The 72,089-nt window shown below is 37.5% G+C and overlaps 3 protein-coding genes, 2 long non-coding RNA genes and 1 pseudogene across 5 annotated transcripts; 2 read left to right on the forward strand and 4 right to left on the reverse strand.

Annotated features, from left to right (window-relative positions):
* Positions 1-18,036: 18,036 nt before the first annotated feature.
* Positions 18,037-20,824, reverse strand: LOC122005564. The gene is made up of 4 exons (XR_006118420.1): positions 20,293-20,824; positions 20,100-20,211; positions 19,609-19,669; positions 18,037-19,154 (listed from the first exon to the last, which is right to left on the reverse strand). It is a non-coding gene; the product is annotated as an uncharacterized LOC122005564 (long non-coding RNA).
* Positions 20,825-22,296: 1,472 nt separating this feature from the next.
* LOC122005565 lies at positions 22,297-24,668 on the reverse strand. The gene is made up of 2 exons (XM_042560642.1): positions 23,793-24,668; positions 22,297-23,713 (listed from the first exon to the last, which is right to left on the reverse strand). Exons 1-2 carry the CDS (start codon positions 24,611-24,613, stop codon positions 22,447-22,449), a joined length of 2,088 nt encoding a protein of 695 aa, XP_042416576.1. The 5' UTR covers positions 24,614-24,668; the 3' UTR covers positions 22,297-22,446.
* A 3,682-nt stretch (positions 24,669-28,350) lies between these two features.
* Positions 28,351-30,726, forward strand: LOC122003647. The gene is made up of 5 exons (XR_006118019.1): positions 28,351-28,487; positions 29,391-29,451; positions 29,629-29,750; positions 29,899-29,933; positions 30,513-30,726. It is a non-coding gene; the product is annotated as an uncharacterized LOC122003647 (long non-coding RNA).
* Positions 30,727-39,966: 9,240 nt separating this feature from the next.
* Positions 39,967-42,577, reverse strand: LOC122003648. Its single transcript, XM_042558729.1, has 2 exons — positions 41,452-42,577; positions 39,967-41,349 (listed from the first exon to the last, which is right to left on the reverse strand). The coding sequence occupies exons 1-2, from the start codon at positions 42,564-42,566 to the stop codon at positions 40,089-40,091; spliced, it is 2,376 nt and encodes a 791-aa protein (XP_042414663.1). The 5' UTR covers positions 42,567-42,577; the 3' UTR covers positions 39,967-40,088.
* Positions 42,578-48,648: 6,071 nt separating this feature from the next.
* LOC122004254 lies at positions 48,649-50,939 on the forward strand (annotated as a pseudogene).
* Positions 50,940-51,125: 186 nt separating this feature from the next.
* LOC122003649 lies at positions 51,126-52,319 on the reverse strand. Its single transcript, XM_042558730.1, has 3 exons — positions 52,102-52,319; positions 51,938-52,005; positions 51,126-51,441 (listed from the first exon to the last, which is right to left on the reverse strand). The coding sequence occupies exons 1-3, from the start codon at positions 52,317-52,319 to the stop codon at positions 51,395-51,397; spliced, it is 333 nt and encodes a 110-aa protein (XP_042414664.1). The 3' UTR covers positions 51,126-51,394.
* Positions 52,320-72,089: the final 19,770 nt, after the last annotated feature.

A 72,089-nucleotide genomic window follows, 5' to 3' on the forward strand; every position in this document is an offset into this window, starting at 1 on the left:
CATCCGAAGAGTTCTTTGAGATTATACATCATGTCATGGCCAGTAGCCATGATCTGATGCTAATGTTGCAGCACATTTGATATAAAACCAAATGTAACTCCGCGTTATCTCATCTGCCTTGACCCATTTCCTATGATACTCAATCTCCTCTTCACTAGAATCGCTATTAGGCACATTAGGGTAGGCCTCTAATAGTACAAACTTATAGCTTTCAGCAGTTAGGACAATGTCTAGGTTTCTTTTCCAATCTATGTAATTGGGACTAGTAAGTTTATTCTCTTTCAGTATGATAGCCAGTGGGTTGAAAGTCATCCTAAGAATCACAAAATAAACTTTTGGTCAAGACTCTAAATTTAGAATAATATTGATTCCTTAAACAATATTATTTAAATTTACCAATACCTCAAAACACTGTGAATTTTGCATGCCACATTAGTGTGGACGTATATAAATTCAACATTTGTAAGAGGAGGTTTTACCCATTAATTTTATTATCTTGTCATCCTAACTTTATGACAAATAAAATTAATAGTTGGTTTTCCTTTGGTCACACAAATAGGTACTTAGGAAGATATTAGATATGTGCTAAGTGTATACCATTACTTGATACTTAGTCCATTAAATAAGAGTGTGCCCCTTTAGTTGGAGAAGATCACACGCTCCTAAATAATTTCCTATAACCATCCATAAAGGAAGTTTGATCTAGTGATCCGCAAACAAACTCATCCGTTGTGGAGGGAGACACTTAGAGCCAACACGCAAGTTTGTTGCATCACTTACAAACCAGTAATGGAGACCGTGAAATTTATTTAAAATCCCTCTCCCACTTAGTTATTTAAGGTGAGGAATTTTTTTCATGCAAGCACATATCACATGCACACACACATCACAGTAAATAAAGGCAATAAATATGGAAATTAATTTTCCAATTATTATGGCTTCTTCCATCACTGTCCTCCGTGTGCGGCCAACCCTAGGGTTCATGTCGTCAGGTCCATCGAGCTTCCTTTTCTGCTGCGCTTCTGGTCCTCCAATAGTACCATGCCTTGCAAGGATACGATCCGCGACAAAAAATAGAATTTTACATATATCGATCCTATATATCCACAAGGGAATGTACATGAAGTCTAGATCAAACAAAAATGTAAAATCCTAGGGCTAATACAGCTCCTGTTGTATTTAATAAATACAATCATGCACACACAAACAATGCCCTTGACATGTCCAAGGGTCCAATCACACACAATCACAATAAGCCATAAAAGTTGGAGCCTGCAATCACAGAGTTAGCATATCCTACTATTATCCTACCTAAATTATGTATGACATGTGCATAATTAAACTGAAAACGAAACACACAGAGACAAACCCTAGCTCTGATATCAATTGTTGGCTGCTACTCGGAATATTATATCGATTCCTATGTACAAAATTTTGTACAAGTCCTGAACCATTCCTAACAACCTATTGTGTTCTTTAAAAATTAAATTTGGAATCACAAACAGGACTTAATATTATTGATTCCAAATTCAACTTATCTGTTCTTAGAGGTTTAGACTTGGATCGCAAAGAATGCTTAACAATAGTAATCCAAATCCACTCATGTTACAAATTTGATTAAATATTAATTTCAGAGATCGGCTTCCAGGTTAAACATGACGAGGCACTAGGCCTTTTTTTGGTATGAGAGCATCCACCACTTCCTAGACAAAGCCTTTCAACGAAATTCAATATTTAATATCCTTATAGTAACCCTAGGTTTAACCAAAAGGAACAATCAAATCACAAGTTCGAAAAACAAAAGAAACACAAAATTGAAAACATAAATTCGATAGCCTAGATTCATTAGCCTCTTGTGTTAGGTATTTCAAGATCTAAACAAATGGATGAACTAGTTATGATATGGAAACTAATAACTAGTTATACCTTTTGTAGCTTATAGACCTCACGATCTTCTGTCGTATTCCTCTTCTTATCTCGGACGTCGTGTGAGTGACAATCTACCGAGATGAGAATCCACCCAAGCCTCCTTCTCCAAGCAAGTTTCGGCCAACAACAAACTCCTTGAGTTGAAGAACTTCGGCCACCAACCAAGCTCCAAGGGATGCTAAGAAATAATGCCTCCTATCTCTCCTTCTTCCTCTAACAAGATCCGGCCACCAACCAAGCTCCTTGAGATGAAGATGCCGCCGGCCACCAAGGAAAAAGAATAGGAGAAGGAGAAAAGATGAGGGCCAGTCACCACTAAGGAAGAGAGGAATAATAGATGATATGTTGTGCTTAGGTGAGGCACCTCTACCCTCTCTTTTGTAATCCTTGGTCTTGGTAAATAAGGAAAGTTTTAAACATAATTAAACTTCCTTATATTCCTTGCCAATGACTAAAAAGGAAAGTTTTAAAACCAAAAATTAAAACTTCCTTTTTAATCCCTTAATGGTCGCCCGTCTACAAGTTCTCCAATTAAGGAAAGTTTTAAACACAAAATTAAAACTTCCTAATTTGTTTCAGGAAATTTTTTAAATAAAAATTTCTCTTTTAAAATTCCCTTCATGGTTGGTTATAAAAGGAAACTTTTATAAATTAAAATCTCTCTATTAAAAACATGTGGATGATTACAAAAAAAGAAAATTTTCTCCAAAATTAAAATCTTCCTTTTAACTACAAATAAGGAAAGATACCAAACCTTTTTCTTAATCTTTTGTAGAAACTATAAAAGGAAAGATTTAATTTTAAAACTCTCTTTTAAATCATGGCTTCCACATAAGGAAAGATTTTAAAATTAAAATCCCTTTTAATTTAATTGTGGCCGACCACCTAAGCTTGGGTTCAAGCTAGGCCGGCCACACCTCAACCCATCCAAGCCTTATCTTGGCTGGCCCTTGCTTGGGCTCCAAGCTTGGCTTGGCCGGCCACCTTGGGATGGGTAAGAAGGTGTGTTTAATTAGGTATAAGACTTTATAAATAAGAGGCTACGACAGGGACCAAGAGGAGGAATTAGTTTTGGTATCTCGATGAACTTGAGCTTCCCATGTTCACCTTGGGATGGAGAAGAAGAAGAAGAAGACAAGAAGTACTTGGTGGTCGGTTTCTTGGAGGAGAAGAAGGAGGAGGAGGAGGCGCCTCTTCACTTTGCATTCTTTGTGGCCGAGAGTTTGGAAAGGAATGAGAAGGCCGGATGTCTTTGTCTTGGTAGATCGTCGCCCACACGACGTCCAAGAGGAGGAGAGGATTACAACAGAAGATCAAGAGGTCTTTAAGATACAAAGAAAAGTATAACTAGTTAATTGTTTTCGCTATGTACTAGTTTAGTTTTCCTTTATATGGATCCTAAAATACCAACACAAGAGGTTAGCGATCTTGTGCTTCGATTGTGGTCTCTGTAGTTAAACCTATGGTTACTGTAAGGAGTGTAAATATTCAATTTCTTTGAAAGATTTTGTCTAGAAAGTGGTAGATGATCTCATACCCAAGAAGGTCGAGTGCCTCGCCAACGACCTGGAAGCCAATCCTGGAAATAGATAAACTTCTGTAATATGGTTTAACTTCTGATAAACACATGGGTTGAACTTGGATTAATAATATTAAGTTTCGTTTGCAATCCAAGTTTAACTTCTGAAAAGCACATAGGTTGCTAGGAAAAGTTCTGTGCTTGTACAAATTTTTGTACAGGGGAAACAGAACGGAATTCTGAGTAGCACCGACAAAATCAACTACCTCCAAAATACATAACACACACTATCAGCAGATCCTCCAACATTAATATAGTGCGCTCATACTATCCATCTATCTGAGGGTAGAAAGTTGTACCAAAACAAAGCCCTATACTCATGATCTATTGTAAAATCTTCCAAAAAAATGTGAGGTGAATCACGGATCTCAATCTGATACAATACTCTGAGATATTTTATAAAGTCCGGTAATCTCTCTACAGTATAACCCTACTAAGCGATCCAAAGGGGTTGCCCTACAGATCGGTAGAAAGTGAACAAAGCTAATCAACCAATCAACAATTACCCAAATCACATCATATCCTCTTTGTGTCCTGGGTAATCCCACAATAATATCCATCGTCACATGCTCTCAATTCCATTCCGACATTTGTATCTACTAATACAATTCTGCTGTCTCTGATGCTCAGCCTCTACTTGTTGACATACTAGACATCGAACTACAAAATTCGCAATGTCTTCCCCATGTTATCCCACCAATAGGAACGCCTCAAGACTCTGTATATCGGGTATCACCCGCATGTATCGTAAATTTGGATCGATGTGCTTCCTGAAGTAACTCCTCACGGACCGGATCTAACTCAGGAACACACATAATCTCTCACGAAAATAATGAATCCCGTATAAATGATGTCACCATATTTTCAACGTGAAAATGATGGCTGTTAATTCCAAATCATGAGTCAGATAATTTTTCTCATGATCTTTCAGTTGTCGAGAAAAATATGGTCTACTCAATCGTGCTGCTTCATAACTATACCTAATCCCTAGTACGATACTTCTGTGTAGAGTATAAATCCGTCTACATAAGAAGGTAAAACTGAGACGGTGCAGTTATTAGCTTTTCGTTTCAATTCATGAAACTGGTCTCAAAAGCATATGTCTAGGAAAATTCCACACTCTTCCTAGACAGTTAAGTCAACAACATAACAATGCTGGATAAACCCTCAACCAATCTTTGGTAATATCCAGCCAGACCAAGGTAGCTACGAGTCTCCTGTACAGACTTCAACTACTCCCAACTGGTAACAGCTTCTATCTTCTGTGGATCCATAGGTGTAACCCTACTGGTGACCATGTGTTCCAGAAATCTCACAGGAGACAATCAAAATGCACACTACAGAACTCCGCATAAAGATGTTCCCGTCGAAACATTTATGGAACTATGCGAAAATAGTGTTCGTGATCCACCTCGGATCAGGAATATATCACAATATTGTCACTGAAGACAATATCAACTAATCTAAATACCCTAAGAATACCAAATTAATCAAGTCCATGAAAATATCTAGGGCACTGTAAGCCTAAATGGTCATATCAAGGACTCATAACATCCGTACAACAGACATACTCAATCGTAAGATTATCTGACAACGAGTCTATGATCAGATCACCAACTACAAATCACCAAATCCATAAATATCACACAAGTGCTACTCCTCATATTGCTATCAACATCAAATATCAAATAATAGATCATCAAGTCATATATCCACTAATAGATCATCAGAAAATAACATATCACAATATCTGATCCAACAATATCCATAAATCTCAAATCATCCTCAACATCAATCAAACCTGAAAATTTTCCAGTAACAAATTCTCATCTTGGTGTACTATCAAGATGTATAAATATATTACAATCCCACCTAAGATGTATGACTACTGAAATCCAAGGGATATCCCTTGACTTCCTGATCGATAATCAACAACTCTCCAAGTGGTAGAGATACGATCAAACCAATAAATGAGTATTAAAACTCTACTAATTTCATCCAAAAATATCCAAAGAATATGTCAAATCTCATCCTTTAGATACTCAAGTATCTACCGTAAAAGAAATAACATTGCAAAGTCCAAAGGGTCACTCAACTTCCTAACCGAGAGTATACTCATAGGAGAATATCTCGACAAATCCCATAATCATACCTGTAAAATGTCCTCCGACAAATGTCGATAAAATATCGAACATCCTGATCCGACATATAGACTTCAAGACCTTTGTGTAAATGATCGTGTGGTCAAGGTCTTAAGTTACTTATGGAGACAATGATAGTTGAGTCGACTACCCATTGTCTTGTAACATATCCTACTTGTTGGTTGCTACTCGGAAAACCTATAGGTTCCACTGTACAAAAATTTTGTACAAAGGTCTGAACCTTTTCCTAGCTACCATGTGTTCTTTTAAATTAAATTTTGGATCGCCTGCGGAACTTAACACGTTTGATCCAAAACTTAATCTATTTGTTCTTTTAGGTTTTGACTTGGATCTCCTGCGGAACTTAACACGTTCGACCCAAGTCTCCTTAAGTTATTAATTCCATTAAATATTAATTTCCATAAAAGGTTCCCAGTACTGACGTGGCGAGGCACATGGCCTTCTTGGATATGGGAGCAACCACCACCGACTAGACAAAACCTTTAATAGAAAGCTAATATTTAATTTCCTAAAATAACTTTAGGTTAACCAAAGAGAACAATCAAATCACAAGGAAAAGAAAGAAACAAAAGAACACAACTTCGAAAAAACATATTCGAAATTCTAGAACGTAAGCCTCTTGTATTTGGTATTATTTCCATAAATAACTAGCATGATGCGGAAATAAAATTTACTAGTTATACCTTGTAGAAAAACCTCTTGATCTTCTACCGTATTCCTCTTCTAACCTCGGACGTTGTGTGGGCAACGATCTTCCGAGACGAGAAACCACCAATCACCTTCTTCTCCTCCTAGCTAGGTTCGGCCAACAAAGAGGAAGCTTCACCAAGGAAGAAAAACAAAATACTAACCAAGCTCCAAGAGATGCTAGCTTTCTCTCCTTCTTCTTCTTCTTCTCCGAGTAGTATCCGGCCACCACAAGAGCTCCAATAGAAGGGTTCGGCCACCACAAGAGGAAGAGAGGGAGAGGTTGGCCGGCCACACCAAGGAACAAAAGAGGGAGAGGAATAATAGATGTTGTGTCTTGTGAAGGCACCATCACCCCTTCTTTTATATTCCTTGGCCTAGGCAAATTAGGAAATTTAATTACAATAAATTTTCCTTAATTTCCTTGACATGATTTAATTGAGAGAAATAAAATAAAATTTCCCCAATTAATTTCAAGTGGCCGGCCACATTATTGGAAAACAAAAGAGGACAAGTTTTAATCAACAATTAAAACTTCCTAATTTGTTTCCGGAAATTTTTAAAAAATAAAATTTCTCTTTAAAATCTCTTCATGGTTGATAAAAGGAAATTTCTATAATTTTAATTTTATCAACATGTGAATAATTTTTAAAGAAAAAATAAAACATCTCTCCAATCTACAAATAAGGAAAGAGATCTAATCTCTTTCTTTAATCTTTTGTAGATCTTTTACAAGAGATATTTTAATTTTAATTCTCTTTAAAATATATCTTCCACATAATAATAAAATTAAAATTAAATTTCTTTTTAATTTATTTTGGCGCCCTACTAGCTTGGGTTCAAGTTAGGGCCGGCCACCCAATCTCATACCTAGGCCGGCCTAGCTTGATCCCAAGCTAGCTTGGCCAGCCCTATTGGGTGGGTATAGAAGGTGGGTATAGGTGGGTATAGAACTCTATAAATAAGAGGCTACGATAGGGACCGAGAGGAGGAATTGTTTTGGTCTCCGATAAAATTAAGCATCCCGTGTTCGCCGAACACACAACTTAATTTTATCAATGATAATTCATTCCACTAGAGAACTATCATTGAACTACCGCACCAATCCCAAATTACATTTTGGGCTCCTTCTTATTATGAGTGTGTTAGTCTCCTGTGTTTAAGATATCAAATGTCCACTAATTAAGTGAGTTACCGACAACTCATTTAATTAATATCTAAGTCCAAGAGTAGTACCACTCAACCTTATTATCATGTCGGACTAAGTCCACCTGCGAGGGTTTAACATGACAATCTTTATGAGCTCCTCTTGAGGACATTATCAACCTAGTATCTCTAGGACACAGTTTCCTTCTATAATCAACAACACACACTATAAGTGATACCATTTCCCAACTTATCGGGTTTATTGATTCAACGAACTAAATCTCACCCATTGATAAATTAAAGAAATAAATATCAAATATATGTGCTTGTTATTACATTAGGATTAAGAGCACACACTTCCATAATAACCGAGGTCTTTGTTTCTTTATAAAGTCGGTATAAAAGAAACGACCTCAAATGGTCTACTCAATACACTCTGAGTGTACTGGTGTAATTATATAGTCAAGATAAACTAATACCTAATTACACTACGACCTTCCAATGGTTTGTTCCTTTCCATCATGGTCGTGAGCTCATGTTTATAATTTATAAGGTACGATAACATCTTCTGTGTGTGACACCACACACCATGTCATCTACAATATAAATTAATTGAACAACTACATTTATCATAAATGTAGACATTTGACCAATGTGATTCTTATTTCTAGATAAATGTTTATACAAAAGCTAGGCTTTTAGTATACACTCCAACAATCTCCCACTTATACTAAAAGACTAAGCTGCTATATATGCTGCCATACATCTGATTCCTAACCCTTCAACATGCCCATCAAAAGCTCTTGCCTTAAGGACCTCCGTGGAAGGATCAATAGGTCACCCGATGCAATCTAGGCGGCAACAACTTCTCCTCGTTTATCGATTTCTCGTATTGGGTGGTACTGCGCTCTGTGTTTACTTGCCTTATAGACTTATGGTTTCTTCGAGTTTACCGCACCAACATTATTACAATAAATTGTAATAATTTTTGGACAAACCAAATCATATCTAAGTCTATCTTGAGGTTATTGAGTCATACAGATTTTAATGGCTACCTCGGAGGCTTGCCGTATACTAAGCTTCTATGGTGGAGTCCAAAAAACACCTATGCTTATCACTCTTCCATAGTTATGACTTTACCTCCTAAAATAAACACAAAATCCCGAGGTTGACTTATTATTGTCCCTATCCGATTGGAGGTCAAAATCCATACAACCCATAGGAACCAAATTAACCGCCTTGTAAGCTAGCATATAATCTTTAGTGTCTCTAAGGTACTTTAATATATGCTTTATCAGTCTCCAATGTCCTTGTCTAGGATTACTTTGATATCTGCTAACTATGCTCTTGGCAAAACAGATTGATCTTGTGCATAGCATACATTAGGTTGTCTAATCGCCAAAGAACCGCCTACATGTCCTCAATCTCCTTTAATGTCATCGGAGACATCTCTTTAGATAAAGACACTCCATGCTTAAAAGGTAAGAAACCTTTTGAGGAGTTTTGCATGCTTAAAACGAGCAAGGATTTTCCGATGTATCAAGCTTGGAATAAATATATTTTTCTTGTGATCCCTTATTACTTTGATCTTAAAAATATATACATTCTCCCAAGTCCTTTATATCGAATTATTTGGACAACCATACCCTTACTTCGACAACATTTTGATATTGTTTCCAACTACCAAAAATATTATCTACGTATAGTACAAGAAATACCACCACTTTTCCATCACATCTTTTGTATACACAAAACTTTATCCGTTTACTCAATAAATCCATAGGTGTGGATTACTTTGATAAACTGGATGTTCAAGACCTTGAAGCTTTGTATCAGTCCATGATCGATTGAGCTTACACACAAGATGCTCTTAGCACTTCGAATGAACCTTACGGTTGCTTTATATGGATGCTTTCTTCAAGACTTCCATTAAGGAATCTGTCTTGACATCCACTTGCCAAATAGATAAAAGAATCGGATAGACTTAAGCATGGCTACCGGTGAAAAGGTTTCCTTTTCCATCAAGCCTTGCTTTGAAGGTTTCTACCTTCCTGTCTATCCCTCTTTTTCTATTATAGACCTTTTACACCCAAAGGCTTTTACACCACTTGGTGGTTCTACAAACTTTCAGATTTTATTAGAATACATATATTCTAATTCTATTATTCATTACTCTTTGCCAAGATGCTTCATATTTATCTTGGAGTGCTTCGTCATATGTCCGGAGATCAGGTTCATGTCCTTCAGGGATCGAGTTCAAAAACTCTCCCAAAACATTAATCTTTTAAGGTTGCTTAACAACCCTCCCACTATGACAAGGTATTTTCTGCAATTGTGTATCATTTGTGATACGTGTTGCAGTTTTCTTGTGGTATCTCATCTTGTACAGTTGGTACTAGATTAGACATGTCTTTTATTATTTTCTTAAGAACAAATTTACTTATGAGCACGTGGTTCATTATATAGTCCTTTTCTAAAAATCAGTCATTGATGCTATCAATGACCTTCTGATTTTTAAGACTATAAACTTACTTTTGTTTATCTAGGAAAACTTACAAACAAGTGAACTCCTATCCAACTTATCATTATCTCTCTTTAACATATGTGCTGGATTACCCGAATCCGAATATGCTTCAAATAGGCTTACGCCTATTCAACAATTCTATATGAGTAGAGAGTTATGACTTGGAAGGCACTATGTTCACTTTCATTTTCAGAGTTTATCCTTAAAACAAATTTGGTAATTTTCTGAATAACTCATCATCTATCTAATTATTCCATAAGAGTTCTTTACCTTCTTTCTACTACACCATTCTGTTGGGGTGTACCGGATGCAGTTAGTTAGGATTGAAATCCAACTTCCGATAAATCTCTCAAGAGGTACTTGCCACTACGATCTTCCATAGTGACTTTTTACTTTATTTCTCCACATCAACCTTGTACTCTTTGAACTAATCAAAGTACTTAGTCTTTACATTAAGTAAATTTATTTGTATCTTGAATAGTTGTCTATAAATTAGACAAAATATTCAATACTACCTCTTGTCCGGATAGTCATAGGATCACACAAATCAGAATGAACCGATTTCAACATATCTTTGACTCATACCCCTTGGACTTAAAAGCTTCTTGGTTATTTTTCTTCCAAGTAAGACTCGCAGTTGGAAAGATTTCCACTACCAATGAACCCAAAAGTTCATCAGCTACCAATGAATCCTACTCAAGTATAACCTAGCTTTATATGCCAAAGATATAATTGGTTCATTTCCGAAGGTTGCTTTCTCTTAAAATTAGAAGATGTGTTACTAATTTCCATTTGTTGCATCGTGGGAGTTATTGGATTATAAATTGTCAACCATCATACCAGAATAGATAACTTTCCTATTTTTCTTGATAACAACTTTGTTATCAAAATAGACACAATATCTATAATAGTTTAGAAACTGAAATCAGGTTCTTTCTAAACTTGGTACGTAAAGACAATTACTTAAAATCCATATTTTATTCTTATCAAAGGATAAACATCTCCCACTGCAACAGCTATCACTTTTACAGTAGTGCCCATGTGGACGGTGATTTACCTTTCATTTAGTTGTCGGGTTTCCTGGAACCCTGCAATGAATTGCAGACATGATTAATGACATCTTGTATCTACACTCCAGGTTCTAGTAGATAATACCACTGGACATGTTTCAACTAATGAATTAAATACATCTAAATTGTTCTTAGTTCTAAGAAGACAGTCTACCTTAATGTCCAAGTCCTATTTCCAATCATTACAATTGGGACTAATAAGTCTTTTTCTATAGTATGACTACTAGGGATTGACAAACATCCTAAGAATCACAAAAATATTTGGTCAAGATCAACTCCTTAAAATCTCCATGAATTTTGTGTATACAAAATCGAAGAGGAGATTTTATTCATTAATTTTATTATCTCGTCAACTTTACTTTATGACGAATAAAATTAATAGTTGATCTATCTTTGATCAAATATTTGGTCAAAACTCTTTGAATTTAAAATAAAATATTGATTCCTCAAACAATATTATTTAAATTCACCAACACCTCAAACACCGTGAATTTTGCATGCCACGTTAGTGTGGACGTATACAAATTCAACATTTGTAAAAGGAGGGTTTTACCCATTAACTATCTTGTCAACGTATCTTTATGACAAATAAAATTATCTCAAACACCGTTAATTTTGTATGCCACGTTAGTGTGGACGTATACAAAATCAATCATTTGTAAGAGGGGTTTTAACCCTTTAATTTTATTATCTTGTCAACCTAGTTTTATGACAAATTAATAGTTGGTTTCATTTGGTCACACAAATAATAGCAGTGACTCCGATGGGGAGGATACTATTAGATGTGTCTAAGTGTATACCATTACTTGACACTAAGTCCATTAATAAGATTATGCCCCTTCCGTTGGGGAAGATCACACGCTCTTTAATTAACTTCCTATAGTCATCCAAAAATGGAAGTCTGTTCTAGTGATCCACAAACAAGCTCATCCGTTATGGAGGAAGGCACTCAGAGCCAACGCGCAAGCTTGTTTGCATCACTTACAAACCAGTAATGGAGACCATGGGATTTATTTAAAAATCTCTCTCCCACTTAGTTATTTATAAACGAGGAATTTTAACTATGCTAGCCTACTAGTCATGTATACTAACATGCACACACAGCACAATATAAAAGCAATAAATAGAAAATATAATTTTCAACTATTATGGCTTTTATCTCTAGTTGTCCTCCGTGTGTTGTCATCCCAAGCTACTGCCATATTTGGCCACCGCCACCGGGTCTAGCTGTCGCATCCATCTTGCTACTAGTTCCACTGCGCCTCGGTCCTTAGAAGGTTCCACGCTTTGCAAGATTCGATCCATGACATAAATAGAATTTTATATTTTGATCCTATATTCCATAAAAGGAATGTACATGTATCTAGATCAAAATAAAATCCTAATAAAACTAAATACAGCTCCTGTTTTAATACAATCATGCACACACATATAAATTGCCCTTGACATGTCCAAGGGTCCAATCACACACATAATTAACTAAAAGCCATAATAGTTGGATCCCGCATCCACAAAGTTAGCACATCCTACTATTATCCCGCCTAAATTATGTATGATATGTGCATAATTAAACTAAATACCAAATACAAAGAGGCAAACCCTAGCTCGATACCAATTGTTGGTTGCTACTCGGAAAACCTATAGGTTCCACTGCATGCAAAAATTTTGTACAAAGGTCGAACCTTTCCTAGCTACCATGTGTTCTTTTAAATTAAATTTTGGATCGCTGCAGAACTTAACACGTTTGATCCAAAACTTAATCTATTTGTTCTTTTAGGTTTTGACTTGGATCTCCTGCGAACTTAACACGTTCGACCCAAGTCTCCTTAAGTTATTAATTCCATTAAATATTAATTTCCATAAAGGTTCGACGTGGCGAGGCAAAAGGCCTTCTTGGATATGGGAGCAACCACCACCGACTAGACAAAACCTTTAATAGAAAGAGAATATATAATTTCCTAAAATAACTTTAGGTTAACCAAAGAGAACAATCAAATCACAAGGAAAAGAAAGAAACAAAAGAACACAACTTGAAAAACATATTCGAAATTCTAGAACGTAAGCCTCTTGTATTTGGTATTATTTCCATAAATAACTAGCATGATGCGGAAATAAAATTTACTAGTTATACCTTGTAGAAAAACCTCTTGATCTTCTACCGTATTCCTCTTCTAACCTCGGACGTTGTGTGGGCAACGATCTTCCGAGACGAGAAACCACCAATCACCTTCTTCTCCTCCTAGCTAGGTTCGCCAACAAAGAGGAAGCTTCACCAAGGAAGAAAACAAAATACTAACCAAGCTCCAAGAGATGCTAGCTTTCTCTCCTTCTTCTTCTTCTTCTCCGAGTAGTATCCGGCCACCACAAGAGCTCCAATAGAAGGGTAGGGTTCGGCCACCACAAGAGGAAGAGAGGGAGAGGTTGGCCGGCCACACCAAGGAACAAAAGAGGGAGAGGAATAATAGATGTTGTGTCTTGTGAAGGCACCCTCACCCCTTCTTTTATATTCCTTGGCCTAGGCAAATTAGGAAATTTAATTACAATAAATTTTCCTTAATTTCCTTGACATGATTTAATTGAGAGAAATAAAATAAAATTTCCCCAATTAATTTCAAGTGGCCGGCCACATCATTGGAAAACAAAAGAGGACAAGTTTTAATCAACAATTAAAACTTCCTAATTTGTTTCCGAAAATTTTAAAAAATAAAATTTCTCTTTAAAATCTCTTCATGGTTGATAAAAGGAAATTTCTATAATTTTAATTTTATCAACATGTGAATAATTTTAAAGAGAAAATAAAACATCTCTCCAATCTACAAATAAGGAAAGAGATCTAATCTCTTTCTTTAATCTTTTGTAAATCTTTTACAAGAGAGATATTTTAATTCTAATTCTCTTTAAATTATATCTTCCACATTATAATAAAAATTAAAATTAAATTTCTTTTTTAATTTATTTTGGCCGGCCCTACTAGCTTGGGTTCAAGCTAGGGCCGGCCACCTTAAACCCAAGCTTAGGCCGGCCCTAGCTTGGTTCCCAAGCTAGCTTGGCCGGCCCCCTTCAGGTGGGTATAGAAGGTGGGTATATGTGGGTATAGTACTCTATAAATAAGAGGCTACGATAGGGACCGAGAGGAGGAATTGGTTTTGGTCTCCCGATAAAATTAAGCATCCCATGTTCGCCCCGAACACACAACTTAATTTTATCAATGATAATTCATTCCACTAGAGAACTATCATTGAACTACCGCACCAATCCCAAATTACATTTTTTGGGCTCCTTCTTATTATGAGTGTGTTAGTCTCCCTGTGTTTAAGATATCGAATGTCCACTAATTAAGTGAGTTACTGACAACTCATTTAATTAATATCTAAGTCCAAGAGTAGTACCACTCAACCTTATTATCATGTCGGACTAAGTCCACCGCAGGGTTTAACATGACAATCTTTATGAGCTCCTCTTGAGGACATTATCAACCTAGTATCTCTAGGACACGCTTCCTTCTATAATCAACAACACACACTATAAGTGATACCATTTCCCAACTTATCGGGTTTATTGATTCAACGAACTAAATCTCACCCATTGATAAATTAAAGAAATAAATATCAAATATATGTGCTTGTTATTACATTAGGATTAAGAGCACACACTTCCATAATAACCGAGGTCTTTGTTTCTTTATAAAGTCAGTATAAAAGAAACGACCTCAAATGGTCCTACTCAATACACTCTGAGTGTACTAATGTAATTATATAGTCAAGATAAACTAATACCTAATTACACTACGACCTTCCAATGGTTTGTTCCTTTCCATCATGGTCGTGAGCTACTGTTTATAATTTATAAGGTACTGATAACATGATCTTCTGTGTGTGACACCACACACCATGTCACCTACAATATAAATTAATTGAACAACTACATTTATCATAAATGTAGACATTTGACCAATGTGATTCTTATTTCTAGATAAATGTTTATACCAAAAGCTAGGCTTTTAGTATACACTCCAACACTACTATGATTGCTCCACCTGAGGTTCAATAACCTCTAGTGAAGTGCATACAAGGGTAGAGAAGCACTATCAACAAATAACTAACAAACATAACTGTCGATCGTCGCTCTGTTCCTCGAAGATCATCATCTGAAACTTCCACACTTTCCTTCATGTGATACCTAGTCACGTAAAGGATAAGCAGCACCCTTTATCTTTTCTGCACCAGTACAAATCATATATTTGAATGTACTCTCCAATTTATACATCCTATAATGGTTATATTTCGTAAGTGTTAAGCAGCTAGCTCTACACTTTTCCACATCGGTGGAGGTCATCTATCCAAACGTACCTTTTAAATTACCCAACCATGTACATAAAATCCATGGTTAAATTCCCGATGGAATAAAATACATCGATCCTCTACAGACTAGTCAAGCCAATAATGGTATGCGGCTAATTCAATTCCTTCTACGTATGTATAAGTCATGTACTCAAATACGTCTTCTAGGTTATCTAACTAAACTCAAATAACTTAAAGGTCAGAGTCTTCATGAAATAGAGTAAGTCAGTCTCCCACTGACCGAACTAATAAAAGTAACTCAGTACCCTAATACTACACCAACAAGAATGAATCAATCTTCTACTAACCAAGTCAACAAAGGTAAATCGATCTTCTACTAACCGAAGCAACAAGAGTAAATTGGTCCTCTATGAACCGAACCAACTAGAATAAATCAATCCTCTACTGCCCAAGTCAATAAAAGTAAATCGATTATCTACTAACCGAAGCAACAAGAGTAAATTGGTCCTCTATTGATCAAACTGCCAAAAATAAATCGATCCTCTACTGACCGAACCAACACGAGTAAATCGATACTCTACTAACCAAACCAACATGATATTTAGCAGATATTATCCACTACTAAACTAGTGATAATAGAAACTAATAATACTGGTGGTATGGTAAAAGAAATTCCATGAGACTATAATCCCTAATCTCTAGCAGTGTTTGATAGATCAAACTAATGACTGACATAACACAAGTCATACATGGTATAAATAATTAGGCAAATAACAATGGAAGTGTATGATAATAATAGACCACATACCTCCTATAGCTTGGAGATTCCTATCGTTGCCTGATCCCAAAACTTGAAAAGTCACATCGAGAAACCAAATCACGGAAACCAAAAACAAAGAAAATAGGTTGCGAAAACCTGTGGGTCTGATACCAATAAATTATCACGCCCCCAGAGAGTCCCTGCCAAACAAAAATCCGACGACGTCTCCCCTGTACCAGTGACAATCTGAAACATACATACATACAAAATACATCATCCACATACGGCTGGAATATATACACAACCACGCAGTTATATATTCAGCCACACGGTTGGAACAAAATAAAACACAATCACGCGGTTATATATATACATTAAACAACCCACTCGACTGTCCTAAAAACCAACACAGCAGAAATCACAAAATAACGAATATGAAACGAACAAAACAACTAACTGCGAGTAGGCTCGGCTTAACATAACATACCAAACCGAATACAAGATACCACAGGACAAAATTCCAAATCCGCATCAAACTATTACAATGCCAAGATCACAAATCCAAAACAAAATAGAATAAGAAACCGAAACCAGAAGATCGTCCTCGAATGTGACGTGGGACTAGCGAACAGGACCTCTAAGCGACTCCATAAATCCTTTACCTGCTGGCGAATTAAACTAGTTTATGAGGTGGTGAGTACTAAGACTCAGCAGGTAATAAACAGATAGTGCATGAGTATAGTAAAAAACTAGAGATACAAAGATATACAGTCTCGGAGAGATAAATAGCAGATACAACAGTGATATCATAATAAGTGTCCATACCTGAAACTATATCCTAGGCTAATAATAGAAAGTTAGGTGTAACAAAGATCTGCTACAATACTGCTCATAACTACATGGGTAACATGTGAGGTATATACATATTACCAATAAGCAAACCAGTGTCTAACCCATACCTCAGGTATATATCTCAACATATGTGAGCATATCAGCATAAGTAAGCAATAGCAACATAAATAAGCAATAGCAGCATAAGTAAGCAACAGCATCAGTAGATATAATAATAACAGCGTATGCACGGATGGTCACTCCCGCCCACCCCTCTGCACCATGACCCCTATATAGTCAAGAGGTCAGGTCAGTGACAGGTTGTACACCACTCTAGCTACCACTACTCTCGAGTAGCCGAGGGGACAGTTGCATAGTAGCTAACTAGTTACGTCCACGACGGGGGTCTCTGCTACTCGCAACTCCAGCTACCACTACCCATGAGTGAGCGAGTGCGAGCACAACAGGACAAGTGGCACACTCCAGCTACCACTACCCATGAGTAACCAAGTGTGCGGCCCTGACTGGCGATTCTCTCACACCACAAGGGAGACAATGGTCGTTAGTATGCATGTCATAACATGATGCGCAAGATGCAATAGTCATCATATATATAAACAGAAAACAGGTATGCTACATGAAGCAAGCATGCTCAATAAGGTGTGTGGCAGTCGCCGTTTTGCATGTCACTATGCGCTCCAAATTAATAAAGATTGGGAACTCAACTAAACTAAAGATAAGTGTTGTAGCAACGAGTCCCAAGTCATATTTTTCCAAGGATAACTAGTGAATGTGTGTGAATTCTAGTATTGATTCAAATTGAATCCTTACATCAACAATGTCAACTAGGCACTTCCATTTAACTCACATTTCAAATTGAATTCATCTAATAAAATCAAGAATAGAGTCAAAGAAAGAGTATTATCCTCTAAACATGATCACCTTCATTTCATCAAATCAGTATTAATCTATCATTATTGACTCAAGTTCTTCAACTAACAAATTATTCAATCTCACACATGATTATTAACATATAATTGAGGTAACAATTAAAAACTCAAGTGAGCGTTAACATTGAACTCCATCTTAGTCACAACACATTCAATGCAGAGAACAAAGATTTGCTTACTAAATAGCAAAAACTAAACAAACTTTTGTTAATTAGAACTTCTAATTCAAAACAGAAACTAAATTTCAACTAGTTAAGTAGCTGAAACAAGAATTGGATCGCAGTAATTCAAAATAAATGAGGTAGCAAAACTAAATAATCAAACGGAATTGCAAAGCTAAGAAATCAGATCATTAGATCTTAGCAGATTCATGAACAATTAAAAAGTAAACTAAAACAAATTGCATTCCACATCCAAACCCCGGATCCAAACTTCTTCTCTCTGCCGTGTTACTGATTTGCTTCTGGGAACGCCCTTCGAGCAATCAGCAACGAAATAATGAACTCCTAGCTTATTTAGGATGAAGTCCAAGCTACTGGGAATGCCCTAACTAGCTCGGATTTACCTGAATTCGCCAGCCATTGAGAAACAGAGGATATCTTGGAATTGCGAGGTAAAATCGAGGATGGAATGGACTCTGAAGAACGGGGAACGTCCTCAGCCACTTCAGTTGGATGATGACAACATCAGATCGGGGAACACCCTCAAAACTGTGCTTGAATGGCGCTCGCAGATATCAAGATCACGAACGGGGAACGCCCTCAAATCGCGCTTTGCCCCTTGATTGCTGGTCGCTAGATCGTTGTAAGCTCACCAGAGATGAAGTGATTCAGTTCTTAGATCTGGAAGTGGAACGGGAACGTCGGAGAAGATGATGAACAGTGGCATAAAATCGCAAGGAAGAAACTGAGCTTGAAGAACACTGTAGCTTCTCGAGCCTTTTAAATCAACCTCAAATCTGATCAACGGTTGAGAATGCTCTGATCTCATCTAACGGCTGGATGACTTCAAATCTGGATCAAAAGCTTTGGATCTTCAACAGCTAAGATCTGCTCTTCATTAGGTTGGATGGGCCAGATTTTCAACTGATGGCTTAGATCGGCTCTGATCTTGGATGAACGGTCCATAATGCTTTTAAAGCTTGATCATCTCGTTTAACCCTAGATTTGATCGCAATTCTGATATGATTTGATCGGATCATGATCCTTTTGATACCTACAAAGAATATATCAACTATTAGCATCAAATACCATGATTTTAAGCTATTTTGCAATTAAGTTCAAAATAAATGTAATGCATGAAATATGATGTAAACATAGGTTTCATCTATGAACAAGATCATTAAGAATATGCATTATGAATCAAAATAATGTAACAAAATCATGGTTATCAGTGTATAAATAACAACATTCATGCAAGTAAGCATGGTATCTAGTATCCATATATCCAATATCTAATATCTAGCATCTGGTATATGATATCTGCTAAATATCATAGATAGCAACGAGAGACTGTATAGATATAGAAACAAGTTTCTCAAAGATTGAGTGGATAAGTATCAAGCACAGGAAAAATATGAGTGGAGTCAACATAAATACAGAAACTATCCGAAAATATAACTCATGTACTAAGATCAATGTACTAAAGAAATAAAGCAAGAAGTACTCACCTTATGCATAGTTCGTGCCAATCCAATCCCAACGTCAAATCACCCGTATCGAATCAAAATCCTGCAAACACATAATACATATTATAGCTATGACAAACATGAACCAATTAACTAAGCCCATCATGAATTAGGTGACTAACCTATAACCGAATCTGATTAAGGAAAACCCTAATTTTAATTAACCTCAATCAAATCTATATTATTCCTTCACATTTCCCCATTTAATCCAAGAAAGACATTAATCCATAACCCATAGGATTCTTTAACAACATAGATCATCTACGATATAAATTAAAGGGAAAAAACATACGGATGGGAACTAACACTGTTCCTTGGATAAGGATCAGTTGCCTCCAACTTAGAAATGCTTAGCTCTATTGATATCCAACTCTATTAATCAATCCACGGTATCTAAGAATTAATCAAGATCCTATTCCATAAATAGAAGCAATTTAGTTTACATAATCCTAGAAATCAAGACCAGAGCTTACCTTATTCGGTCATTCCCTCTCCGCCAATGGATCCCTGGCAGTGGTACACGGCAGCGACGACGATGAGCAGAAGGGGTCGACTATCTGCTACCAATGAGATTCCAGCGACAAGCTGTTGTGGATAACTCACTTCAGTCTCAATTGAGATAGAAAACTTGCAACAGGGAATATAGGTGAAACTGTGAAACCTCACCATGGATGGACGGAATAGGGAGAAGCTATCGGTGGTGAAATGGATGACTGCATCAGACTGGGACAGAAGTGCTCTGATAGTGCCAACTAAGGCACAAGATGGATCAGCAGCAATCAATTGTAGAGGTAGGTGGCAACCGGCCAGAGGAAGGAGATCAACCTCTAACGGCACGGCTCGGTGTGCATCTACGCCAGCAACATTGGCGATGCTAGGTCACGCAAGGTTGTGTCGCACGTGAGAGGACGGCACTTCCCTGCTCTTGGCCGAAGGCAGCCCATACAAGGGAGGGAAACTCAAAGACCTCGGCGATAGCTCCAGCTTTGGCGATTGAAGGAGAGGAGGGGTTCGGGAGGCGTCGATTCGGGTAGTGTCTCTCGACGCCGACGACGGTGGATCGGGCGGAGATCGCTCGCGAAGGAGACGAGAAGAGGAAGAGGGGCTCAAGCGATGGTGATGGCTAGGGCACGAGAAGAAGAGAAAGGGGAATCGGCACAAATGAGAAGAAATAAGGAAAAAGAAACAAACTTAGGGCTTTCCCAATTAAAGCCTAGGTTATTTCCTCAATCAACTCCCAATTCATTGGGATATTACAAATAGTTTTATGTTTTGTGTTAAATTCCGGAGACACCACGCTTTACCCGGGCCAGCATTCACCGCTGATTTACCTCCTCCTAAGATCCCTGTGGGGCCAGGCCTAGGGGGCCGCTGGGCGGCAGGACCCGCCTTTTTGCACAATTGGGATATTACAAATAGGCTTTCACTTAGCCTATAAATTCATCCCCTTAAACTTGTCATACGAGATCCGAAAAATTCCCAGAAAATTTTTAAAAATTTCTGAAAAAACCAATAAGATTATTTGTCAAATTACCTTTTTTTTTTTTATTTTGTTCGGTATTTTACAACCACATTGCCATAAAATCGCAACAGTCTATCAGAGAATAATAACCACTTGTCATAGAATATTCTTCCATTATTACATGGGCATTCAATAGAATCTTCATCAAAGGTGACTCTACATTTTCCATTATCTGACACTTTATGACATCATATTCCTTCAACCACCTCACTAATGGCATATGTCAGTTACAAAAAAGAGTGCGCACGAGTAACGGAAGATTCCTCGAATGGTAATTATATGCCTCCCAGAATACATATTCTCTTACTCGATAACTTCTGACACCCGACATTCTCTACTACCTCATAATTGCGGAGGTTATGAGAAGTGGTATATAAAGGGAATCCTCTCCAATAGCAATGTATGCTTTAATATGTTTTGAAGCATACTTTTACAATGCATACTCTCTGCTACACATCTACTGTTCAAATTCCTGTTCGAACATTATACTGACTTGAGTGTCGAAGGACCTTCGCTGGGGACCCCTTCCCTAATTTTTGGCACTGACGTTTGTCTGCTCTCTCGAGTGTATGCATGAGGGATTTTTGCACCCATTCACAGCCCTACTCCAATCTAATGTCGTCGTTCAGTCAACCTCACAACCACCTGTCTAACGTGTTATCTCTCCAACTTTTAGACAATATTACTCAAGATAACCAAGCATTTGATCCAGTGTAGGAGTGTAAATGAACCAAGCCGCTCATGAGTTATTCGAAACTCGATTCGATAAAATCTTGTTTAAGCTTATTTAATAAAGCTCGTTAAGATAAACAAACCAAGTTCAAACTTCATAATATTCGACTCGTTAGCTCGTGAACATATTCATTAAGCTCATGAATCAACTTTTAAATAAAAAAAAATAATAGTTTTGATATTGAATTTATAGATCTTACATTCTACTTATGAAACATATAGATAAATATATTAAATTTATTTATTAGAATAAAATTATAAATTTTAATAAAAATATTATGTTTTTTTCTAAATATATAATTTAGTTTTTAATAAATATTTAAATTTATAATTATTAAATTCGTTTAGATTCGATAAAAATTCAAATAAATTCGTGAACTATCAATATATTTATTAAATAAAGCTCAGCTCAATTATAAACAAACTAAATTCAAATAACAAGAATTTTATTCGATATTTCATCTATACTAACATTATAAAACAGTTTATGTAGTACCTTCTTTATTTAGGAAGTTCTTCTAAGTCATTGTTGGATCGAGTAACAACGCAAGTGTGCAGACGCACCATCACGGGTAGGTGTTTGGAGCTATCTCCGGCCGCTCAAGAACGCCTGCATGATACAGGAGAACCCACAGATGGGTTATGAACTCCCCTCCGGAACCAAGGTTTTCTCGGTGAGCTTGAACGTTGTCCGACGGTGCAAGGTACAGGACGTACTCTACCCAGAACTCCGCCAGCACCTTCCATCTTTTGTTCTCATCACTGATGGATTCCACCAACGTCTTCCCCAACTCAGCACCCATCTCCACTATCGTGCCCTTTTTTCTCGATTCAAGCTCCATCATCTTCTTCCACATTTCGCTCTCATCTTTGGCCCCCTCCAGAAGGTCGTCGATCTCACTCACCACCTTGTCTAAGACTCTTTTTGCTCTGTTGCCCTGATCCGGCAGCAAATCCGGAACAAAGACAACGAGGTACGCGCAGTACTTCGATAGAGCGGTGGCGACCTCCTTTCCCGACGACGCGAGAGGCCTTCTCGATGGTCTGATTGTTTCACAGAAGCAAGTGGCAATGTGCCATATCAGAATCGTCTGCGTGCTGGCCGGAAGCTTGCAGGTCCAGCCCAGTTCTTCCATCCCATTTCGACGCAGTGACGACTCACCGTTGGAGAGGGGGCCTCGGCTTAACTGACGGAGCTGATCCAAGATCATGCTCTTCGCCTCGTCGGGTAATTTGACAGATGCACGGCAGAATTTCATGACCCCATTGCCGCAGGTTGCCCTGCTATTGCACAGCTTAGCTCTGATCGAGAACTTGCCGCACTGTTCAAGGAGCGAGTACTGTCCGATTGTATCGCGCACAGGTTGCAAGATCTTTATCTTGCACAAGAATCGAAGCGCCGTGTTGATAAAAGATGATTTTTGTAGCCATGGAAACTTTACGTAGTTGATCAGTAACGTCACTTTGTTCCAGTCGGAGAACAAGTAAGTGGCTGTTTCAGTGATCTCCATGATAATGATCATGGCTACGAGAACAAAAGTGATATAAAGATCAATATCGTTGCCTCCCAGATCGTCTGTGTCAGAATAAGCTGTGTTGGCGAGGCAACCGGTGGCTCCCAACAACAACAGAGACAGAAGATAATTGTAGATCGGAAATCCACAACCGAAAATAATAGGATACTGGGAAAAGAAGATGTCTTCTAAGAACCCTAACTCTGTCACGATCACCCGAAAGGCCCTGTTATTGTCCTGCGAGTCAAGGAGCCCCTGTAAGACCAATGTCGTGTTCTTGGATACTTGGTTTAGTTCCTCAGTAGGGTAATCGTGAAACCTACGTGAAGAGCATGAGTCAACCGTAGCAGGCTACAAATTAAATCAAGATTGTTGCATAATAGAAACTCAACTAGAACCTTCTTTTCAGCAGCTTCATCAAGGCGAAGGAGAGACATACATCCTTGAATTTCGCATCTGGGTCCATTTTGAGTCCGAGCAGCTGACCTCTGCAGTGCCACACCCTCTCCACCGTCACCACTTCATCGCTCAACTCGTTTGCGATGACGATATGCGCCTGGCGGTCATCTGCTACCTCTGTCTCAAATGATACTTTGTCTTCTCCGCTCACAATGTATTTATAACCTCGCATCGAGACGGGATTGGGAGTGCCGGTGCTCAGCTTATGCTCAAATCGCATGTAGTCAGATATGAAGTTGGTCCTATCTGTTCCGAACGCGCGTTTGGCAGCCCAAAAGCTGAAGAACTTCTCCACCGTCTTCAGGATGATCAAGCCCCAAATCGCCCACAGGTTGATGACGAAGTGGGAAAAGGGATCAGCTTTTTGGATGTCCTGGCAATAGCCGATCAGATTGTAGCTAAGCAGCCCGATGAAGAAGAGTCTCATGGAGTTGGAGTCGGAAAGGGTGAAGGCATCGGCGATGCAAGTGAGAGTGCCGTTGGCGATCATCAAGATCACACCCCAGACGAGGTAGATGTTCTTCAAGGGCTTGGAGAGCAGATAGAAGGTGGCTAGGTTCATGAGCGGCTCCAGTATCTGGTTAAGGACGTACTTGTGCAGTTTGTCGATTGGGGAATTGGAGTGCCAAAGCCGGTGCTTGGTGGCCGCAATGAGGAAGTTGAGGCAGATGAGCAGCATGGAGGCGCAGGTGATGACCATGCTTATGCCTTCTTGGACACGTATTGTATGACTCTGCCAGTCTGCAGTACTATTCGCCATAGAAATTTAAAACGAATCTTCTAAGAATTGCTCGGACAGGGAAACTAAGCAAGGATTCGCATGCGTTAGCTGCAAATTAACAAGCATATGAACATTTATAGAGGTTGGCATGTGCAGTAAAATTATTAGGATGAGCACTGAGCTAGAGTCAACACAAAGACCGTCACACTCAATAGTGGCAGCCTTTTTTTACTCCAATGACAAACGAAGCCACGTCAATGTCGAATAGGCACACTACGGTGTGGTTGATTATAATATTATAACATATCACTTTGCCATCTCAGTGCTTTATACACTTCGGAGATTTACCTTTTTGTTGTTTTTTTAATGAAAGAAAGGATCGTCGTAATAAAATGAGCTCCGGGTGTTGACGTTGACGAGGTCAATCAGTAAGTCATTTTCCAATGTCCATCGGTCTCTCCACCTCACCTAATCATATCACTCATTGCGGCCCTTTTGATTTTTTTTTTTCTTTTTTCCGTTCATTGTTTTTTCTTCTTTTGATAAAAGTGAAGAGAAAGAATTGGATATTTTTTAATAAATTAATAGATACAATTTGAATTGTAATTCTATTTTATTATTTTGTTTAGTGGTTTTATCTCCATACTATACACATAAGACAAAAATTAAATTTTATTTATGCATAACAAGATGTTAGCCTCTCAGGTATACTGCTCCGGTTCGTGAATGTCAATGAGTGAATTATTGGTAAGTTGACTCTTGTTAATAGTAATAATGGGGATGATGATATGGTTGGGAGTCTAGATAAAGATAAATAACACTATAAAAAAACAATAATTTAAGGACGAAAGTTTGGGACGAAAAATTTTCGTCCCAAAATCGCAACAATTTTGACGACAAACACAAAATTTGATCCAAATTAGAAACGAAATCTGCAACAAAATATTTTCGTCGCAAATTCCCAACGAACATTATTTTCGTTGCAAAATTCGTCCCAGATTCTGGGACAAATCCAGGATTCGTCCCAAATTCTGGAACAAATCTAGAATTCGTCCCAGATTCTGGGACGAATCCAGGGTTCGTTCCAGAATCGAAATATATTTCAGAAAAAAATGAAAAAAATGGGTCAAAATCTGGGATGAATCTTGGATTCGTCCCAGATTTTGGGACGAATCCTGGATTCGTCCCAGATTTTGGGACGAATCCAGGATTCGTCCCAGATTTAAAAAAATTAAAAAATAATAGAAAAATCATTCGGAAGGCATAAATATGGACCTAATGATCTCGGAATTTCATGAAACAAGTTTCTATGGATTTCTAATTTTCTCATGATCATAAAATATCCTAAATTTGAAATTTAATCTAATAAATTAAGTGTGGTGATTTTTTAACATGAATATGACCTAATTTGTAATAAAAAAATTCACCGCACTCAATATAATATGTTAAAATTATGGATGAAGATATTTTTAAGATTATAAGAAAATTAGGAACCTATAGAAACTTATTTCATGAAATTCCGAGATCGTTAGGTCCATAGTTAGTGAAACATAGATAGTTTAGTATTAATTAAGTATGTTAGCGTTTAACACATGCTTGAATATGTGTTTAAAACTAAAAATATAGATCTACAAATGTCAGAATTTCATGAAACAAGAGTCTATAAGTTTCTTATTTTCCCTTATTCATAAATATATCCTCTTCCTTAATTTTAAAATAATATATTGTGTTTCGTGTTTTTTTACCTGAATTAGGTCAAATTCGAGTTAAAAAATCACCACGCTAAATATATGAGACTAAAAGTACGGATGATGGTATTTTTAAGATCATGAGAAAATTAGGAACCCAAAGAAACTTGTTTCATGAAATTCCGAGATCGTTAGGTCCATATATAGGCCTTCCGAATGATTTTTCTTTTAATTTTTATTTTTCTTAAATTTGGGACGAATCCTGGATTCGTCCCAAAATTTGGGACGAATTTCTAGATTCGTCCCAGATTTTGGGACGAATCTGGAATTCGTCCCAAATTTAAAAAAATAAAAAATAATAGAAAATTTATTTGGAAGGCCTATATATGGACCTAACGATCTCGGAATTTCATGAAACAAGTTTCTATGGGTTCCTAATTTTCTCATGATCTTAAAAATATCCTCATCCAAAATTTTAACCTCATATATTTAGTATGGTGATTTTTTAACCCGAATTTGACCAAATTCATAATAAAAAATTCACCGCATTTAATATATTATGTTAAAATTATGGATAAAGATATTTTTAAGATCACGAGAAAATTAGAAATCCATAAAAACTTGTTTCATGAAATTCCGAGATCGTTAGGTCCATATTTAGGCCTTCCAAATAAATTTTCTTTTATATTTTATTTTTCTTAAATTTGGGACGAATCCTGGATTCGTCCCAAAATCTGGGACGAATCCAGAAATTCGTCCCAAAATCTGGGACAAATTTCTGGATTCGTCCCAGATTTTTGGGACGAATCCAGGATTCGTCCCAGATTTAAAAAAAAATATAAAATAATAGAAAAATCATTCTGAAGGCCTAAATATGTACCTAATGATCTCGGAATTTCATGAAACAAGTTTCTATGGATTCCTAATTTTCTCATGATCATAAAAATATCCTAAATCTGAATTTTAACCTAATAAATTAAGTGTGGTGATTTTTTAACATGAATATGACCTAATTTGTAATAAAAAATTCACCGCACTCAATATAATATGTTAAAATTATGGATGAATATATTTTTAAGATTATAAGAAAATTAGGAACCTATAGAAACTTATTTCATGAAATTCCGAGATCGTTAGGTCCATATTTAGTGAAACATAGATAGTTTAGTATTAATTAAGTATGTTAGCGTGTAACGCATGTTTGAATATGTGTTTAAAACTAAAAATATAGATCTACAAATGTCAGAATTTCATGAAACAAGAGTCTATAAGTTTCTTATTTTCCCTTATTCATAAATATATCCTCTTCCTTAATTTTAAAATTATATATTGTGTTTCGTGTTTTTTTACCTGAATTAGGTCAAATTCGGGTTAAAAAATCACCACACTAAATATATGAGATTAAAATTACGGATGAGGGTATTTTTAAGATCATAAGAAAATTAGAAACCCAAAGAAACTTGTTTCATGAAATTCCGAGATCGTTAGGTCCATATTTAGGCCTTCCGAATGATTTTTCTTTTAATTTTTATTTTTCTTAAATTTGGGACGAATCCAGGAATTCGTCCCAAAATTTGGGACGAATTTCTAGATTCGTCCCAGATTTTGGGACGAATCTGGAATTCGTCCCAAATTTAAAAAAATAAAAAAGAAAAGAAAATTTATTTGGAAGGCCTATATATGGACTTAACGATCTCGGAATTTCATGAAACAAGTTTCTATGGGTTCCTAATTTTTTCATGATCTTAAAAATATCCTCATCCAAAATTTTAACCTCATATATTTAGTATGGTGATTTTTTAACCCGAATTTGACCTAATTCATAATAAAAAAAATTTGCCGCATTTAATATAGTATGTTAAAATTATGGATGAAGATATTTTTAAGATCACGAGAAAATTAGAAATCCATAGAAACTTATTTCACGGAAATCCGATATCTCTAAGTTCATATTTAGTGTTTCCAAATCATTTTTTTATTTTTTTTAAAATTTTTTATATTCTGGGACGAATTTTGGAATTCGTCCCAGATTTAGGGTCGAATTCTGGAATTCGTCCCAGATTTGGGGACGAATTCCTAGATTCGTCCCAAAAAATAAGCAATGGAAAGAAATTTTTTAATTTATAAGTTAACCCTAAATCTCCTCCCACCCATCTGCCCCTTCACTCATCCCTTCACTGCAACTCTTGCGGCGGCTGATTCCTTCCCGATCGGCTGCGGCACAGGTAACCCTCTCCCTTCTCCCTTCTCCCCTCTTCCCTCTCCTTTCTCCCACATCTGCCCACTTCTTCTCGCGAGGCCGCGGCTGGCCTCGCGAGGCCGCGGCTGGCCTCGCCTGGCCGCGCGTGGCCTCGCCTGGCCGCGCGTGGCCGTGGCTGGCGGCAGTTGGCCGCGAGTCGCCGCTGCTAGCACTGATGTCGCAAGATTTGGAATGGTGGAGTACTGATCTGTGAAATTTAGGGCTTCATTCTTGTTTGTTAACAAAGAAAAGCACTGCAACTCTTGATCACTTAGATGTCAATGATCTGTGAAATAGGGTTTAGGGCTGTTTTTGGATAAAGATTTGTAGTTCTTCTTGTATATAGATGTACAGTTTAGGGGTGTGGAAGTAATAAAATCTCAACTACACTAGGGCAAAATTTTGATACTAGGGTTTCGAATCCTAAATGTATGGGGAGCTCCAGCATACCATAGGTATAAATTTACCTTTGATTTTCTGTGTACTGATCCTCTTTATCATTACAAATACTTGTAGGATAGTTTTTAGATTGGAATTAATTAATGGAGGGACAAATTACAATAGAGTTGACATGTTTTTTTTTCTTTGATACAAAATTCAAAGGGTGCTCATTATTATTATTATTGTTAAAAATATTTTCTTTTAAAGAAAAAAATAGAAGCGACCCTATTCTATTTTTTATCTCAAAAATATCCTTATCAAAATATTTTATTTTTCATCTAAAAAATGTCAATTCTGATCCACAATTGCTCTAATATAGAGAGTAATTTTGTTTTTTTCCAAATTTTGTTCCATTAAAATATTATTATTTCAATTTAATTACAATTGCTTCAACTCTATTAAAATTGTTAGAATAATACTATAATAATTGATAATGTTGCTTGTGCAGGTTTCAATTTGGCATGATCTCAGTGTAGTTGAAGACAACTGTATTTGTTCACGTCTTTTCGGTATTTCTAAGTTCATTAATATGCATTTAATGATCTGTATATAAAGTTAGCTTTAAATAATTATTTTATAGTTGATTAATTGTATTTCTTCTTTTTGATAAGCTTTTCTTTGTTGTTTTGTCTTCAATGATAAGATTTATTTCTGTTAATAATGTTTAACTAAATAGCTGAATTCAGGTAAAATGCAGAATGAGCGAAGTTGGATGTATAACAAGAATTCAAGTATAATGCAGAATGAGGAAGAGGAGGAGGAGGAGGATGATGATAATCATAATGATGACTTTAATTTTTGACGATGGGTAAGTTTTGTTAGCTTATTTAAAGAAATTTCCCATAATTATGTATGATGATTATTTGTCTCATGTTTACTGTTTTACACATTAATCAATGGCTTGTTAACTTTTCTAATTTTTATTTTAATTAATATTGTCAATTTGTTTTTAACAGGGTTGGTGAGGCGAACTAAAGGTCCGAGAAAAAAAGTAAGTATTAAGTAACATGTTAAACTTTTAATTTTATTTATTTATTTATTTATTTTCTAATTGTTTTTAATTTATTGAAATTTATTACTACTGCTTTATTAGTTCAAATTGCAAATTATGATTAGAGTTTACCTAACAACCAAGTAACCATGATTACTAAAACACTTGTATCACAAAAAAATTAAGTTTAATTAGTTTGTGTTTTCTTCATTTGAGCTATTTTCATATGTTAGGAAATTTTAAGAATATCTTTCATGCTCTCCATGTGATCACATGGACATAGAATATTTGTAGCTATTGATTGATATGGTGAAATAGGTATTATTATAACAATTTGATGTGCCATTTATATTAGGTTGTATCATATTTACGATGTTTTTACTTAGCTTCAAGATACTTCTTATAATTTTATGACATGGATGGTTCATATCGTTGGTAAATAGGACATTTATTTGAATGTTTAAGGAATTTCATAGTTATGTCTTGTTTCCAATCTTTCTTGTTACATGGGCATTTCGTATTATATTTATAATCTTTCTTGTTACACATGATCTGGTTTATTTGTTTGTTGTTATGTAGGCAAAGGAGATTTGAAGGGGTGCAAAGCTTTTGGGCAGACGAAGATGACTTGATGTATTTTTAGTTTATTTACCTCCTTGGATGGATGATGGACTTATATAACATTTGATTGTTGAACTTTATAATATTTTCTAGAAGCTTGAACAAGATAGATCTTGTAAAATTTGTTGAGATCTTTATATTTGTTGAATTATGAGTTGATCGAGTTCAATTATTACTCTTGTATGTGAAATTAAGATGTGTTGAATGTATATAAATGTTATTTGAATTTGGTGTTTATGTATCTATGGATTGAATTGCAAAAAGAAATTTAATCTGGGAAAAAAATTTAGTATTAGGGACGAATTTGGCGACGAAAACGATTTGTTCCCACTCTATCGTAATTGTATCGAATCCAGAATTTGGGACGAATATGTGGATTCGTCCCAGAATTTGGGACGAATTCTGGGACGAATTCTGGGACGAATCCACAAATTCGTCCCAGATTCTGGGACGAATTTTGGGACGAAAATTTATTTATTAATTAAATTAGTATTTTTGTCCCCAAATTTGTCGCAAATGCTTAAAATTTTGCAACAAATTTATTATTCGTTGCAAAATTAGGGACAAATTTGGCAACAAAAAAAATTTGTCACCGAATTCGTCCCCAAATTCGTTGCAATATTAGGGACAAACTTAGCAACAAAAAATAATTTTTCACTAAATTCGTCCCCAATTTTGTTGCAAAAATAGGGACAAATTTGGCAACAAAAAATTATTTCCTCCGAACTGAATTCATCCCCAAATTCGTTGCTAAGTTTGCAACAAAAAAATTATTCGTTCCTTTTTTGCGACAAATTTGGGGACGAAAATTTTATTCGTTGCCAATTTTGTCCCAAAATTCGTTGCTGAATTTGCAACAAATCATAATTCGTTCCAAAAGTTGGCATCAAACATTTTGGGACGAAAAAATTTTCGTCCCTGATTTCGTCCCAAAAAATTTTGCAACGAATTTTTTTGTAAAATTCGTCCCAAAATTCGTCCCAAAATGCCTTATTTTTTGTAGTGTAAGAAAGAAGTTAGAATGGGAGTCAGCGGGGGTTCCCGACGCAACCACTCAGATGCCAAATTAGAGGATAAAGAAAATGAGTATTAGGATGTTAATATACCTAGGTGTGCGTATATATCTAAGTACCAGAAAGGATTACCTTTTATGAGACCACAGACACTTTCCTTCTATTCCTTTTTTCATGTTGTCATTATTTAGTTCTTTAAATAATGTAGGACTTGTTCACACCATTATTTTTTTCTTAAAATAATATAAAATTAGCGTGATGATTATCCTCTCTATGAAATAATCTGAGATTTACGGGATGATTTATTCTTGTTCTGAAATGGTTCTATATCCTATGTCGCCAAGATGTTGGGAAGCCAAAGGGGCAATGATCCAAGAGTCGAGAGTTGGAAGGCTAAGGAGCTAGGAGAGTCAAGAGTCGAGAGTTGGGAGGCTAAGAAGTTGGAAGAGACGAGAGTTGGGGTCAGAAGATTAAGGAGCCAGGATACTCGAGAGATCGGGAGGAATTAACGAAAAAATAAGAGATTATTCTGAGGCGTGATGTTTCAGAGGAATTAACGAAAAAAATAAGAGACAAATAACGAAATAAGTAGTCCAAACTAGGTTTAAAAACCTTCTCAAGAAAACAAGAGAGGGAATAGAAGAATAAAAGAAATGTAGTAGTAATGTGGCTTAAGCGAAATCAATTGACTCAATATCAAAATAACTTGTCCTAAACATCATCAAAGAATAGATTTATATAGCTTTTAAAATCCTAAAAAAATCTAAATGGGAAAAATAACCAACTAGACTTATATTTAGGATAAATTAACTAATAAGACTTAATTCCCTGATATTTGGGATAAATAAATATAATCAATAAAAAATAAACTAAACTTAATTAACAGATAACTAATTAAAAAAATCCAAAAGAATACTTTGGATCCTATCCTACATCAATCGCCCAGAGTTGAAAATAACTCGTCCTTGAGTTTAGAGTAATATCAGGAGATAGCCCAGGAGGAAATCATCTAGCATTAAATCGGTAAAATCTACTAGTACATGTTGGACTTTGAGAATCCTTGTTGATTCGCCGATGAGAACAACATCATGGACATTGTTCTTGGTCATCTTCATGTCCCTCAAGTACTTCTCCACCGGCTTCATGCACTTCTTGAATGGGTCCATGTTCAATGGCGGAGCCAGCCCGAGTGATCTATCCGGGCTGATTCCAGGTTGTGAGCAATGACCGCTGGTTCTGACGTCGTCGTCCTGGGCTAATTCCTCTTTCTCTCGTGTTTTCATTTGTTTTCCACTGTAAATTTGAGATTCGACGTCGTCGACCTCCGGGCTACAGCCCGGGTAAGCTATAACTTGGCTCCGCCCTTGTCCATGTTGAGTTCCTCAAATCGAGCTCGGGTGATCATGGGGTAGAAACTGATAAACTCAGGAGGCTTCTTAAATCTTGATCAAGTCTTTGAAATGGATTTCTATTTCATCCTTCGTAGTTTGCCTAGCCTCTTCAGTTTCTTCAACAAGAATGAGTACAGTCTATGCAGTCTCCCGTTAACTTTAACCATTAGTAATCTCAAAGTCATCACAGCTTAAAAGATCACCATCTAAACCAGAAGAAGTCACGATATAAGAGTTTCAAGGCACCAAAACCTCCTCCTTAATTTTATCCCTTCCTTCCCTTAATTGCTGTCATTCAGACACTGCGAAACTATCCACTTCCATTTTAAAAACTGCTTCTTCCACAACATCAAGATTGCCTATGGCACTAATATCATTGTTACTTTCAAAAGCTGAAAATTTCACACCGTCAGAACTAAAGGAAAAAACATAAAATGCTCCTTGAGAATGCATTGCTTCTCCCTAGAAACCGTCCTTGCAATGTTGTAAAATTGTAGCGGCATCGACCTTCATCTTAATTTGACACGTCCATATTTGAAGAAACAACAGAAGAAGTGGCATGACTAGGAATAATTGTGTCCGCCTCAGAAAATGTAGATGTTTGGATTACCGCCATCAAAATCACAATTGGGAACATCAAGTGGGGTTCAAGGTGGTGGAGGGTAGGAAGCACATGTAGCAATCGGTAGAGAACCAATAACAAATGGAACCATGCCTGATTGAAGAGCATCCTCTTGTTCCAAATGATGCCTACTAGTTTCTCCCCTTGGAACAGAAGAATTCAAAATGTCATTAGCTGAAGACTTGTTTTCTTCAACATATACATTAGTCCCACCCTCAACATTAATTACTTGAGAAGATCCGTCATGTTTTGAAATTTTATCCTCAACACTCTCCAAATGATTTCTAGAACCTTCTATTACATTTTGGTCTTTAATAATCTTTTTTTTTTTATCATCCCTAGATGTGAAAACTGTTGGAATCCCAAGGTGGTTTAATGTGATCAACCAAGTTAGGTTAAGTCCTGTTGTGTTTAATCCTGTGTCTAAGTGTGCCGGAACTTAGGAGTACAGGAAGTCGAGCGAAAGACGCAGCTAGTGAAAAGGACGGCACCAGAAAAAACCGATGGGCTCAGTGCGTCTGAGGGACGAGGTGCTATGGAAGAATACACCAGCGGACGAGAAGGGAGTGTGCGATGTTTCCAAGAGATGAGAAGCCGGAGCGGAAGATTGCTGAAGGAGTAAAAGACACAGCTAACGAGAAAAATGGCACAAGAGAGAGTCAACGGGCTCGGTGTGTCCGAGGCACAAGGAGCTACGGAAGAGTATGCTGATGGACGAGAAGGAAGCACGCGACGATTCCGAGGGACGAGAAGCCGGATCAGAAGGTTACTCAAGAAGGCCGGAAGTTGGGTTCGGGTGAGCCCTATTTCGGATGGCCGAGATCACCCAAGCAAGCGGACCCGGAGCAGAAGACTCGGATCGAAGCGAGCGGAGTAAGAGCGGAAGACCCGAACGAAAAAAGTCAACTTTGTTGACTTCCCTGGTCTGGGACACCCGGAACCCGAGTTTTATCCAAAACAATATGGCTTTTGACCGTTGCATCGGGGATAGAGTTTTATCCCATTCCAAATGCCTGGAACCCTTCCAGGTGTCCCGACCAAGGCTATAAATATAGCATTGGTCCAAGAGGTTGATAGAACAATTGTGATTCATTCTAGTTTTGGTATGTTCTATGATTGTGCGCTTAAACTGTTGTAAAAGGTTTCTCCACCTGAAGGAGATTGTTTACTGCGCTTTAACTTCCTTGGATTAATAGCCTCCCTAGTTGTAACCAAGTAAAATCCCGTGTCTCTTTCCTTTTAGTCTTTTATTTATTCTTATGCAAGTGTTTATGTTGTTTAAGTTATAAGCCGAGAAAGGTTCTTTTGTTTTATTTTGTGCAGGGGTTATTCACCCCTTCTAGCCAACGGCCAATGATCTAACAAGTGGTATTAGAGTCAAATTGGTTCAAGAGGACTAACCGCCGATCAAAACAAAAACGATTGTCGGAGCTAACATCTACCCACCAGTATTCGAGGGAGAGTTCGCTTTTTGGAGACGTCGAATGGAGATTTATTTTAAAACCGATTTTAATATTTTACTAATAATTAAATATGGTTTTAAAATGTCCAAAAGGAAAGAGGGAACAGAACTTGAGAAACATCAATGGACTGAAAAGCAGCGCAACGACTTCATAGCTAACGGTAAGGCTGAGTTCCACCTTCTGAGCGTTCTGCCTGCCCAGGTCCTCGACAGAATCGGCAAATACGAGAGTGCAAAAGAACTTTGGGAAAAATTCTTAAAGCTTTACGAAGAACCAAAAGTAGCTGAATCCAACTGCTCGATGAACACCGAGTCGTCATCAAAAGCTGAAAACAAGGAAATTACCGAAACAGCTCTCATAGTCGAGTACCTACCAGAAGACGAAACTAGCTCTACCTCAATGAGCATCGAGAGCATCGATGAAGGGGGAACAACGTCGGAGGAAAGCACCTTTATAGGGAGAGCATCAGAAGTCGACAAGGTAAGTCAAGTATGATTTCTACCTCCTGACCAATTGTTTAAATTTATAAAAATATTGTCGAAAGAGTCTTGCAAATTAGAAATAAAAAATAAAAAATTATTAACAGAAAATAATGGGTTAAAAAGAACTCTAACAACAACCTTTCAATTAGAAGATTTTTATAAAATCAAAATAGAAAATGACAATTGAAATTGGAAAATGGTCAATTGAAAATAGAAGTAGAAAATTTGAAAAATCATACAAGTTTAAAATTCTCCGCTTCACATTTTAGAAATTATAATGAACTACATTGGAAATTTGAATATCACAAAGAGAAAATTAGAAAATTATAAAGAAAAAATATATCTAACAAATTTCTTATTAATCCGTTAGGAAAGAATCTATTTTAGGTTCCAAAATCTTTCTTGAACTGATTTCTTTTTGATTTCTGTTTGAAATATTTTTTTTTGAGAAAGAGAAATACAAAGTTTTTTAAAAAAATATTTCATAGGATTATTTTTTTTTGTTGACTTGATTTTTTCGTGAAATAATGTCATTCTCTCTGTCTAAAGATATTTTTTTTTGAAAGTTTTGTTATAGATGAATTTTTTGTGAATTATCTAAATATAAAAAATTTTTATTAAAAATGTAAATTTTGAAAAAAAAAAAAAATTTGTCAAAATGCATGTTCTACTACATTTTTCAAAAAATAATTCAAGATTTTTCGCAGTTAATAATTTTAAAGATTTTAATTCTACGTTCAATGCCTTGAAACAATCCTAGGTGCCCTGTTAAAAGATTTATTTCAAATTAAAGTCTTGTTTAATCATTACTGAATCCATAATTTTATAAAAGGCTTTCACTTCCGTATTTTTTTTTTTTAATATACCTTTAGATTTTTTCAAGATTTTCAAAAATTGTTTTAAGGTTTTGCACTTTTGATTTTTTTTTTTTTTTTTTTTTTTTTTTATATTCTCTTAAACATTCACTTAATTTTTTATTTTTTTTACAAAGTTTCCTTAGACTTCTTGAGAACCCATTTTTTATGTGATCAAAGGGGAAGAAGGGAAAACTAAGTCTAAGGGGAGATAGCTCAATTCAAATTTTAAATTTGAAAATCTTTTTGCACTTTATTGCATACTTATTTCTTTAACTTTATATTTATTTATCCTAACTTAACTTGGGTTGCTCATATCAAAAAGAGGGAGATTGTTGGAACTCCAAGGTGGTTTTGATGTGATCAACCAAGTTAGGTTATGTCATGTTGTGTTTAACCTTGTGTCTAAGTGTGCAGGAACTTATGAGCATAGGAAGTCAAGCAAAAGATGCAGATAGTTAGAAGGACGGCATGAGAGAGAGCCGACAGGCTCGGTGCATCTGAGGGACGAGGTGCTATGGAAGAGTACACTGGCAAATGAAAAGGGAGCGTGCGATGTTTCCGAGTGACAAGAAGCCGGAGCGGAAGATTGCTCGAGGAGCAAAAGACTCAACTAACAAGAAGGATGACACTGGAGAGGGCCGACGGGCTCGGTGCGTCCGAGGGATGAAGAGCTGCGGAAGATTACGCCGGTGGATGAGAAGGAAGCACGTGACGATTTCGAGGGATGAGAAGTCAGATCGGAAGGTTGCTTGAGAAGGCCGGAAGTTGGGTTCGGGTGAGCCCTATTCCGGATGGCCGAGATTACCCAAGCGAGCAGACCTAGAGCGGAAGACCCAAATCGAAGCAAGCGAAATCGGAGCCGAAAACCCGGACAAAAAAGTCAAGTCTATTGACTTTCCTGGTCAGGGGCGCCCGGACCGGGTCAGGGGCGCCCGGACCGGGTCAGGGGCGCCCGGACCGGGTCAGGGGCGCCCGGACCGGGTCAGGGGCGCCCGGACCGGGTCAGGGGCGCCCGGACCGAGTCAGGGGCACCCGGACCGAGTCGGGAGCGCCCGAAACCCGAGTTTTATCCAGAATGACGTGGCTTTTAATCGTTGCATCGGGGATAGAGTTCTATCACATTCCAAGCACCTAAAACCCTTCCAAGCACCCCGACCAAGGCTATAAATACAGTCTTGGTCCAAGAGGTTGATAGAACACTGTGATTCATTCTAGTTTTGGTCTATTCTGTGATTGTGTGTTTCAACTGCTGTAAGAGGCTTCTCCGCCTGAAGGAGATTGTTTACTGTGCTTTAACTTCCTTGGATTAACAACCTCCCCGGTTGTAACCAAGTAAAATCTCGTGTCTCTTTCCTTTTAGTCTTTTATTTATTCTTATGTAAGTGTTTATGTTGTTTAAGTTATAAGTTGAGAAACGTTCTTTTATTTTATTTTGTGCAAGGGCTATTCACCCCCCCCCCCCCTAGCCAGCGGCCAGCGATCTAACAAAAACTTCATGTTTTATTGCCTCATCATAAGGTACTTCATCAATTTCATCGATAACTTCAACCATTTAATCATCATTGTCATAAACTGGATCACCAAGTATTTCGATCTTGTCATCGTCTTCGTTGTCTCCTATGATCAAACAATCGGTAGAGTATGACTCGTCGATGTTGTCAAGGTATACATCCTTATGATTATATCAGCCGTGGTAGGAGGAAGGGGAGACGTAGAAAGGTTGTGAATTCAGCGTTCTCTCAAAGTTGTAGGTGGCAGGGTGGTTGATCCAACATCTCTCAAATTAATAAGACTTAGTTCCCTAAGATTTAAGATGAAATTAAATATAATCAAGAAAAAATAAACCAAATTTAATTAATGGATAACTAATTAAAAATCTTAAAAATATAAATCTAAATACTTTGATCCCCTCCTGTTAAATACTTTAGATCTCCTAGAAGTCAGGTAAGTCTTTTACAGTTTGGGACAAAATCTCTTTAGATGAGTAACTCTATCATTTTCTTGATTTAAAATAATTAGTCATAAAACTCTTTTAGAATGTGAAATATAAGGAAACCAGATATGTTTAATAAATTATAATATAGTTATCATGTCTGAGAGTCGAGGCGACGGACGCTGAAGACGACGCTCATATTGACTGGACATAGACTCCCAGTGGCGTGGACATGCAACAACAAAATGTCAGTGTCAAGCCAGGGAGGAGTTCCCCGGCGTTGGCCCTCCGACGCTTAAGTCAAAACTCCAGTGAAGTGGAAGCAGGACAGCAAAGATGAGAGCAACAGAGTAACAGTAACTACAGTAGATTATGCATACTTCCGTCGAAGCTTGGGGTCCCTTATATAGGGCTCTTGGGAGCACGCGTGCACGCATCTCAAAGCTTTCCTTGATAAGACGTGTCAGAAAAGTGTCACTGACATCATACATCAATAATCCGAGCATATTCTGACAAGACAGTGGAAGCTTCCGTCATGCGATTCTCTATCTGACAATGTCACCAACCATGTTGCCTGTCGGTGGCACGGGTCTCTAAGAGGATAGCAGTCGATCCTCCCTTTGTCTGCTAGTAGGCAAGCGGGTGGGTCGCTCGGCCATCCTCTATCTAGGAAGTCGCTGTTTGGGTCGAGCGGGATGGTCGCTCGGCTACTCCCACTGTCTAGGCTTGCTGTTGTCCTCGGGCCGAGCGGGATAGTCGCTCGGCCAGACTGCCGAGTAGAACCCCTGCTCGGATATTACCTGCTTGGTCGTGTTTCCGCTTCACTAATTGTGACCTAATCTTTGGTCGGATGGGATATGCCCTACCGCTCGACGCATGCTTTGCTGATAGCCTTTGAGCATCGGAAGCTTGGTATGAGGCCGAGCTGTGATAACGTCGGATCAGCGATTCCTTAGTCCGACTAGACGAGTACGATGTCCGGTCGGACGATGGCCTGAGGACGTTGACCACCTTGACTTTGACCTTCCACGTGGCATATGACCTTCTACAGAATAGGATCTCACCTTATCATCGGATCATATAGGATAACTCTCTATGTTCCTAGTCATTACTAAATCAATGAATGATGAATATAGAATCAACTCAAGAAGCCCCTTCTTAGAAGCTACCTAAGGTCAAGTCAAGAATTGCAACAGAACACCTAACTCAAATGGGAGACCGTGACACATGCCCATGGAAACCTTGAAAAGTCAATCATAAGCCATGAATTATCGAATCATCCGCTCAATTATATTATTAAGCTGCGTTTGTTTAAATGATGGAATTGATTATGGTATGAGTTTAATAGTAATATAGAATAGAAATAAAAATAAAAATAAAATCCACCTAATTATATGAATTTGACTAATCTCTACAAATCTAAAAATTACTTTTAAATTATCATTCCCAAATTCATAATTTAAACACTATCTTCCATTCCCTCATCCTTAAATCCATCAGCCAAACACTAGTGTCACTAAACCTGGATGACAGTGAGTTAGCTATAGTACTGATTACAACGCCATTACAAATTTTTCATCGTGCGATCATATCACATTGGATAACAAGCAGAATGAAAATTTCCCAATCACACAATTATAACATCATACAATAACAACAACACAAACATAGAGAATGAAAATTGCAACAATGATAAAGCACACATGCACACACACACACACGTAATGCATATCGTAAGAGAGGACAAGTAGCTAGGGATCGGATCGGAGTCTATTACGGATCGGCATTTGGATCGTTCTCTGGTGTCCCAAGGCCGAGATTGCCTGCGTGGTACAGAAGAACCCACAGATGGGTAATAAACTCCCCGCCGGAAGCGAGGTGCTCCTTGTGCGCCTGAACATTGTCCGAAGGAGCGAGGTGCAACACGTATTCCGCCCAAAACTCAGCCAATACCTTCCATCTCGTCTCCTCGTTGCCAATCGCCATCAACTTCTTCCCCAGCTCCACTCCCATTCCTGCAATTGTTGTCTTATTTGATTCTGCATCATCCTTCTTCTCCATCATCTCCCACATCTCACTCTCGTTTCTGGCGCCCTCCAAAAGCCTGTCGGTTTCGCTCATCATCAAGTCGACAACTACCTTCGCTGCGCTGCCTTGATCCGGCAGCAGGTCCGGCGCAGACACCACGAGGTATGCACAATACTTCGACAGAGCTGTGGCGACGACTTTCTTAGCCGATGAATTACGGTCCTTTTTAGATGATTTTGTTTCACAGTAGCAGGTGGCGATGTGCCACACCAGAATAGTCTGAGTGCTGGTGGGAAACTCGCATGCCGAGCATAGGTCTGCCTTGCCATTTCGCTGCAGGGATGATTTACCATTAGGGAGACAGCCTTGGCCAAATCTAATTAGACAATCCACGATCGTTTCCTTCACTTGTTCGGGCAATTTGATGGGCGCGTGGGACGTTGCTCTGCATGGTTTACCTCTGATCGGCAACTTCTGGCCGTAATGTGTGAGGAGCGAGAATTGCCCAATTTTTTCACGCAGAGGGTGCAAGGTCTTTCTCTTGAAGAAAAAACGGAGGGCCGTGTTCACAAAGGACGCATTCTGTAGCCATGGAAACCGCACGTAGATGATCAGCAAAGCCACCTTGGTCCAATCGGAGAGGACGTAAGTGGTTATTTCAGTGATCTCCATGATAAGGATCATGGCTACGAGAACGTAGGTGATGTAGAAGTCTCTGTCTAGTTGGCAGTGATAATAGGTGGTGACGACGAGACAACCGGTGGCGGCCATTAGCAAGAGCGACAGGAGAAAATTGTAGATGGGAAGTCCATAGCCAAAGACAATCGGGTACTTGGAAAAGAAGAAGTCTTCTAAGAACCCTAACTCTGTCTTGATTACCCGAAACACCCTGTTTGCCCTGTTCGCCCTGTTCGCCCTGTGCTTATCATCGGAATTGAGGAGGGCTTGTAAGATCGATGCTCTGGATTCTTGGATTAATTCTAATTCACCGGGATTATTAAGAAACCTAAATATGTGTACGCGAATGATCAAAAAGATCGATAAGTAAGTGCTACAATATAATTTTGTAGGAAAGTAAGAAACAATTCGAAAAGAATTGCGTACGTACCTTCTTCTCAGCAGCTTCATCAAGGCGAAAGAGAGACACATGTCTTTGAATTGGTTATCTGGGTCCATTTGCTGGCCTAGAAGCTCACCAACACAGCCCCACACCTTCTGCACTGTGATCACTTCATCGCTCAGCGTCGCACAAGGGACGATCCTCGTCATGTTCCCATTCTCCGTCTCCATCTGAAATATTATCTTTTCTTCTCCGGCGACGATGTATTTATTTCCTTTCTTGAAAACAGGATCGGTGACCTTATAATTATCGTCGCCGTCGACGTTGCCATTGGGATCTGCGTCACTGCTCATCAGCGCATCCTGGTGTCGCATGTAGTTGGACGCAGAGTAGATGGAATCCGCGCCGTAGGTGCGCTTGGCGGCCTCAAAGCTAAAGAACCTCTCCGCCGTCTTCAGTATGATCAACCCCCAGATCACCCACAGGTTGACGACGAAGCCAAAAAACGTGTGACCGTGGTCGTCTTGGGGGATGTGCCGGGTAACGTCCACCAAATTGTAGGTGAGCATGCCGATGAAGAGAAGCTTGACGGAGTTGGAGTCGTCCAAGGTGCAGGCGTCGGCGATGCAGAAGAGGGTGCCGTGGGCGATCATCAAGATGGCCCCCCACACCAGGTAGATCTTCTCCAAGGGCTTGGAGAGCAGGTAGAAGGTGGCCAACTTCATGAGCGGGTCGACCATCTGGGCGAGAATGTACCTGTGCACTCTGTCGATGGCTGGGTTGGAGTGCCAAAGCCGGTGCTTGGTGGCGGCGATGAAGAAGGTGAGCGAGATCAGCAGCATCAGGCCACAGGTGATGCTCTCGCTCAACAGCTGCTGCACTGCGAACGTTTGCTTCAGTGTTTCGTAAGGCGGCGCTGCTGACGACGACAAGGACGTCGAGCTCGAGGAGGAGGAGGATGATGAGGACGATGAGGACGATGACGAAGATGAAGATGACGACGACGACGAAGAGGAGGAGGAGGAGGACGACGACGACGACGACGATGATGCAGAGGCTGAGGACGAGGACGATGATGATGACCCTGATGATGATGACCCAAACGGCGGCATGGGTGGGATTGTTATTGGACCGAATCCGGGGAATCGTCCAGGACTCGCCATGACTGAGTGGAGTTCACTAAGTAAGCTGCAGCTATTCTTGCTCAAATGTAGGTACTATATATAATTAATGAATCAGTGCGATTATGTCAGCAGCTAAGATTTAATTTTATCTGATGATCCATAAGATGAAAAGAGAAACATTAAAAACCCATGAGCTATACGTCCTTAGGTACACTTACGGATATACATGCGTACGCATGGACTTCCAGTCTTCCACTATATGGTACCAGATGAAATTAAAGAGAGTGGTCCCACGCACACAAATAATGGATCAAAATAGCATGAAACATTATGAAATAATTAAATTTTACTTCAAATAGAGCGGGACTCGAATCGAATCAGAGTCAAATTATATGACTTAAAATTGTATTAAATTAGATACTTTAAGTTGATTCAGTGTATATTTTATTTTTTTTTATTTTTTGATTCATTTGATCTAGCATTTTGAAGTGTCTATATTTTCGTGTTAATGTTTCTTATTATTTTTCTCAAGCTCCAACTCGGCAAGGGGTACGGGTCGGGGCGGTCGACCTTTCTAATTTTTTTGTTTTTTTGTAATACTAGAGATGTAGTAAAAAAAACAAAAAAAAAACAAACTGTGCGAGAGAGGTAAGGGTACACTATTCCTTCATCACCTTCTGAATTTGTTTGAATTTCATCAATTACATTAAGGTTTAGGTTTGAATCATTTTTGCGTTGTTCTATGTTAGATTTAGTTTTGCTAGCATAAAATGATATTTGTTCGTCAAAATACCTAGGAAAAAAAATTAGGATAGGCGTGTTTTCATGTTTTTTGCATTTTTCGCAAGAAACACGAAGAATTTCAATAACTGCCGTCTTTTTTTCATGAAAATCGTCGCTTTAGGATTTCATCACATCATGTCACGGCTGTGTTGCCCAACATGGCTAGGCTATGTGGCACACTGAGTGAAAACCCGTGACATTCTAAGGTCGTGTTGCCTAACATGGCTAGCCCATGTTTGTGCATTGTGCGACCGAACATGGTCATATTATTCAACATGACCACGTCGTGTTAGGCATTGAACGCATCTTGTTTGTGTAATCGATCTTAGGTCAAGGTTGACCAAATTGATCATGCTCAGGTTGACTTGAGTTTAAATTTCAATATTTGATCAATATGTTAGTAAGATATCAAGTAAGTGATCAAGGTTGACTAAATACTTGATGATGTCAAAAATCCAATAGCGAGTTGACACGAGAAATCATGTAGGTCAAGGTTAATCAGATACTTGATAATATCGGAAGTCTAATGTGGCGTTGGCATAAAATGATAAAAGTCCAAGTGGATTACAATTGAACGGACACTTAATGATCGAGACCAATAGGAAGTTGGCAAAAAGATGAGAAGTCCAAGTGGGTCGTGATTGACTGAACACTTGGCGATTGGAAATCCAATAGGGAGTTGGCATGAGAAGAAGAAAGTCCAAGTGGGTCTTGGTTAACCTGATACTTGGTGATCAAAAGTTAACAGGAAGTTAGCAAGAGAAAAGTCTAACTGGATCAAAGTTGATCAGACACTTAGTGATCGGAAGTCCAACAGAAAATTGGGAAGAAAAAAATCTAAGTGGGTCACGGTTGACCTGACATTTGGTGATCGAAAGTTTAATGGAAAGTTGGCAAGAGAAAAAAGTTCAAGTGGGTCAAGGTTGACTAAACACTTGATGATTGGAAGTCTAACAAAAAGTTGGTAAGAGGAAAGTCTAAGTGGATCAAAATTGACTGGACATTTAGTAATCGGAAGTCCAACGGAGAGTTGGCAAAAGGAAAGTGTAAGTGGGTCATAGAGGACTGAACACTTGGCATAAGAAGAAAACTTCAAGTGGGTTATGGAGGATCAGACACTTAGCATGAGACAGAAGGTCTAAGTGGGTTATGGGTGACCAAACACTTAGTGGTGAGGCATCAAGTCCCGGCAAGTCATGGTTGATCAAATGCTAGGCAATAAAAAAGTTAAGACAAAGTAAACTTCCAAATGCTATAACTTTTGACTCGGATAAAAAAAACATGCAGATTTTTGATGTGAAACAAAACTCATTTAGAAATCTATATTTTTACTGCTTACCAATTGATTGGTGGTTCAATTGATTGGAGCAATCGATTGGCAATATAACAACGAATAGAATGTTGTCAAATTGATTGGCATGATCGATTAGAAGTAACCAATCAATTGGCGTCATACCAATCAATTGGTAAGGTAAAAAATAGTTGTTCTACATGTTTAAATGATTGGATTCTATGACAAAATATTGGTGAAATTTATTAATCGATTGATAGGCGAAAATTAGCCCGAACAACAGCCTTATAAAGTGGATTTTAAGGAAAATTCTTAGTGTCGGTTCTTGGGGGGTTTTGAACAAAGTGATATTGCATTTTCAACTATTAAGTGGCATTCCAAAACAACAAAGAAGCAAGAAAAGCAAAGTGTTTATTGTAAAGTTATTTTACTCTTCATTTGTATTTGTACTTTGTATTTGCTTGTTGTGTTCTTGTAAGAATAATGTGTAAGAGGCTTCTTTACCTCCATAACGTATCCAAAAAAGAGAAGTTCATAGTGGAAAGAGATCACTAGGAGTAGGTCTTGGATTAGTCACCTAAGAGATGGATACCAAGTAAAATATCGTAGTTGTGCGTGTGGCATCAAGTTTAATTCAAGTTTCCGCTGCGCATTCAACTCCATCTAGTTCGTAAGGTCCTAACACAGCCACACTGAGCACCCAACACGGTAGTGTTGCCCAATATAGCCAGGTCGTGTTAGATGTTGTAAGCATCGAACATAGCCATGTCATTTGATACAGTCAGGCTGTGTTAGGAGTTAGAAGTCACGTTGTTGCTCCACCGCTTAGGTTTCTGCTCAGGACTACTTGCAAATTACTAGTAGTGCAAATTACTTCTACTCGATTTGGTTTTCTATGATTTTCTTGAGTCTATCTACACGCATGCTATTAAATTGAATTATTGTGGTGGCCTAAAAAAATACACTTTAGATAGGTTTGGTGTATTTATGTCGGTGACATATATCTATACTAAAAGTAATTAGCCTAAAAGAAAATTACTTTTAGGCCAAATATATTTAAGGGTAACTTACAACTAAGGAAAAAAATATTGTTTGTTCAAATCATGCGCATAATGTATCGGTCCAAAGGAATATATATTAAATGGTTGATTAAGGTTGTTGTAAGTTACGATTTTATATCACTCATATAAAGTTTCAATTATACATAATGTATCAGCCCAAAGGAAGGTGCGTTGTGTGACCAACTAAGATTTAAGTTATATTAAAGAGTATCACTAATAAATTATATTTTAGTCCAAATATTAAAATATAATATTATATTTGGTACCTCATTAAGAGCTCATTACATGTATATTTTATATTTTTTTTATATTGCATACGCATATGTTAATCTATCTATGTTATTGGTTTTAATTATGAGCTTGCAATGTTTACTCTCTTCTAATTCATTGCAATTAGTAAGTATAAATATAACATCCCCACACTAATCGGATAAAATTTTAATAGAGTAAAAATAATACATAATCGTAGTCTTGGGTTGCATGAACTTAAACTATGCATTAAGATACGATCGTCCTGTACCCCTGACCAATGCTAACACTGTAGAGCAGAGGGTTAACTTTAAAAAGTAAAAGCGATCTAACCACATAAGTCTGAGTATCATGAGATTTTCAATTCTGGCACCGATAAAGGGATCAATAACTAAATGGGAGGATGCTAAAAGTTTCTTAAACCAACGGGCATATTGATTCATGTCAAACGAAAAGTTTGAGACTACCACACTTCTTTCGAAGTTTGTATCTATATACAGTATAATATCAAAAGAAATATAAGGGAATACATTATGAAGATGTTTAATATCGTCCCAAATCTAAAAGTACTAAAACTCAAAATGTCTAAAAGTATGTTAATGCATTTTTTCTTAATGTTTTTACTTGCACAGTTCTCCTTTTAAGATTTCTAATTATACTCAAAAGGAAAAATGGGCATTGAATGAGTTTATTACTCAATGTGTACAAAAGAAAGAGAGACCGAGGCATGAGATATCTAATTCTCAAGGTTGAGCAAAAAATAGAAAATGATCAACAGTAAGGGTAAAGGTAAATAAACTATAGATTTTGGAGGTTATGGTCATAAAAAGCATAAGAAATAAAATAAGGAATCCATTTATTTCGTCTGCAAGAGATGTAGGGGTATTATTTCTTTATTTCGTCGTTGTCTCCCTCCCTCTCTTATATCTCTTCTTCACTCAATAGTTAAACATCGTTGTCATTCTCTTTAAGTTTTTTTTTTTACCTTCTTAAGTATTTTTCTTAAGGGAAAAATGCCTTTAACCTCCTATATTTTCTAGAGTCGGATCTTCTGGTCCCCTTGTCCTGGTCCACTCCTGGACCGAGACAAAGGAATTGATGGGAGGCAATGACCCTCACCTATTAACAGGTGGGGCCCATTTCCCCCCCCCCCCCCCCCCCAATGTAAAGTCTACTTATGTTTCCTTTGTTAATATATGAATTAATTCTAGACAATTCAAGACCCTAATTGATAATTTCAATATGTGCATGGCTACTGATTTAGTAATTAAAATCAATAAAATATATGTAATTAATATTTAATTATACGAATAAAATAAAATTAAGTAATTTAAAATGTATATTTTCATTGTCTAGGCTACGCAACCTTCAAATACAATGTATAATAATTATTTTCTTCACTTCCCCCTAAATTTAAATTTTTAGATTCACCCCTGTACGATTATATAAGGTTTCGCGAAAATAGGTGAACATATAATTTTCTTTTCTTACGCGAAAGTAAATTTTCTTTATCTTCTTCGAGCTCTTTTGTTTTCTCGTGCATACACATAAGCCTCACATCTCAGTTCATCACTGACTTAACCGTCAAAGAGGGTAATACCGACAGCGCCAACCCTCAACTGATAAGTTTTGCTTTGCAGGACACCGAGAGTGAATGCACCAATAAACCAACATCAACCACAGATCCGACCGAGTGACAAAAGACACCATCACTAGATGATTCTATATTTTTTTTCCTTTTATGTATTTTCTCCAAGTGTATATTATCAATCCAATTAATCAATAATTAAATAGGCAAGTCCTAAGACATGTATAATTATTTTTCACAGCAATTTAATATATTGTTTCCTCTTAATATTATAAAAAATATCAAAAAAAAAATAAAGACATAATTATCTTTTATAAATATTTTCATATTTAACTTTGATAAAAAAATTAAATATTATTTTTTAAATACAGAGCGATAAAATAGTACCTAATAGAAAATACAAGCTAGAATTATTTTTTTTCTTTTATATATATATATATATATATATATAGTTTTAAAATGTTATCTCTTTTTCAAAATATATTAAAATTTATAATATTAGAACATTTTTGAGGTTTTCGTTTTCGAATTTTTTTGTTTATGAGTGCACACATTTTACAGCTGGCAATATATATGAACCTTTTTAATTCTCAATTCTATTATGATATTTAGTTAGTTGTGCAATTTTAATGGGAACCTTACATACATTTTGGTGAATGACGATTATAATTATTTATTATAACCATATAATCGAATCAATTGGTGTAAATAATTATGGTTCCTGAGTGCCTACCGATATATAAACTACTAAGCTCATGTATTACATGGAAACTATAATATATTTAAATTAATATATATTTAATCATAATGCACAAATATTTTAGTTATAGGTCTTCCTCCCTTTCTTTGTCATCAACAACAACAATAATTGAATCACTAACACGTGAAAAACAAATATAGTGCCGATCCGACCTAAGTTGTTTGCAATTGGATCATATCAAATACAACCTAAACCTTGTCGGGTTAGACCGTTGATGACATGCCCAACCTTTAGATCTCTTATCTAATTTATTCATTAGACGACTTGACTCCGTCTAGTTGCACTAATGGTCCAAACTGCTCCATTAGGTCAATTTTTTATTTTTATTTCGGGCCTTCTTAAGTTATTTCTAAAGTTTTTTTCAGCATTTATGCATTATGGGATCAACCATGTCAGTCATCATCGAGGGATCGACCTTTGGTCATTATGCCAGAGTTGTCATGCGCCCACCGTTTGTGCTACGCCTGAGGATTGCACCCGAAACTTTATCAAAAAATTAAAAAAAAAAAAAAAAAAAAAAAAAAGATAGATCCGTTATCTTAGCGACCCCCTAATGCTGATCCCACGGATATAGAGGAAAGTACATGCAAACATACAAGTCATAGGCGCATGATGAGATAAACATCAGATCGTCAGTTCCTAAAAATTGACCTCTAACAACTACATCAAAAATATCATACATCCATCATTTACGCTACACCTTACAAGCACACCCAAGACTTTATTTATATATATATATAAGACTTTATTTATATATATATATATATATATATATATATATATATATATATATATATATACAATACTGATATTATACGCGCCCTCTTTTGCGCTCCTGTGCGCGTCAAAGCCAGGTGGATATATTTTTTTTTCCACCTCTCATATTTTTTTAACCACGTCATTTTATTTTTTCCTTTCCTTTTCTAAAACCTAACTTTTCCTCGCCCTCGTCTCTGTGTTCCCCGCGACGTCGTTTCCTCGCCTCGCCTCTGTGTTCCCCGCGACGCCGTGCTCTGCGATCCTCTCTCGCGACGCACCTAACTTTTCCTCTCCTCGCTCGCCTCGCCTCGCCTCTGTGTTCCTCGGCGTTTCTCGCCGCGACGCCGTGCTCTACGTTTCGCGTTGCCGCGAGGCCGTCCCTCGTTGCTGCCGTCGTCGTTTGTCAAGAGCCTCGGCGTTCCTCGCTCGCCGATCCATTATTAGTTATGGTCTGGGTGGCTCTTCCATGGCTCTTTTTGGCATAGTGGGTGGTGGTATTTACACAAAAGTTGTCTATGTTGGTGCTGATCTCGTCGGTAAGGTCGAAAGGAACATCCCCGAAGATGACCCTAGAAATCCAGCTTTTCCTTGCTTCTCATGCTAACCCTTGTGTTCGATGCACAAAATGTTTCACATGCGTTTGCCCAACACATTGTACTGTAAGAGCAGTTTTGCTACTAAATGGCCATTCTAATCCTTTCGCCTTTGTACAACTTACAGGTGATAGCAGACAATGTTGGTGACATTTCGAGTATGGGATTTGACCTTTTTGGCTAATATGCCGAATCAACAGCTGTTGCACTAGTTGTTGCCTCTATTTCTTCATTCGGGGTCGACCTTGATTTCACTACAATGTGCTATCCTTTGCTCATTAGTTCTATTTCCTAGACCATAGTTTGCCTGATAACTACTCTCTTCGCAACTGACTTCTTTTCTCTTCGCAACTGACTTCTTTGAGACAAAGGTTGTAGAAGAGATTGAGCCTGCTTTGAAGAAGCAGCTCATCATCTCCACTGCACTCATGGCTATTGGCATTGCCATTGTTACTTGGGTGGCCCTCCCATCATCTTTCACTATTTTCAACTTTGGTGAGCAAAAACAGGTTAAGAACTGGTAAGCTTTTTATTCCATTTGTCAATCAGTTCTCAGATGCTTTTTATGTTTCTCAATATACTAATTATTGGAGATGAACAGGCAGTTGTTTTTCTGTGTGGCAATTGGGTTATGGACTGGCTTGGTGATTGGATTTGTCACTGAATACTACACAAGCAACGCCTATAGGTAAAAATAAATGTTCCCATTCCTCTATTCAAGTATCAACATTATTGAACATTCTACCAAAAAGACATCCTTCAAAATTGATACTTACCAAAACATGATCTGTAGGTTTTTTTTTTTTTTACCATATGGTGTTGCACGTCTATTTTTTAATCTCCAATCTACTCTTGCATGCACTTTTTGGTATACGCCAATACCAAGGGTGCTTTTGTAGGTTAAATGCTCGGCATTGTTTACAGTTCACACATAATGCCTTGTACTTATTCTCATTTACAGTCCGGTTCAAGATGTTGCTGATTCATGTCGAACTGGAGCTGCCACCAATGTTATCTTTCGGCTTGCTCTCGGATACAAATCTATCATCATTCCCATTTTCGCAATCGGCTTCAGTCTTGCTGCCATGTATGCTATGGCTGTTGCTGCATTAGGCATGTTGAGCACTATTGCTACTGGCCTAGCAATTGATGCTTATGGACCCATCAGTGAAAGTGCTGGAGGTAATGTCGAGATGGCTGGAATGAGTCACAGAATTCGGGAGAGGACTGAGAATAATATCTACCATTCCATTATCAGATTCTCAAGATTTGCTGAAGCAGAGCTTAAGCTTTTCCACTCACAACATCGATGACTGTCCACACTTGATCTTGGCATTCAAGACTTGGTTTCAATGAGCAAACAGGCTGGCTACCAAGGAATAAGAATGATGACATTGTAGGTTGAAAATGTAGTGGATGTTGATATTGAAATGCATCTTTGTTTAAAATTTATGTATATCTGTTGTATATGATGCTTTTCTCAAGTAACCAAAGAGATGTAAATACAGTATTCATGTATTGTAACTGTCTTATGCATATGGGAATAAATGAATTTACAATTTACAATCAAAATTCAAAGTAAGCGATAAAGATTAACACTAACAGATAAAAAAAATTGCCCATCATTGCAACATTTAATTAAAGCTTCCAAAAATGATATGAAATATATATAAAAAATTCATTGTCAAGATTATGCAGCCGACTCAAATGTCTCTCCAAGCATTAGATCTGGGATATCATCATTTTCTCCACCTTTAGATGCTGCAGCTTCAAGTGATCGTCTCTAGAATTGCTTTGCAAACTTCCTCAAGTTATCTAGATTATCAGGACCTGAGGGACAAAATGTTCACTCAAATTTTAATGAGAGCATTCATAAGCATAAATCAAGCTAACATAAGTGTAATAGCTAAAAAAAACACATGTTTTCAGTAATAAAATAATGCATTTATCCATTTGAAAAAAATATATACATTTCTAGTGGAACAATGCATTTACCATTTACAAAAAAAAAAATATGCATACAAAAATGCAGAAAACTACTGTTGTTTAAAGTTAATTGGAAGCCAATGTATATATATATAAATTTTGAATATTAGTATTTTAAAACTAATTTTGTTAAACGGTAGGAACCCTATGCTCTAATGAGAAGATAGCAAGCAAAGCATTGAAGAAGAATACCATCGTCAGTCTCATACTTGTTATTGAATCTACAAAAGTTTTATCCTAGTGCATATTGTTTGAACCTACAACAATAAAGACAATTATTACTTTCAATATCTCAATCAATCAACTACTATAATTTTATAAAAAAAAACTTTGATAGTACCCGCTATTGATGCCAATTCTTCTTCATATGTGTCGTCATCGCTGTTATGATGATTATCTATAGTTGATCTGACAATCAACACATCGTTATATTTACAAATTTAATAAAAATAATTGATTAGCAAATAAAATTACCATACAAATATAGAATTAATCTACACATACCCTTGCTGTAAACTTGGACAATTGCGTTTGTCATGTGACACACCTCGATGCCCACATCCACGACATAACCGGGACTTTGAAGTTGACTTCTCCTTTGATGATTTTAGTCTCTTCCCACATCCCTTTGTTCTTATTGAAGAAGGATCAATAATATTATGAGATCTATCCATGGATTTCCTCTTTTGACCCCCATTGTCGCATGTTTTACTAGTATTCATCTCTTGAATTTTGTTGTAGATATAATCAAATTGTTCATCCAAGAAGTTTGCCCCTCATCAGTCAAAGATGCATCATCAATTAATACTGAAGCTTTAATAGATAACCTTGAGTGTCTTGACATCAAAACCCTTTGTGGATCATCAATGAAATTTTGCTTACCCAAAGCATGTATTGCTCCAACCTTTGCATCTCGTGTCCATCGTTTGAGTATATATTTATCTGGCAAATGAAACACTTGGTTGATACGAAAAAAGGCTAACATATGCCTGCATGGAATGCCATCGAACTCAAATTTCCTACAGCTACAGAATATGTTGTCCTTCTGTTTGTCATGCGTAAGCACCCTTGGTTTGGAGGAAGAATTACTTTGAAATTTTATCACATGATAAATCACTGAGTCAACTCCCGTAGATGCTTGTTGCACATAATAACCATGGATCTCACTTATTTCATTTTGAAACTCTACCCATTTCTTTTTTGTGTACAACTTAACCATTTGAGTTTCCATTGGCCAGTTTGTCTTAATCCTGGGAAGCTCATTCATATCAATATGGTCAGCAACTAACTCATTGTGTCTTTGGTGTCTCAGTGCCCTATTGAAACGGATTATAAAATCCATCAATGAATTCTTATTTGAAATATACCTCTTGAAAAATGCATGTGAGCCTTCAGATCTTTGACTACTTGACATTCCAGCACAAAATATATGACTAAAATATGCTGGCACCCACTTGTGTCGCAATTCATACATCGAAGACAACCAATCATTTTTCTCCAAGTTAGCACACTTGATAACTTCTTCCCATGAATTCTCAAATTCATCAGGTGTGGTAGAATTTCCAATGACATTCTTTATGCTTTGGTAGTATTCACGAAAAGTCAAAGGGTCTAATTTATCTGGAAATTTGTTCAGTATGTGCCACAAACAATATCGATGCACCGTCTGAGGGAAAACTTGGGCAATTGCTTTTGTTATAGCAGGATCCCGATCAGTGATGATCACATTTGGTACACCTTTAGGCATAGCTTCCATGAATTTGTTAAACAGCCAAACAAAAGACTCAGTTTTCTCATCACTTATAAAGCCACAACCAAAAATAATTGTCTGATGATGATGATTAACTCCTACAAATGGTGCAAAAATTAACCCATATTTGTTAGTGTTATATGTTGTATCAAATACAACTACATCACCAAATACATTGTATGCCGTCCTTGATACATGATCCGCCCAAAAACACCTACTAAATCTGTTATCTGAATCAGTCTCGTAATCAAAGAAAAAAGCTGAATTCTTCTCTTTCTCATATGCAAATAACTCGATTAGTGTTTCAGCATCGATACCCTTCTGTTCATCCCTTAACTGTTTCTCAAAGTTTCTAATATCTCTTTCTGTGCAACCTACCAGCTCAGGTCCTCCATACTCTATCTCTAATAATCGCATTTGTTGGCAAGTTGGCACATTGGCCTCTGAAAACTGTTGAGTCAATGCTTTCTTTGCTGTCGAAACATTACGATGTGAGCGTAGCAAATGCACCTTTGAAGGAGTCGAAAGTGGATGATTATGACCTTCCATAAAGTTAGTGACAACCCAATTAGGTCCAGTTTGTTTCTTGACAAGTGAAATCTTTGACTTACAACCAGTTCTAATTTCGCCACGTGCTCTTTCCCTCGTCCGTAGATCACCTTTTGTTTGTTTATTTCGTTGATCATTTGTATATCCTTCTTTAAAGCATACAAATGTTTTCCAGACAACTTCATTTGTCATCTTATTTTTCTTGCTATTATTTATCCTTGCACTAAATCCAGATTCTCGTGCATATTGATTATAGAACGAAAATGCCTCCTCTATTGATGAGAATTCCATCCCATATTTTGGCTTTCGATCATCTGCAACTTGGGGAATGTATAGCTGATTATGTTCTTCCATTGTTGAGGAATTTCAGATTTAGATGAAGTGAAGTTCTGCATATCACCATATAGTCACAAAAACATTCTAAATCAAATAGACATAAGAAGATAGATGTTGCTGGATTTTGAAGGTTTGATAAGTACCATATAACAAGTGTATTGTTTGGTAGAATAGTTAAAAATTAGTTAGTAATCTAACATCACAGTGTTCTCATGTGGTGGTCATCGGCAATGAAAAATATTTACATTCAGCATCAAAGAAACAAATAGAAGAGAGAAAAATTATAATTATGAAGATCTAGTGTCCAGCATAGAAACAAATCAAATAGGTTAACAATGGCAAAAGTTTTACAACTATAATGATAACCATGGACAATGGGAAGTAGAATGGATGCATTATATCTTTGCAAATAAGCAATAAATCAAGGATACTGTAATGAATACAATTCTTTGCTTTATATACTAGGGACACTAGTATTTATACTTGCTATATTAGAGAATGAATTCACTAAGATGAGAATTCCTTTGATCTAAATGTCATAGTAGCATAATGGTGTCCATAACGGTGAGTGATAAGAATACTGATTTGTATATTTAAAAAAATATCATAAGCCCCTTTATTTTCCACATGAAAGTAATTAGATTTAGTTGGCAGTATGTAAAAGCCACCCAAGAAGAAAACTCTGAAGCTAACCATTGGATTCTTTTTCAGAAGAAGCCAAACAGAAACAAAAATTAGACGGTAACCGGCAAAAACTAGATTGTACACTTCTATTTCCCAGACCAATAAATCCAGAGCATGTATTGTCAAAGGTAAACGGATGGAAATAGTAGTCATGAGTCCAATTAACAGCCAAATACAATTTAAGTACAAGAAAAGAGAAATAGAAAATAATTGGGTAGCAATATGTTCAAAATTGGACAAAAGGTAACCTATCAAAGTACCACAAGATGGAAAGAGTGACAATGAAATTGATAGTAGCTCAAAAAGCAACTAAATACAGAAAAAATGCATAATCATAGTTATCAATTATTGCTAGACCTATAATCGCATTGCTCAAGGCAGCAACAGAGAAGAGATTTAGAAACCTAATGCCGCAGGAGAATGATGGTTAACTGAGTACAAGCAACATCACAATGCAAAAGCCGATGCTAGCTGGTTGGATTGTTTCAACAGAGTGATTAGGGGATGATTCAGGAAGGAAATTTAAAATGCAAATAGCAAAAATAGGGAGGGTTCTCACAGAGAGGGACGGTGGTAGGGATGGCGTCGTGGCGACAGGTCGGCGTCGGCGGCTCTCGACAAACGACGACGGCGGCAACGATAGATGGCGGTAGGGACGGCGTTGCGAGCGAGGATCGTAGAGCACAGCCTCGCGGCAACGCGAAACGTAGAGCACGGCGTCGCGGCGAGAAACGCCGAGGAACACAGAGGCGAGGCGAGGCGAGCGAGGAGAGGAAAAGTTAGGTGCGTCGCGAGAGAGGATCGCAGAGCACGGCGTCGCGGGGAACACAGAGGCGAGGCGAGGAAACGACGTCGCGGGGAACACAGAGACGAGGGCGAGGAAAAGTTAGGTTTTAGAAAAGGAAAGGAAAAAATAAAATGACGTGGTTAAAAAAATATGAGAGGTGGAAAAAAAAATATATCCACCTGGCTTTGACGCGCACAGGAGCGCAAAAGAGGGCGCGTATAATATCAGTATTGTATATATATATATATATATATATATATATATATATTATATTAAAGCCTAGAGCGAGTGCTACATTTAGGGCTTTATAGTAGGCAATGCAGTTAATATAGAAGATACATTGATTATCTAAGGTTGATGAAAATTTAGCTAGCATAGATTAGTTGATGATACTTTGTAATAATTTATGATTATAGGAGGTGGGTTGACTGAGTTGAGCCTATAAGGAAAAAAGAAGTTGGGCTCTAGAATTAGGCCCAATGCCAAACAACACTCAGCTTTGAAGATTAGTTCTCAAGAAATTGGCTCGAGACCAAACAACTCGTAGTAACATAAGTAAGGATTCAGGGGAGAGGAAGTGAGCTTTGGAAAGAGACCATGTGATGCAGGATTAACTCAACATGACCCTTTAAACTTCAAATGATCGTAACTTTTGACTCAACCCTTGAAATCAGGCTCTATCTATCACGAAGTGTGCAGATTTTAAAAAATCTATGTTTGTTATAGGGGTACCTGTTGTTGATTGCTACTAAGAATATCGTATCGGTTCCCCTGTATAAAAATTTTGTACAAGTCCTGAACATTTCCTAACAACCTATTGTGTTCTTTAGAAATTAAATTTGGAATCACAAACGGAACTTAACATTATTAATTCCAAATTCAACTTATCTGTTCTTAATGGTTTAGACTTGAATCGCAAACGATGCTTAACATTATTGATCCAAATCCACCTATGTTATAAATTCAATTAAATATTAATTTCAGATATTGGCTTTTAGGTTAAACATGGGGAGGCGCTAGACCTTCTTGGGTATGGGAGCATCCACCACTAGACAAAGCCTTTCAACGAAATTTAATATTTAATTTCCTTATAGTAACCCTAGGTTTAACCAAAAAGAACAATCGAATCACAAGTTCGAAAAATAAAAGAAACACAAAATCGAAAACATAAATTCGATTACCTAGATTCATTAGCCTCTTGTGTTTGGTATTTCAAGATCTAAACAAAAGGATGAACTAGTTATGATACAGAAACTTAATAACTAGTTATACCTTTTGTAGCTTAACAACTTCTTGGTCTTCTATTGTATTCCTCTTCTTCTCTTGGACGTCGTGTGAGCGACGATCTTCCAAGATCAAACAACCCAAGCCTTCTTCTTTTCCAAGTTTCGCCACCACCAAGCACCAAGGGATGCTAGAAACAATGTCTCCTTTCTCTACTTCTTCCAATCCAAGAAACCGCCCAACAAGAGCTCCAAGAGAATTGATGCCGCCGGCCACAAAGAAGAAGAAAAGGAGAACAAGGAGGGTCGACCACCAAGGAAGAGAGAAGAGGAATAAGAGAATAGGTTGTGTGTCTCATGAAGGCACCCTTTACCTCTCTTTTATAATCCTTGATGAATCCAAAAAAGGAAAGTTTTATAATAAAACTTCCTTTTATTCCATGTTATGGCCGACCCCAATCATGTGCTCCAAGCAAGGAAAAATTTTAAACAAAAATTAAAATCTCTCTTTTAAAATCCCTTTTGTGGATAACTATAAGAGGGATGTTTTATAAAATAAAAATCTCTCTCTTTTAAATCCTTTTATGGATATCTATAAAAGAAAAGATTTTAAAAATAAAACTTCTCTTTTAAATCATGGTTACAAAGGAAAGTTTTAAAATTTAAAACTCTCTTTTAAAACCATGTGACCTATTACAAAAAAGAAAAATTTTAAAATTTAAAATCTCTCATAGAAGAGATTTTAAAAATAAAAACATCTTTTATTTTTAATGTGGCCAGCCATAGCTTCCTACGTGGACACATTAAGGTTGGCAATCAACGTTGGCAATTTTTCAAAGCTTCTCAAACCTTCTCCACGTTGACACATCAACGTTGGCAATTTTTCTAAGCTTCTCAAAACTTCTCCACGTACACATCAACGTTGGCAATTTTTTTTTAAGCTTCTCAAACATTGACACATCAACGTTGAGAAGCATCTTTGGATAGCAATGCCAACGTACGAACTAAAAGATGTGTTTGGATGGACACAAGGCTTTATTGAGGCTACAATAGGGACCGAGAGGAGAAATTGGTTTTGGCCTTCCGATGAGCTTGAGCTTCCCTGTTCGCCCCAAACACCCAACTCAAGTTCATCAATAATAACTCATTCCACTAAAGAGTTATTATTGTACTACCGCACCAATCCCAAACTACATTATGAGCTCCTTCTCATCATGAGTGTGTTAATCTCCCTGTGTTTAAGATGTCGAATATCCACTAATTAAATGAGTTATTGACAAATTATTTTAATTAATATCTTAGTTCCAAGAGTAGTACCACTTAATCTTATTGTCGTGTCGGACTAAGTCCACCTGCAGGGTTTAACATGACAATCCTTATGAGCTCCTATTGGAGACATTATCAACCTAGATTACTAGGACATAGTTTCATTCTATAATCAACAACACACCATATAAATAATACCATTTCTCAACTTATCGGGCCTATTGATTTATCAAACTAAATCGCACCCTTTGATAAATCAAAGAAATGAATATTAAGTATATGTGCTTGTTATTATATCATGATTAAGAGCACGCACTTCCATAATAATAAACGTCTTGTTCTTTTATTCAGTCAGTATAAAAAGAACTTACCTTAAATGATCTAGCTCAATACACTCTGAGTGTACTAGTATAATTTTATAGTCAATATAAACTAATATCAAATTACACTACGACTATTCCAATGGTTTGTTCCTCTCCATCTTAGTCGTGAGCTACTGTTTATAATTTATAAGAAACCGATAACATGATCTTCTGTGTGTGACACCACACACCATGTTATCTACAATATAAATTAATTGAACAACTACACTTAGCATAAATATAGACATTTGACCAATATGATTCTTTATTTCAAAATAAATGTTTACAAAAAGCTAGGCTTTTAGTATACACTCTAACACCTGTAACCACCCATTTTCAGCCCCAAATTCCACCATTTAGGCACTCAAGCCTCTTAAGATTTTACTATTTATAGTAATTTTTATTTTAATAGTATTTAGGATATTTTTGGTATTCCTGGTAATTATGAGCCGTAATTAGTCTAAAATAGAACTCTATTTTATTAATTTTAATTTCTACTAAGAGATTTTCTTTTTTGGAAAGTTCACTTTACTTTTCCTACAAGTTTGGAATTAAGATTTATATATTGAGATTTCTTTGCTTTCTTTGTCTTAGGGTCTAAAGTCTATATCAGCTTCTATCTAGTTGTATGAGTATTGATCCATTAATTATTAATAACGTTTCATTTTTTTTTTTTAACAAATAACGGCTTTTCTCCTTATTTCTTCATGTTCTTTTCTTTCCTTCTCCCCTATTCCCCTTATTTTCATCAGCCCATAGGGCAATCGCTATCTTATTCGGTGTCAGTTGGTATTCAAGCAAGGTGCAAATCTAATGGAAGGTCGTAGTGCTCATGGTCGTAGTAGACAGGTTTCGGCTGAGGAAGCCTCCCACCGTGGTCGTAGCGTTTATGACATAATGGCAATGGAGGATTTACAAGGGCAAGTCGTGGTGACAAGAATTATTAAGGCTCATGGGATCTCAAATCATGGGATCGTAAATTGTGGGATCTCAGATCGTGGAGATCGTGGATCCGAGTCTTCCTTCGAGAACCCTTATCACCAACATTTTGGTACACACCAAGAGTGTCATGGTCGGGAGGAGCCCTATGGAGACATCTATTTTCGAGTTGAACTATGCCAACATTCTGGTATGTTGCAAGCAGATGGCTTCATCGATTGGATCATCAAAGTGGAGCGGATCTTCGATTATAAGCAAGTTTCAGATTAGATGAAGGTGAAGTTAATTGCCATCAGACTTAAGGGGTAAATATCTGTGTGGTGGGAATAGATGGGGTGCTCACAAGACAATCAGGAAAAATCCAAAATTACTGACTGGGAGAAGATGAAGAAGAAGATGAGGGAACACTTCCTTTCTTTCAGCTATACCCAAACTCTATTCTAGAGACTCCACTCGTTGAGACAGGACACGAGATCGATTGATGAATATATAGAAGATTTCTTCCAATTGGTTGCCCGAAATGACTTGTCCGAGACGGAGGAGCAGAAGGTGGCATGGTACATAAGGGAGTTACGCCTGACCTTGTAAGATGCCCTCAGCCTTCATGTTGGGTTTTTCGGGCCGCAAAAACCGCTTTTTGTGTTGCGGAAACCCCGAAACCCCGCCACCGGATCCGTGCGAAGAAATAAATTTACATAAAACTTCGAGTACGAGTTTCTAGCCTAGATCTAAACTAGATCTACAAAGGAGAAGATCTTTACCCTTGATGCGATGCCCTTCGATAATCCCGCTCGTCCAAGGTTCGCCGGATCTCGAGAGTATCAAAGTAGATACTTCTCTATGTGTATCCACATAAACAAGAGATGGAGAAACCAAACAAATGGTGTGCTAGCACATTTTGAAAAGTTCGGCCAAGGTGGAGGAGAGGGAGAGAAGAGAGAGCTTAAGGAAGAAGATGAGAGTTACACTAAGCACACAAATACATTCAACACCCTTGAATGTGGTCGGCCACTAAAGGAGGAGTTTTATACTCCATGGGATATCAAGAGTCACAACTTTTGATCTCCCTCATGAGGTGGCACACACACATAAGCAACCATGATGATGTGGAGCATCATCATTGGTCCACTCTTTGCCAACTCACCAATGAGGTGGCAAATGGTCAAGTCAAACTTGACCACTTCTCTCCATGGTTGATCAAATCTAACTATTGGTTCAAGTCAATTTTAATTTAATGAATCTCTATTCATTGAATTAAATTGACACAATGAGTCTAAGTCCAAATTAGACTCATCTAACACATAAACCAAATTGAGTCCAACTCAATTAGCCTAATTTGGATTACTTTTAATCCAATTTGGTTCATCACATGGACCTAATCCTTTAGGTTCATCAAATGAACCTAATCTCCATCTAATTGCCCTTTGTGTGTGACCCTATAGGTTCTTATAACATTGACAATGCTCCTAAACCCATTTAGAAGCATAAGTAATGAGCGGTATCTAGCAACACATCATTACTACCCAAGTTATAAGAATGTTGAGATCCAACATCACCTTGTGACTACTAATTGTGACCCCTCACAATATATGACAAGTGCCCTTCTATCCTAGACATCTAGATTGATTAATGTGAGACATAGACCGTGTCATCCTCTAATCAATCTAAATCTTGAATCCCAAGTAGACTCACTCAATCAAATGAGCTCAACATCTCATATTGACTCATTTGGGCATGACCATGCACTTAGTGGTCTCACTCTATCAAGAATAATGATGTCACTCCCGTCATATAGGAGGGATAGATCTCATCTACATCACTCACATCCCTCTACATAATTTGTTACATACCCAGTAATCGCCTTTATAATCCACCCAGTTACGGGTGACGTTTGAAGAAGCCAAAGTATGTAACTCCTTATGTAGGGAACCATGGTGACTTCAGGTTCAAGGACTAATAATCATACTAATAGCCACATGAGAAAGTATATGACACTCATATAATGATCCATGATACTTTCTCATGACGGGTCATTCAGTATACATTCTCCAATGCATACCCATGTGTCAACTTGATATCTCTATATCCATGACTTGTGAGATCAAGTCATCGAGTTGACCTACATGCTAGTCTCGTCGCATTAACATTATCCCTGAATGCTGATACTTGACTAGGAATGATTAAGAGTAGTGTTCCCTATATCATCTCACTATCGATTCAACTAACCAATTGATATAGGTAAGAACCTTCTACTCAAGGACGCTATTATACTTAGTTATTTGACACTAATACAAGTAAGCATAATAACCATAAACAAATACCTTTATATATATTAGAATATGATACAATGAGTTCATACAACAATCATCATATAATTGGTTCTAGGGCTCTAACTAACAATCTCCCACTAGCACTAGTGCCAATCAGTATAGGCTCTAAGGCCCAATGACCTAGTGTGACCATCATGCTTTCTCTGTGCCAAAGCCTTGGTCAAGGGATCTGCGATGTTAGCCTCAGTGGGTACTATGCAAATCTTCACATCTCCTCTATCGATGATCTCTCGAATGAGATGAAAGCACCGTAGTATGTGTTTGGTCCGCTGGTGTGAGCGAGGTTCCTTAGCCTGTGCTATTGCTCCATTGTTGTCACAATAGAGCTCTATGGGATCAACTATGCTAGGAACCACCCCAAGCTTAGTAATGAACTTGTGGATCCAAACTGCATCCTTTGCTTCTCCTGATGCAGCAATATACTCGGTCTCTGTTGTAGAATCAGCTACTGTGTCCTGCTTCGAACTCTTCCAGCTCACAGCACCATCATTTATGTAAAACATGAACCCTGACTACGATCGATAATCATCCTGATCAGTTTGGAAGCTAGCATCACTGTAACCCTTTACAGCTAGCTCGTCATCGCCTCCATATATCAAGAAATATTCTTTAGTCCTTCTCAAGTACTTAAGAATATTCTTGACCGCTATCCAGTGACTTTCACCTGGATCTGACTGGTATCTGTTCGTCATGCTCAAAGCATATGAGACATCAGGACGAGTACATAGCATGGCGTACATGATAGATCCTATGGCTGAAGCATAAAAAATCTGATCCATGCGGTCTCTCTCCTCTCTAGAAGAGGGACCTTGAGTCTTCGAAAGACTCACACAATGTGACATCGGCAGAAATCCCTTCTTGGAGTTCTGCATGACAAACCGAAGTAGTACCTTGTCAATGTATGTGTTGGTTGCTACTCAGAAAACTTATCGGTTCCACTGTACAAAAATTTTGTACAAAGGTCTGAACCTTTTCCTAGCTACCATGTGTTCTTTTAAATTAAACTTGTATCGCCTGCGGAACTTAACACGTTTGATCCTAAGTTTAATTTATTTGTTCTTTTAGGTTTAGACTCGGATCTCCTGCGGAACTTAACACGTTCGATCCAAATCACCTAGGTCACAAAGACAATTAAATATCTATTTCCAAAATTGGCTTCCAGTACTGCATGACGAGGCACATGACCTTCTTGGATATGGGAGCAACCAACACCGACTAGACAAAGCCTTTTAAGGAAATTAAATATTTAATCTTCCCATAGTAACCATAGGTTAACCGCTAAGAACAATCAAATCACAAGAAAAAGAAAAAAAAAGAATACAACTTCGAAAACTAATTCGAAAAACTAGAATCGCATGCCTTTTGTATTTGGTATTTTTACAAAGAAACAAAACTAACATGATGCAGAAACTTATTATTAGTTATACCTTTCTTTATGAATAATGACCTCTTGATCTTCTACCGTATTCCTCTTATAATCTCAGACGTTGTGTGGGCAATGATCTTCCGAGATGAGAACCACCTAGCACCTTCTTCTCCTTCCTTCAAGTTTCGGCCAAGCACAAAACTTTCAAAGGATGAAGAACTTTTTCCATCAACCAAGCTCCAAGAGATGCAAGCTTTCTCTCCTTCTTCTCCAAGCTAAGATCCGGCCACCACTTGATCTCCAAAAAAGATGAGAGGTTCGACCACACCAAGGAGAGGAGAGAACTTGAAGGGGCCGGCCACACCAAGGAAGAAAAGAGAGAGAAAATAGAATAGAGGTTGTTACCACAAAGACACCCAAACCCCCTCTTTTATAATCCTTAGCCTTGGCAAATAAGGAAAATTTAATAAAACCTTCCTTAATTCTATTGCCATTAAAAAGAAAAATTTTAATTAATTAAAATTAAAATTATTTTCTTAATGTATATGGCCAACCAATCAACACAAGCAAACTAGGAAATTTTTCGCTAGAAAAATTAAAGCTTCCTAATTTGCTTCCAGAAAAATTTTAAAATAAAATTTATCTTTAAGAATCCCTTCATGGTTGATGCTATAAAAGGAAATTTCTATAATTTTAAAATTTATCTTTTCAACATGTGGATGATAAATAAGTAAAGTTTTTACCAAAATTAAAATCAACCTTTTAATCTACAAATAAGGAAAGAGATTTAACTCTTCTCTTAATCTTTTGTAGAATCTTATAAAAGGAAATATTTTAATTTTTAAACTCTCTTTTAAATCATGTATTCCACATAAGAAAAAATTTAAAATTAAAATTCCTTTTGTATTTTTAATGGTCGGCCACCTAGACTTGGGTTCAAGCTAGGGCCGGCCACCCATGGACCAAGGCTTGGCCGGCCCTAGCTTGGTCCCCAAGCTAGCTTGGCCGGCCCCTATAACATGGGTATGAAGGTGGGTATAAGTGGGTATAGTACTCTATAAATAAGAGGCTACGATAGAGACCGAGAGGAGGAATTGGTTTTGGTCTCCCGATAAAATTAAGAATCCCCCCTTAACACACAACTTAATTTTATCAATAATAATTCATTTCACTAGAGAACTATTATTGAACTACCGCACCAATCCCAAATTACATTTTTGGGCTCCTTATTATGAGTGTGTTAGTCTCCCTATGTTTAAGATGTCGAATGTTCACTAATTAAGTGAGTTACTGATAACTCATTTAATTAATATCTTAGTCCAAGAGTAGTACCACTCAACCTTATCGTCATGTCGGACTAAGTCCACCTGCAGGGTTTAACATGACAATCCTTATGAGCTCCTCTTGGGGACATTATCAACCTAGATCACTAGGACACAGTTTCCGTCTATAATCAACAACACACACTATAAGTGATATCATTTCCCAACTTATCGGGTTTATTGATTTATCGAACTAAATCTCACCCATTGATAATTAAAGAAATAAATATTAAATATATGTGTTTGTTATTATATTAGGATTAAGAGCACACACTTCCATAATAACTGAGATCTTTGTTCCTTTATAAAGTCAGTATAAAAGAAACGACCTCTAATGGTCCTACTCAATACACTCTTAGTGTACTAGTGTAATTATATAGTTAAGATAAACTAATTCCTAATTACACTACGACCTTCCAATGGTTTGTTCCTTTCCATCTTGGTTATGAGCTACTGTTTATAATTTATAAGGTACTGATAATATTATCTTCTGTATGTGACACCACATACTATGTTATCTACAATATAAATTAATTGAACAACTACAAACAAATGTAGATTATTTTGACCAAATGTGATTCTTTATTCAAAATAAATGTCTACAAAAGCTTAGGCTTTCAGTATACACTCTAATAGTATGTACTCTAACTTATGCCAATCAATTTCGTAGATCTATCTCTATAGATCTGTATGCCTAGAATACGAGATGATTCACCTAAGTCCTTCATTGAGAAACAAGTCTCTAGCCAAGTCTTAACAGACTGCAGTAAAGGGATGTATTTCCCAATGAGTAGTATGTCATCCATATACAATATAAGGAAGATAACTGTGCTCTCAACAATCTTCTTGTAGACACAAGGTTTATCTTCATTCTTGATAAAACCAAACTGTTTGATAGCATCATCGAATCGAAGATTCCAGCTCCGCGAAGCTTGCTTTAGTCCATAAATGGACCTATGCAGCTTGCATACTCTGTCAGTATGCTGTGGATCTAGAAAATCCTCAGGTTGTGTCATGTACACATCCTCGAGCAGGTTTCCATTCAGAAATGCGGTTTTGACATCCATCTGCCAGATCTCATAATCGTGGTACGTTGCAATAGCAAGCATGATCCGAATGGACTTAAACATCGCTACTGGAGAAAAAGTTTCATCATAGTCAATACCATGAATTTGCTTGAAACCTTTAGGTACCAAGCGACCCTTATAAATAAGTCCATCCATGTCAGTCTTTCTCTTAAAGACCCACTTACACCTAATGGGTTTGACCCCTTCAAGTGGATCAACTAAAGTCCATACTTGGTTAGTGTACATGGATTCCATCTCGGATCTTATGGCCTCTAGCCATTTCTCGGAATCTAGTCTCATCACAGCTTCCTGATAGGAGGTATGCTCATCCTCAATGAGCACAACGTCATCATGGTCAGACAAGAGAAATGAATATTCTCAGGCTGACGACGCACCCTATCAGACCTGCGAAGAGGTAGGTCTACTTGAACTGGTTGTTGTTCCTCAACTCCTTGTGGAACAACATGCATCATCCACAACACTTTGTGATTCCAGTTCAACTTCCATCGATGCTTTAGTGCTATGGTTCACATCTTGAACTTCTTCAAGATCGAACGTACTCCCACTAGTCTTTCTAGAAACAAAGTCCCTTTCTAGAAATACCCTAGTCTTGGCCACAACTACCTTGTGTTAACTGGGAATGTAGAAGTAATATCCCTTCATTTTCTTGGGATATCTAATGAAATAGCACTTGTCAGATTTGGGTCCCAGTTTGTCCAAGACTTGACGTCTAATGTAAGCCTCACAATCCCAAATCCTCATAAAAGACACCTGGACATCTCTCCCAGTCCATATCATATATGGTGTCTTTATTACAGCCTTAGATGGAACTCGGTTGAGAATGAAGGCTGCTGTGTCTAGAGCATAGCCCCAAATATACATGGGAAGATCTGTGTGACTCATCATAGATCGTATCATATCTAATAGGGTACGATTCCTCCTTTCGGATACATCATTCCACTGTGGTGTTCCAGGAGGAGTGAGTTGAGATAGAATCCCACACTCAGCTAGATAGTCACGAAACTCATGGCTAAGGTATTCACCACCTCAATCTGATCGAAGTATCTTAATACTCTTGTCAAGCTGATTTTGTACTTCATTCTTGAATTCTTTGAACTTTTTAAAGGATTCTGATTAATGTGTCATCATATACACATAACCATATCTACTGAAATCATCAGTAAATATAATGAAGTACCTATAACCACCTCTAGCAGCGACATTTAAAGGGCCACATACATCACTATGTATAAGTCCTAACAAGTCAGTCGCTCTCTCGCTGTGTCCACTAAGGGAGTCTTGGTCATCTTGCCCAATAGGCATGACTCACATGTCTCATATGATTTGAAATCAAATGAGTCCAGCAAACCATCTTTATGGAGCTGGGATAAGCGTTTGTCATTTATATGACCTAAGCGACAGTGCTAGATATAGGTTTGGTTCATGTCTTTTGACTTGAACCTCTTGATACTTATGTTATAGATAAGGTTCTCAAGGTCTAGAATATAGAGTCCGTTCATCAGAGGTGCACTACAATAGAACATATAATTTAATAAACTGAACAACATTTGTTCTTTATTATAAATGAAAAACCTTTCTTGTCCAAACAAGAAACTGAAATTATGTTTTTAGTTAAAGCAAGCACATAACAACATTCATCTAATTCTAATACAAGCCCAGAAGGCAGAGATAGATGATAAGTTCTTACAGCAACAGCAGCAACCCGTGCTCCATTGCCTACTCGTAGGTCCACCTCGCCCTTCATCAATGCCCTGCTATTTCTCAGCGCCTGCACATTAGTACAAATGTGAGAAGCACATCCGGTATCTAATACTCATGATGAAGAAATAGATTGATTGACTTCTATAACATAGATACCTGAAGTGGAAGTCTCACTTCTCTTCTTCTTAAGATCTTCCAAGTAAACTTTATAGTTCCTCTTCCAGTGCCCGGTCTGACTGCAGTGGAAGCAGGTAGCATCCTTGGCAACCCCTCCTTTGGGTTTCAGTGCCTTGCCTTTGCCCTTGGCTTGGGACTTTCCCTTGCCTTTGGGCTTGCCCTTTCCCTTGTGTTTCTAAACCATCAGAATAGAGTTGGGCTTAACCTTCTTAAGGTTGAGCTCAGCAGTTTTTAACATGCTAAGCAGCTCGGGCAGTGGCTTGTCAATTTCATTTATATTGTAGTTCATGACAAACTGAGTGTAGCTCTCTGGCAAGGACTGCAAGATCAAGTCAGTGGCCAGCTCTTGGCCAAGGGAAAATCCCAACCTCTGTAGGTTTTCTATGTACCCAATCATCTTGAGTACATATGGGCCTACGGGAGTCCCATCTTGCATCTTGCACTAAAACAGTGCCTTAGAGATCTCGAATCTCTCGTGCCTCGCTTGTCCTTGATATAGTTGACGCAAATGTTCAACCATATCATAAGCACCCATCAACTCGTGTTGCTTCTGACGCTCAGAGTTCATGGTCGCGAGCATTAGACAGGACACATCTAATGTGTCATCTTGATGCTTCTTGTAAGCATCTCGATCAGCTCGCGTGGCAGTGGCAGGAGGTGCTTCAGGAATGGGCTGCTCCAGGACGTACAATTTTCGTTCCTGTGTGAGAACTATTCTCAGGTTCCTGTACCAGTCCAGGAAGTTAGCTCCATTGAGCTTGTCCTTATCGAGGATAGAACGCAGGGAAAAGGAATTCGTGTTTGACGACATGGTAATCTACAACAGAAAAATAAAGAAAATAAATATCATATTCCAATTAATCATCTAATTATGCCTTTAATTAAATGATGCTCCCACTGAATTCTATAATTCATGTGGGATAAGATCCACATCATACTATGCCCTGAGTTAGCTTTGGCTAAATCACCCAACACTTAGTATGATCGGTAGGTAACTAATTACCAATTACATCTCTATGCAACTCTTGTTTATAGGATCAAGATCCACATTTATATTAAAACTCGAGTTATCTTTGACTAATATGCCCAAGAGTTAATATAAACGTGATTTTGACCTATCTACCAACCATTGAAAAATGCATATAGTTAAACTCGTTCCAATTGAGTTAACTAGTTACTCAATCTAATTGAGTTGTACTCACCCATGCGTTGATAGGCGAGACCAAGATTGTCCCTCCGTACCCTACCAAGATAATATGTGTTGCTCTACTTTGGCAGATTCAACAACAACATGTGATCAAGGTAGTGATAGGTATCACGGCATGGTAGACATTTTTGAGTTGACGCGATTGAGATATAATCTAATCGGCGATGTGTATCATATACTCGATTTAGATCTAATCTAATCGTGGAGGTGCATCATGTGTGTGACTTAGATCTAATCTAATCGTTAATGCACTAATTAATTACTAATCTAGCATGCATCACACACACACAAGCAATTAATTAATTTTGTGATTAGTCATGGCCCTACTACGATCTTCTCAAGCCAATGAGAAGATCGGATGGTCAACCTAAGGTCAACAGCTTCTCAAGCTCCTTCCGGTGACCACCTTGTGTTGCTCGCACCCTCCTCGTAACTCCGTCTCGCGTGGACCTTCCACCGCTTCATTTTGTACATTACAAAGAGTGAAACTCGAGTTATATTCGAGTCTAAACTATTTACAACAGGAATAAATAAATAGAAAGGCACGACGCACAAGTCGCGTATCAAATATACAACACGCACAATCACATGACGGCACGTAGGCCGTATTATGAATTACAACATAATTTCCAATCAAATTGGGGTCTTTTGGGCCATGACCATCACAAAATAATACATAATTCTAAATTATGTAATTTCCATAAATTCCTGTAATTTTGTCTAATATTTTTTACGATTTTATGAGTAAAAATTCCTGGCGGTCCCGTTTAGCGATTTTCGAGCGCAATCGCAGAACGAAACCCCTTGCGGGGTTAGGGGCAGCAACCCTACCCGCGATATAACCATCGTGAGTGTTCCTAAGCGAACCTACAGTGCCTTAGCCCACTGTCCCAAAACGATTTGGGGGTGAAACATTGCCGTTTCGAAAATTTTTTTTCGATAGTCGAAGCCTACAAGTGTCTAAACTCTTATGCTTCGCTTCTACGAGAAAAATATCCATAAAATATATAAAAATAGTAAATTTACAGAATATTACAGAACTGATATTTTTCATAAAAATATAAACAAAAGCTCGTATGCGCTTCGCACGTGGCTCTGATACCACTGTTGGATTTTTCGGGCTGCAAAAATCACTTTTTGCGTTGCGGAAACCCCGAAACCCCACCACCGGATCCGTGTGAAGAAATAAATTTACATAAAACTTCAAGTACGAGTTTCTAGCCTAGATCTAAACTAGATCTACAAAGGACAAGGGTTTTACCCTTGATGCGATGCCCTTCGCTAATCCCGCTCGTCCAAGGTTCGCCGGATCTCGAGAGTATCAAAGTAGATACTCCTCTATGTGTATCCACACAAGTAAGAGATGGAGAAACCAAACAAAAAGTGTGCTAGCACCTTTTGAAAGGCTCGGCCAAGGTGGAGGAGAGGGAGAGAAGAGAGAGCTTGAGGAAGAATATGAGAGTTACACTAAGCACACAAACACATTCAACACCCTTGAATGTGGCCGGCCACTAAAGGAGGAGTTTTATACTCCATGGGATATCAAGAGTCAAAACTCTTGATCTCCCTCATGAGGTGGCACACACACATAAGCAACCATGATGATGTGGAGCATCATCATTGGTCCACTCTTTGTCAACTCACCAATGAGGTGGCAAATGGTCAAGTCAAACTTGACTCTTCATCTTCCTCTCAAGTCAAGTCAAACTTGACCACTTCTCTCCCATGGTTGATCAAATCTAACTATTGGTTCAAGTCAATTTTAATTTAATGAATCTCTATTCATTGAATTAAATTGACACAATGAGTCTAAGTTCAAATTAGACTCATCTAACACATGAACCAAATTAAGTCCAACTTAATTAGCCTAATTTAGATTACTCTTAATCCAATTTGGTTCATCACATGGACCTAATCCTTTAGGTTCATCAAATGAACATAATCTCCATATAATTGCCCTTTGTGTGTGACCCTATAGGTTCTTATAACATTGGCAATGCTCCTAAACACATTTAGAAGCATAAGTAATAAGCAGTATCTAGCAACACATCATTACTACCCAAGTTATAAGAATGTTGAGATCTAACATCACCTTGTGACTACTAATTGTGACCCCTCATAATATATGACAAGTGTCATTCTATCCTAGACATCTAGATTGATTAATGTGAGATATAGACCGTGTCATCCTCTAATCAATCTAAATCTTGAATCCCAAGTAGACTCACTCAATCAAATGAGTTCAACATCTCATATTGACTCATTTGGGCATGACCATGCACTTAGTGATCTCACTCTATCAAGAATAATGATGTCACTCCTGTCATATAGGAGGGATATATCTCATCTACATCACTCACATCCCTCTACATAATTTGTTACATACCCAGTAATCACCTTTATAGTCCACCCAGTTACGGGTGACGTTTGATGAAGCCATAGTATGTAACTCCTTATGTAGGGAATCATGGTGACTTCAGGTCCAAGGACTAATAGTCATACTAATAGCCACATGGGAAAGTATATGACACTCATATAACGATCCATGATACTTTCTAATGGAGGGTCATTCAGTATACATTCTCCAATGCATACCCATGTGTCAACTTGATATCTCTATATCCATGACTTGTGAGATCAAGTCATCGAGTTGACCTACATGCTAGTCTTGTTGCATTAAAATTGTCCCTGAATACTAATACTTGATTAGGAATGATTAAGAGTAGTGTTCTCTATATCATCTCACTATCGATTTAACTAACCGATTGATATAGGTAAAAACCTTCTACTCAAGGACGCTATTATACTAAGTTATTTGGCACCAATACAAGTAAGCTTAATAACCATAAACAAATACCTTTATATATATAAGAATATGATACAACGAGTCCATACAACAATTATCAAATGATTGGCTCTAGGGCTCTAACTAACACTTCATTCATTCTTGACAGTTTTAGAGGCCTACCAACATGCACTGGCAACTAAAAAATAGTAAAATTGAAAAACAATAGGGAGAAGCGACCAAAACAACAATTGGCCAGTTCACCCTTAGAATTCTCATCCTTTACAGCAACAACCATAGTAGTTGCCACAACAACAGCCATATCATCAGCCATAGTAGCAGCCATAGTAGCAGTCATGGAAGCAACCACCACATGTTTACTCTAAGGCCCCTATCAGATGTTATCAATGTGGTGAATATGGACATAGGGTAAACCAATGCAGGAAACCTGCTTCTGTTGATTCAAAGGGAAAATTTTATTGATCGAGGAAGACGTGATAGAAGATCCAACAACCATTAGTGAGCTAGTGTTTGAAGCAGACGACATGTTATACGGTGATGGTAATGAGACTTTGGTCATACACAAGAGTATGCTAACTCCCAAAAGTAAATAAGGGGAT

The sequence above is a fragment of the Zingiber officinale genome, chromosome 7B (genome assembly GCF_018446385.1).
Source record: "Zingiber officinale cultivar Zhangliang chromosome 7B, Zo_v1.1, whole genome shotgun sequence".
Lineage (NCBI taxonomy): Eukaryota > Viridiplantae > Streptophyta > Magnoliopsida > Zingiberales > Zingiberaceae > Zingiber > Zingiber officinale.

Excerpts from the sequence above, each read along its gene's own strand:
- LOC122005565 (XM_042560642.1), bottom strand. The coding sequence starts at position 24,613 with ATGGCGAATAGTACTGCAGACTGGCAGAGTCATACAATACGTGTCCAA. Across the intron at positions 23,714-23,792 it reads ATGAAGCTGCTGAAAAGAAG|GTTTCACGATTACCCTACTG; the intron begins GTTCTAGTTGAG and ends CTCTTCACGTAG.
- LOC122003648 (XM_042558729.1), bottom strand. The coding sequence starts at position 42,566 with ATGGCGAGTCCTGGACGATTCCCCGGATTCGGTCCAATAACAATCCCA. Across the intron at positions 41,350-41,451 it reads ATGAAGCTGCTGAGAAGAAG|GTTTCTTAATAATCCCGGTG; the intron begins GTACGTACGCAA and ends ACACATATTTAG.
- LOC122003649 (XM_042558730.1), bottom strand. The coding sequence starts at position 52,319 with ATGAATACTAGTAAAACATGCGACAATGGGGGTCAAAAGAGGAAATCC. Across the intron at positions 52,006-52,101 it reads TGTCCAAGTTTACAGCAAGG|ATCAACTATAGATAATCATC; the intron begins GTATGTGTAGAT and ends GTTGATTGTCAG. Across the intron at positions 51,442-51,937 it reads AGAATTGGCATCAATAGCGG|GTCCTGATAATCTAGATAAC; the intron begins GTACTATCAAAG and ends TTTGTCCCTCAG.